The 62,950-nt window shown below is 46.7% G+C and overlaps 1 protein-coding gene across 1 annotated transcript; it reads right to left on the reverse strand.

Annotated features, from left to right (window-relative positions):
- Window positions 1-35,212: 35,212 nt before the first annotated feature.
- Window positions 35,213-50,633, reverse strand: Ino80c (INO80 complex subunit C). Its single transcript, XM_051163097.1, has 5 exons — window positions 50,424-50,633; window positions 43,230-43,340; window positions 41,799-41,910; window positions 40,797-40,864; window positions 35,213-35,501 (listed from the first exon to the last, which is right to left on the reverse strand). Exons 1-5 carry the CDS (start codon window positions 50,574-50,576, stop codon window positions 35,370-35,372), a joined length of 576 nt encoding a protein of 191 aa, XP_051019054.1. The 5' UTR covers window positions 50,577-50,633; the 3' UTR covers window positions 35,213-35,369.
- Between the last annotated feature and the right edge of the window lie 12,317 nt (window positions 50,634-62,950).

Here is a 62,950-nt window from a genome sequence, read left to right on the forward strand (position 1 = left end):
CAGTGAAGTTCAGCTACAGGGTACCACTGTTGGCTGCGCTGCCCTGCCCTGCCGGCCTTCACGGGAGCCTGTGGCCTGATCTGCAGCACTTCTCAGGATTCACGGCTATTCCTGAGCCAGGAACTCTAGACAGGTTGGGGAGCCATCCTGGACATTGAACAGTGACAAAGAGGGAGCACTGTGTGTGCTCTGTACTCTGCCTTCACTCAGCACGAGGCTCCTGTTTTCCTGTGTCTTTGCTGGGGCAGAGCTTGGGAACATATACCAGTCCCTACGTACTAAGGAATCAACGTAACGAGCAAGGAGAGAGACCTCCAGGCCACGACACAGAGACCGACATGGCTGGTGACCACGGCCCCGCTGAAGGGAATCCACAGCGGGCTGACATCCAGGGGCTCTGAGATGGCGCTTTGAAGTGGCTTGCAGCTTTCCACTGGTCATTTCTTTAGAGGCTGAAGAGTTCTAATTAAAATAGAAATGTGTCCAATTATTTCTGTGCCCTGTCTGAAAGGCTGGGACTGGAAAGAGAATCACACGCTCCGGCCGCACCTCTCTTTCCAAGCAAGCTGCCCCGCAAGAGAAGTTCCTTCTGTTCAGCAAGGCTCAGAAAACCACACTTCACTCTCATTCTTGGCTACTACGGATGCAGGTTGCCTTTTACGAGTCCCGGCTAAAGACTGCTCGTAAACGTCGTGGAAAGTGTTTTCACTTCCCTCTCTGGTCTTTCCTTTATAAGACATGACAAGGCAACGGGACACGGCTTTGTATTCCAAAGAACTAGATCAGAAGACCGGAAGTATTCAGTCCCAACCAGGTACAACACCAGGAGCGGCAGGCAAAGAGCTGGGCCACTGCCACTCGGGATACAGGCTTAGGCTAAGGGAAGGATGTAAAGAGGCAGTCAGTGGTTAGGAAAAAGCTCTCCAGAGCAACCATGTTGTGAAATAACATTCCTCTACACACGCCTATCAGCAAAACGCTGGGGAGGGTGGAGGCAGGAAGATCAGAATTTCACGGTCATCCTCTTCCTGAGCTACATGAGACCCTGTCTAAAAACAAAACAACAACAACAGCAAAACATATGAAGGCAAACTGTAAACTATGAGAGATATTTACAGACGTATGTGTCATATGACGATCTGAAGATGTGGCTCAGTGATTAATAGACCTCGAAGGGGACCAGGGTTTGTCACCTAGCAGGCTTAGAACTCACTATTAGAGCAGGCTGGCTTTCAGCTTTAAATGATCCTCCTGCCTCTGCCTCCCAAGTGGTGGAATCACCAGTGTGCACCATCACAGGCAGCTAGAGTGTTTGAGGACCTACAGTGAGTCTCTCAAATTTGTTTTCCTTTTTAAAAAATGCTTCTACTATTACTATAGGCCTTTTCCATTTCATATGCAATTGGGATTGGTTTGCCAGTAGGATTTTGATGAGGACTCTGTTAAATCTGTAGGATATTTTACTGGGAATTGCATTTTTTCTTTTGTGACAAGATCTCTCCATGTAGCCCATGCTCTGCTCAAATTCGCATCCATGTTGATGGTTCAGCGCTCTGAAAACTAGGATTCTAGGAGTATGTTGCCACCTCTGCCAGCTATGTACCATTTTAATAATAGTGCCCTTTAAATCCACATAGACAAAATAGTTCTTCATTTATTTAGACCTCTAATTTTCCTCACATTTTATAGTCTTTAGAATAAAAATCTTGTACTTTTTTGGGTCGTGTGTGCCTGTGCGTGTGTGTGTGTGCGCGCATGCATGCATGCACGCACAGGAGTATAATATGTGCACATGCATGTGCATGTGCATTTGTTCATGCATGCACTTGTGGAGGCCCAAGGTTGACATCAGGTATCCTCTTCTATCGCTCTCCACCTTACTTTTGAGGCAAGGTCTCTCATGGAACCTGGAGCTCGCCATATCAGCAGACCCCAGGCTCTGCCTTTCACCAGCAACCCAGTGCTACATGTACAGATTTGCACTGCCATATCCAGATTTTATGTGAAAGTTGGGGTTCAGAACTCAGGTCCTTATGCTTGCACAGCAAAGTCTTTATCCATCTTATATCAGTAGGACCCTCCTTTGGTTCACCTTCCACCTCCCCCCTACTTTGGAACTCCCCAAGAGGGGCGGGGAGGGGGGTTATGGCTGGATCTCAAAAGAGGGTGTCATCCCCATCTTCTACAGGAGAGAAATAACATCCTATCACCACCAGTGTAGACCCAGCTATTACTGCATTGTTATGCCTTTCTTGTTGCCATGGCTACAAGATCAAAGGTTTCCACAGCAACCTCTGCTCCTTGATGGACAATGGTCCTGGGAGACCTGGAGGAAATTGCTACATCACAACACCTTCTCTCTTGTAAATCAATCACCTTGGGTGCTCTGTTATACTGTCAGCTACCTGACTATCACACTGAAATACTTCTTTTAGCCTTTTTCTTTTTTAAAGGGGGGGGGGTGTAAGTCTGGACTGTTAGCAATATAGTATGTCATTCCTTATTTATCTTGACAATGCATTTGAATGTTAGTTTTGTTGGATATAAATTATTTGGTTGACAGTTGTTTGCTTGGATACTTTGAGATGTCGTGCAGGCTTTTAAATTGTTGCTTCTCTACAGATGCTTTTCTCATTTTCAACTTTTCACTTTGCTTTTTTTTTTTCTTAACAATTTGATGCAATTAGGTGAAGATTTCTTTCTGTTTTTCCACCTGGAGTTTATGAGGATTCTTTTGTTTTCAATTGAAGCAAAGGCTTTGTTTTACATGGAGCAACCTAGTTTATATATAACAGTGTAATAGAATGGTCTGATACATTTTTAAACAAAAAAGAAAAAATTTCAGGGTATAGAACCCTCCTCCCAAAACAAATTTCTTAAACAATAACAATAACAACAACAACAAAAAAGTCAGTTTTTCTCAGTGGGCCGATGTGACACATATACCCAGGGACTGACTAGTCATGCACTAATGGCTATTGGGATTAAAAAGAAAGCCCAGCTTTGGGTTTCTGAACCTCAAATTAATGCTTTTGATTCAAATTAAGGGAGTGTTCTGCCAATATGTTCTGGCGTTTCTCCCTCCCTTTCTCTCCTTTCTTGAGATTGCTTGCAGCTGGTGGGCTCGATCTGCCCCCCACAGACTCCAAGCCTCTCTCTTTTCCCTCTTACCTCATTGTTTTTCAAATAGGATAACATTTTATCTACCTGCAAACTCACTAAAATTTGGACATTTCCAGTCTACTCTTCCCCCACTCCATTCCCTCCCACCCCCGCCCCACCGTCCCCCACACACAATCAGCATTTCTCTTTGCTGTGAAATTTTTCAGCTCTGGACTTTTCCTTGTGGTTTTTCAAAAATCTTATTTCTTTATTGATATTTCTACGTCTCGAGTCATTTTCATAATATTTTCCTTAAATTCTTTAAACATGGTTTTCTTCAATGTTTTCAACATATTTCAAATAGCAGCTTCCAAATGTTTGCTGAATCCAGCATCTGGACCACTCACAGCCGGTCTCCATGGACTTTCTTAGGAAGCCTCGTGGCTTGCTGTCTTCTTATGTAATCCACGAGTTTTTGTTAAAATATTGATATCTTCAGAAATACATAGAATCAAGTCTGGATTCTTTTATCTTTTTCTTCTCTGAAAATCTTATTATTTCTCTCTCTCTCTCTCTCTGTGTGTGTGTGTGTGTGTGTGTGTGTGTGTGTGTGTGTGCGTGCATGTGCCTGTGTGCACACACACGCATGCACATGTGATTTTCAAGTCATTTTTATTTTATTTGTACTAGTATTTTGCCAGTATATATGTCTGCCATGTATGTGCCTACTGCCCATGGATGTCAGAAGAGAGCCAACAGATCCCCAGGACAGGAATTACAGACAGCTGTGAGCCACCACATGAGCACTGGAAATCTAACCTAAGGTCCTTTAGAGGAACAAGAGCTCTTAATCATTGAGATCTCTCTCCAGCCCACATAACTATACACTGTGGCTTGATTTTTAGCATCTATTGTCCTGCAGTGTGCATCTCTTGATATTTCTACTTAAGACAGTGTTTTTAAAAATTTATTTATTTATTTATTTTTATGTATACAGTGCTTCGTGTATAACTGCAGGCCAGAAGAGAGCATCAGATCACATTATAGATGGTTATGAGCCACCATGTAGTTGCTGGGAATTGAACTGAGGACCTCTGGAGGAGCAGTCAGTGCCTTTAGCCTCTGAGCCATCTCTCCAGCCCTTAAAACAATCTTACTTATGCTTATTTTTGGTGGGGTGTGTCTTAGTCATGGCTCTATTGCTGTGAAGAGACACCATCACCAAGGCAACTCTTGTAAAAGGAGCGTTTAACTGGAGACTGGCTTATAATTTCATATGCTTAGTCCATTATCATCATGGCAGGGAGCATGGAACTGGAGCTAGAGCTGGCAGCTACATCCTGATCTTTAGGCTGAAGGAGGCAGAGAGAACTGTGGCCTGACATCTGACATGGGCTTTTGAAACCTCAGGGCTTCACAGATGCATCCACATGTATACACACACACACACACACACACACACACACATGCACGCGCGCGTGCGCGCGTGTGCCAAGTGACACACTTCCTGCAGCAAGGCCACACCTCCTAATCCTCCTAATTCTATCAAAGGCTTCCACTCCCTGGTGACTAAGCACTCAAATAAAATATGGGACTGGCTTCTCAATGGTCATTCAATGCCTGCCTAGAGGCTACATTCTGTGGCTGGTGGATCTTCGCTTGAGTTGGGGAACATATCAAAGTGGGGCCGTTTTCAATTCTGACCCAGCGTTCCTTTAAACTCCAGCCCCCGCTGTGTCTTGGCTGTGGATGCTCGCAGGCTGCTGGCCGGGAGGGCGGCAGACCTGGAATGCTGATCATGCTCATCACATTACCTCAGTTGCATTTCTGCCCAGTCCAATATCACTCATCTCGACCAGGGCTGCAACATCAGACCAGATCTGTTAAGCTGCCCCCCCCATCCCCGCTTGCTGCTGGCTGTGGGTTTCCACACCCCCACTCTAAATCAAGCGAAGGCCATTTCTACCAGGGCAGTGAAAACACGCTGATCAGTGAACATGGAATGTAGAATAATTGTATTAGTAGGGACCTTTTCTAATACCACCCTAGCTTCCAAATAACTGACACAGAGACCTATTAGATTTATTCAATAGGCTTTAAGCACTATAACTGGGCAGATACTTATCTATTCTAACCCAGTTAAGCTAGTCTGGGTACTTCCCTGCCATGTGCTTGTTACTTGCCCTCTCAGTTATCACCTTGGCTGTTTCTATCCTCTGTCCTTTTGTCCTCCTTGCAAACTCCTCCTCGAGCCTTCTCTCTCCTCCTCTTTCTCCTGGCCTTGCTGGGATCAGAAGTCCAACTTCCTATATCTTCCGCCCAGTCACTGGCTGTTCAGCTTTTTATTAACCGATTAGAGCTAACTGGGGAAACATTCTTTACAGAACATTGATACAAGAAATTCTTCAGTAATCATGACAATGCCCATGTCTGGACTGCAGCCTGATCTTGAGGCACAGAAATCAGCATCTGAATGCACAGTGCACAGGACCAACCCCCAACAATGGGGGGTGGGGGTGGGGGACAGGCAAAGCCAGGAAAAGTGCCACAAACCTCTACGGTTTCACTTAGGCTGACATGGTTTTTGTTCATTTGTTTGTTTGACTGCATTTCTTACTCCCCCCTGACCCCGCCCATTTTGTAGGAATTTTCCTTTCTTTCCTTCCACCTTTTCCTCCTTTGCTCAGGTGTCTGCAGAGCTGCTCAGGACCCCACTTGGTGGCCTGTGCGGTGGGAGCTGCTGACTAGTCCTCAGGGGCTGGCTGGGTGCACCAGTGTTCAGTAGGGAAGAGCCGGGTGGGTACAGAGGATACCTGCACAACCTCAGACCAGTCTGCCACCTCTGGCTGAGCAGCGGTGAACTCAGGAGCTGGCGTAGTCTATTCACCCTGAAACTCCTCCTTGTGTAAGACCTGGAGGCTAGGTCCTACTTCCTGGAGCCCAATGAGACACAAGAGTCCAGTCCGATGCACCTAGTAGTTTATTGATCCATCATGACAGGGTCTACCAAGCTCTATTGAGCTGGGGACCCTGAATAAGCAAAGCTTGGGTCTTTTATGCCCTTGTAGAAGCAGAATTGGGGGTTAAGTAGAGTTGTTGGACCATGATTGGTTCTTAAGAATGCCCTTTAAGATTATTGGTTACTAGTTATTTTATCCCTGAGGGGGCAAAAGCTCAGCTTGGGACATCATATGCTGTCAGGTGCTCAGGACAGGTATGAGGGTGTGGTTTTTTCTCAGAAAGTATAGAACAGCCCTGATGCCATCTTGGAACGTACCGAGTGGCCAGGGTTGAAAAACAACTTTTCTGTCTTTTCACTTGGTCACGGCCTTCTCAGCAGCAGCAGCTCCTCCTCCTCCTCCTCAGCATCCTCTGGGTCTCTGTAGAAGTAAAGATTAGGCATAAGAATCCCTTGTGGTGCTCACTGAGATAGTGCCACATGTGTGGAGTAATTCCTGGGCCAGCATCCACCATGTCAGACCCACAGAGTGAGCTTCCTTGTGATCGCATGGGATGACAATGTCCAAACAGGGCAGAGGAAAATCCATGTTGCACAGAGCAATGGTGGGCAGGTTGACGTAAGAGGCCTCTGTGAGGAGCTGGTGGTCAACCCTGGATTAGTCACCACTAGAAGCCATGGCTCCCTGGAGGCTGCTTGGATCTTGTAAGCTCAATTTTCTTAACAACTATATTTTATTATGAATTTATTAAACGAGCCTACCTCCCTTACAACCCGACTAAGCCAAACAATAGGACACAATAATGAAACCTTAAGGGTATTAGTTGCAAGGAACAATTCACCTAGTGTAGTCAGCAGGGCCTCAGCAAACCAGGAATCTCACCAAAGTTGCTGCTGGTACCTGGAGTAACTGGAACCTGAAGCCTCAGCTGGAGTCCAAAGCCTTGAAGCTTTCCCTGGAGCAGTTCTCTCTAGGAGCATCTCTTGAAGTGTTGCAATCAACAGCCAAAACAATCCCAAGTCCTCTCTGTTTTTTTCCCTAGCCTCTTGTTTTGGGCTCATATCGATACCTCCTCTACTGGGATGTTTTCAGTTGGCAGCATCCAAGCTCCGCCACGAAGTGGTTCGACTTCTAAGAGGATAAACATCCTGCTCTCTCACTAGACTGTTCCACATCCCATACAAAAACATGTTTATCTCTCCTACAGGAACTGGTTGGTGAAAGTTCCAGGCAGGAAGCAGCCAGCAATGGGAGTGGCTCCAGTGGCAGCAGTGGTCTTCAGCACAGCTCACTGGCCAGTGTTCCTGGAGGAGGAGATGTCGCTGACGTCAGCAGTTCTTAATGGCAAAGATAGCCCGAGCTGTAAGCAACAGCTTCTCCCAGGTCTTCTTCAGATTTATGATGTAGATACCATCACTCTGCCTTTTGTAGATGTATTGCTCCCTCTGGAAGTCAAGGTTGGTGCCACCTAAGTGGATTTCTGCGATAAGGAATTTGAGGGCGCCGTCTTTCTCCATCCGCAGGACGTCAAGGGCTCCAGATGATGCATAAGCTTCCCTTTACGTTATGACGGGAATCATGAAGAACGCCACATGGACAGTCCATGGGCAGCATGGGAAGCTTGACTGGGTTTCTTCGTTTGTTGTTCAACAATTCCATTCTCTTTGTTTTGAGAGGGAAGGCTCTGTCGACCACTTCACTTCCATAACAGTTAGTCTCAGATGCATGTACTCCCAAAGAAAAACAGTTATTATGGAGCATAGGGATATGAGAAGGGCATCTGCAGAGGAAGGGCTTCCAACTGGAAGAACCACACACTTTGCCTCTTTTGTCCCCTTCTGCTTGGAATACTCCTTGCTTGTTTGCCCTGAAGATGCTGGCTTTTAAGCTAGAGCCACATTCTGGCCTCTCCATCTCCCAGAAAGGCTCCATGGATCTTATCTGACTTTCCTAGGCCAGAGGCATTTAATAGTCTACTTACCTCTGTCCCATCTTGATGATTCCCAGTCCTGGCCCTTTGAATCGTCACCCTGCCCTCCTTAGCCTGGGAGATACTGTGTCTCCCATGTCACTCTCCTCTATTCCAGACCTACATGACTCCACCCAGGCTACTCAAACCAATCAAGGTTCTGCTGACTCCTCAAGATCTGATATATCCTTCTTAATCTTCCTCTCAATGAGAGGAGTGAGGGAAAATGGTGAAGACAAGGCATTTAAACCTGCTTGATGGTCAATCATTCACTATGAACTAAATGCCATTGTCTTTAGAAACAGAAATATTTGTTTTAGTTTAAAAGTAGTTATAATGTGTGTGTGTGATATATATCAAATCAGGTTATCCCACTTGGGCCAACAATACTCACCCCAAGAGTTCCAGAGTATCTAACAAACCCCTCAATACCAGACAGGAGAAGCTATCTTTTGAGTTGTTGTTCAGGGTTGTCTAAGAGATCCCCAAAATAATATAGGCTATCACTTAGTTACCTCTCAGAGGTTGAAGGTAAGTTCCGATTGTGAAGACAACATGCATTTCAAATATAAGACCTAGAGAATCTGAGCTGGATCTGACCCGAAAGCCTCTTCGGTGACGATTTGCTCTTCGGATCCTGGAAGGTGCTGGGCAAGCTTTCAAGGAAAGGCAGCAACCAGAGGTCCTACCAGCTGCAGTGCCTACGAACTACAATGACCAGCAGGGCATGATAACCCTACAGGTGCAATAGTGGTACTCATATCTTGATGGCAACCAACAGCTCTCTAAATGGACTTAGGACTCACTAAACAGGAGGGAAAGCATGCCTGGCACAGGAAACTTAGCTAAATACCCAGGGGTAGTGAAGTCCTGGATGTTGGAAAGAAGCTTATACTGCCACTTCACTGACCCAGCTCGATCCCTAACTTTGTTTTAAATATCTGTCCTTATATTCACAGAGAGTGCAGCTCTCACTCCTCACCAAAAACAAACAAATAAACAAACACCAAAAACTTCCCTTTGCAACAGCAGGAGGCCATTACAGAAAACCACAACCAGTCAAAATACAGAGAACAGTGATTACGGGGTGGCCAGCCACAGTTGATACATCACAATACAATTCCTATACCTAAGACTCAAGGAATATGGCAGAAGAGGGCGGGGGGAAGGACTGTAAGAGCCAAATGACTAGACAATCTGCTGTGAAATTGTCTCCTAGAAATGACATGGATGCTCACCCATGCTCACCTCAGCAACACAGCTGCCTAAACGAGACCCAAAGAAGTGTAACACCAATCCCATGGAAAGGGGAAATTGGACAAAGAACAACAAGCCAAGTATGGAATGCTGGGAACAGGAGAAATAATCCTCTTCAGGAGTGAACCCCAAAATTGATTATCTAATAGCAATTGGTCAGCTGTGAAAACATACATCAAGTAATACTAAGTGTGCTGAGCAGTTTGTATTTGTGTACATATGTACATAGATATGCTAACAATAATAAAGAAAAAGAGACCATGATTTTGAGAGAGAACTAGAGTAAGAGTGGTACAGGGAATGGGTTGAAGGGAAAGGAAGGAAGGGGACGTGTGTAATCAAATTTTAAATTTAAAAATAAATAACTGAATATTATATTCATTTTCATACTAGCAAATATATCTGGCGATGAGTGGCATTCCCAAGGCCTCATACACTGCAAATTGGAAAAGTACAAAGTAAAATCAGTTTTCTGTGAAGAAAAAACAAAACCAGTTACAGAAACCATTGCAATGAGTATGCTTCAAAGGCGTTGGTGGGAGTGATTCAGAGTCAGCTGACCCAGAGTGTGGACATGAGCTCAGACAGGCTGCTCTGACCCAGTGTCGGCAGCTTAGTCCCATGGAGCAAGACTGCTTGACCATTACTGTTTCTTTCCAAGCATGGCCTGCTTGTGGGCTGAACTGTGTCACCCAAAAGCATCTATTGAAGTCCTAACTCCCCCTGACTGTGCTCCTGTTTGGAAATAAGACCATTGCAGAAGCAGCTAATTGAGGTGAGCTCATTAGGGTGGGTCTTAATCCAGTGAGACTGGCATCATGGAGAGAAGAGAATGGCTCAAAGGCAAAGGCACACAGGTAGAGAACGGACACTGTGAAAATGAGAAGAGATGAGTGAGGTTGATGGAAACCAACCCCAAGGCTTCCTGGAATCCTGGAGAAACATAAGAGAGCGGTGAGGGTGTGCTGTATCCCTCTAGTGCTGGGCGACATCTCCCAACAGCATCTTGTAAATGTACACACAGTAGCACAACCAGAGTACAGACATTTTCACAGTCAGGTGCAAAGGTTTCCCAACACAATGGCCCACCCAATCATCCCTTTATAGCCACACATGTCCCTTATCCTTCCTCCATACTCCGTAGGAACTCCTCATCTGTTCTCCATTTCTGTAGCCTTGTCCTTTCAAGGACGCTATGTCTATATGAAGATACAGTATGTAACCTTTGAGGGGTTGGGTCCCCACCCCACCCTTCACCCCCCACCAGAAAACAATTGCTAGGCGATTCACTAGGTGACTATGCTTATCAATAGTGAAGGGCCAGTGTGAGCCAGATCAGATTTCTAATGTTCAGCTCATGGTGTTAAAATCCCAATATCAGCCCTTAAACCCCCACTCAAGGATTTGAGATGGAACAGTACTTGGGGGGCGGGATGGGGGAATGTGAGGACCAGACATTGCTAAAAGGACATGGCTAGAGTCACATAGCCTCTACAAGTACCAGCTTGCCTCCACAGGCACTGGCTAATCCCAGTTAGAGTCACATAGTCACAGATGCCTGTGAGCTCCACCTCAGGGTTGCCACCATTTTGTATGGTTGGTTGACCACTACCTCCCCACCCCACCCCCCAGCCCCGCACCACATGCAGGCTGTTTTTCAGAATAAATGCTCTTTATTTTTACATGCTATTTGAGTCTGGACTCTTTGTTCACCAATTTTTGGACCCTTACAAATAGTTTGTTCTCTTTTTAGTTGTTGAGTAGTATTCATGGTGAGCATGTGTTCAACCAAGTTTGGTTGAATCTACTGTTTCAAGATTATATCCATTCCATATAAAAACGCTATGGAAACTCACCTGTAGGTTTTGTATGAACACAAGTTTCCATTTCTCTGGCATAAATACCTATGGATACACTGGCTTGGCTGCATGCTCTTTGTATATTACCTTTTAAAGTACCTCTGACGATTTTATTTTGAACTGTAACCTCACACTTCTCCCTGCCACCTTTTGCCCTGGCTACCTTTTAGGACCACTGGTGCAGACACCAGTTCTGAGGCCAGTCCTCTGCTGGCACACACAAAGGCCTCAGCACTCACAGCTGTATACTGGTTATGATGAGAGGACAGACCTGGGCATGAGATCTCCAGCAGAGCAGCCTATCGGGTTATAAGAAATTCATACCATGTCATAAAAAAAGTAGCACTATCCCAAAATAAAACTTACTACCACAGGGAGCTGGGCACAACTTTCCTCTTGTATAAGCTGTCCAAGCAGAGCTGCATTCTGAGCAGAGCTCGCCACTCTAGCGAAGCTTCCAGGCGCCCACCGGTCTCAGGGGAAGCCTTCCCTTAACAAATGAGCAGAGCAGAACGCCTCTAGTTGGAAACATTCACACAACCCCAGATGCAGGGGACTCAAGATAGGTCTGTGTTTCATGCTGGAAAGTGAAAACCAAATAAATAAAAGTCCCTGTCACGGCAGCAGGCCAGCTCAACTGTGGGAGTAGACGGCAAACACGTGCCTGAGTTCTGCAGAAGCTTCTGGAATAAATTCAGAATCCTATGTACTCAGCTGGCCAAGCCTGAGCTGGAGAGGGGCGGTAACTATTGCCTAAATTAATCTCTTACTTTCTTACTATGTCAATCTCCTTCATCTTGGGCATTTGTTTGGCATTTGTATTTACTAGGTGATGGTTGGAAGAAATGATTTGACGGTGTTGTAAAACAATGCTTTGGCCTGACTTAAAACGGAAACATTTCTACCATTCCCCCTGGCGCCAGATGGTGTCAGCCCAACTGTGCTGCCGTTTCAAAACCACGTGGAGCTGACGGAAACTTCACCAACAAGCCCAGATGAGCCCAAAGCTCTCAGGTCTTTTTTTTTTTTTTTTTTTTTTTTTTTGCATACACACGGTGTGCCAGGACTCAATTTAGAATTGCCATGGGAACCTCGCCGAGGTGTGTCTGTGAGAGTGTTTCCAGAAAGGTTTAACTGGATCAGGTATCAGCATCCCATCTACTGAGGTCCTAGACTGGATATCAAGGAAAACGTGAGCTAAGCTCCAGAGGTGCTTCCTGGCTGTGGACACAATGTGACGGACCAGCTGGCTCCTTCTTATCCCATCATCCTTTCCTGGATGGGATGGGCTGTGTCCCTACAAACTGTGAGCCAAAACACATTCTATCTTTCCTAAGCTAGCTTGGTCATGTAGTTTAGTCACAGCCCGGGGAAAGGTAACTGATACACATACTCTTCCACTCTGCCACTTGGCCTTGCTGTAAAGTCCATGCCGTCTACATGGTGGGTATCTGAGTGTGGTGGCTCTGACTGATAGGAATTTCTGTGTCTCTGCTTCTAAGACAGAGATGAAGGACTCTGGACATGACCCAGATACTGTTGTGTAGCAGTGTCTGTGTCCCCTCCCAGTCCAGGGTCTTGTAACTTGAAGATCTCTTTGATCAGACATCCATGACTTTGTTCCCCTCTTTTATTCCCTGCCTGTTTTTCTCCTGATTTTATCCTTCCATTTTTCCCACTTCTTACACTAGGCCAGATCTACTAAACTACTTAATTACACTCTAGCTTTCACCTGGAAGCTTCAGCCTCCACAGCAGATTTGTGTAAGACGTTGCAAACTGTATGAGGTTAGCCACCGTGTTCGTCAGTTAGAATTCCTCAAGGCAAAGGCTCACAGCTCAGGACAGCTGGAGGGGTGACAGGCCAGGGTGCAGTCTTCAGCCCACTCCTGGCAGAACTGCTTTATAGCACACATGACCTGACGCCAGCTAGGTAGTTCTGAGTCCCATCGCTTACCTAGGGCATTGTGGGAACTCTAGAAAACTGTGGTGGAGAGAGGTTTCACTTCAGGCCTCGATACAATCTCTGAGAAAGATAATCAGCTTGTGGGAGGAGAGCAGAGCCCATTGCAGGAGTCTCCAAGGACTAATCAAGTGTGGTGGACATTGTGAGCCATGCATAGGAGGAAAGGCAGGTGCCTGTCTAAGCCTGCAGTGCGCCCTCAGCATTCATCAGAGGCCCCAGAGCTTGGGTTGATGAGCCAGGAAATACTGGGCCTTGGCAAGGAAAGAAGCCGGACTAGCTTAGAGGGTCAAGAATAGAGTTAAAACCACTCAGGATTATGCTGTAAAGCTTGATAAACAAATAATATAAAGAGTCTCCATTATTTGGCTGATAACCAGGTTAAGAGAGAAACTGAGAAACAAACATAGTTTGTTTACAAAACTAACAAAAATAAGTTTAACAGGGTCTTTTCATGGAGCTCCAATATTAGTCTGCCTGGCCTGTCATAACAGGATCGTGTAGAATGAGTTCTGTGAACAACAGGACATTAGGTTTCATAGTTCCTGAGTCTAGAAAATTAGGATGAAGATCAATGGCCAGTTGGATTTCTCTAAGGGTCCCTCTTCCTATCTTGGGGAAAGTTGGGGGTAGGGAGAGGAAGGGGGTGGAACAAAACCCGATGTCTCAGTTGTTTGGATATGTTTGAAGTGAAGCCTTGTCCTCCATGTGGTGGTGTAGGGTAGGGAGTGGCCTAGTAGAGATGGTTAGGTCATTGGGATGTTGCCTATGGTGGTGTAAATAAGATTGGCCAAGCTGGAGAGATGCCTCAGAGGTTAAGAGTACCGTCTGTTCTTCCAAAGGTCCTGAGTTCAGTTCTCAGCAACCACATGGTGGCTCACAGCCATCTATAATGAGATCTAGTATCCTCTTCTGGCATGCAGGCAGGATACTATATAAATAATAAGTAAATAAACCTTAAAAAGAAAAAGAATAGTCCATTCAAATATAGGCTCATATGTTTGAATACTTGGCCAGAAGTTGGTGGAACTGTTTGGGAAGGATTAGGAGGTGTGGCCTTATTGGAGGAAACCAGACTGTTGGTTTCTTTAAAAAACATCACAGCCTGCTCTGATTTAAGTCCACAGATCAGTTTGAGAAGACTGAGCATCTTAAGAGTACTGGGTATTCTAAATTGACAGATGGGGACAATTTAACTGAACTTAGCAGTTTCTAATAGCTTTTAGTATACAGATTTTTCATATATCTCATTAAATGTATTCCTCATATTTACATTTTAATTGTTATAAGTGATATTTAACTACTTATACAGGAGTATATATTTTTTATATTTTCTTTTTAAGTTATTTTGTATGTGTATGGATGCTTTACCTACATGTACATCTGAGTACCAAGTAGGTGCCTGATGACTGTAAAGGAGGAAAAAAGGGGGCACTGGATCCCTGGAACTGGAGTTACAACACGTGGTTGTGAGCCGTGTGGGTACTGAGCTCAGGTTCTCTGGAAGAGCAGCCAATGCCGCTGTGACTGCCTTTGATGATGAACTGTGATATGCAAATGTGAATGAAACAAACTCTCTCCTCCCCAAGGTGGTTCTGATCATGGTATTTCACACAGCAACAGAAACTCTATGTGTCTTGTGAATACCATACCACCAACACCTGTGCACATACTTTGTGAACACCTTGCTCATGGACTCTGATGCACGTGTCTTATGAACACCCATGCTTGTGTCTTGTGAGCATTACACACATGAACACCTATCCATGTGTCTTATGAACACCGTGCCCATGGACAGCTATAGAGGTGGTTTTGTTTAAATAATTATTTTCAGTTTTGGGGTGGTGTGCATCTAGGAATAGAATGGCCGAGTCATAAAATAACTCTATTTTGGCTTTATCAGGAGCTACTGAGCTGTGGCACTGGTTCACACCCACCGGCAAAGTACAAAGGTTCGTGTTTCTTCGCAGAGTAACCAGCACTTGCTCATGTTGTTTCTATTTTCTTTATGCTATGAGGCGCCATCTCACTGCTGTCTGTTGCACTAATGATGCCCAGTCTCTCCTTTCATGTGCTTATTGCCCCTCCGTGTGTGTGTGTGTGTGTGTGTGTGTGTGTAGGTCCTATGGCTGTTTGCCATTAGGTGGGTGTCTTTTTTTTTTTTTTTTTTTTTTCTGTGGCGTTAGATAAATTTTTCAATATTCTGGATCCTAGACTCTTATCAGATGGCCTAAGAATGTTTTGATCTATTCTGTAAGCTATCTTTTTTTTTTCTGTCTCTTGTGATCATGTAATTTGATACATGGGGTTCTAAAGTGAATGGGGGTGAGTGGTTGGCTTGTACATGTATTCGTGTGACACACGGGTGTGTGTGTGATGTGCACTAGTGTAGGGAATTGTGAATGTTGATCACCTGTTGAGTAGTCCCTCAACCTTTGTAGTCAAATGGAGTTTTTAATAATTTCATTTTTCAATTATTTATTATTGGTACCTAGAAATACAGCTAATGCTTATAAAATGCTTTCATATCCAGAGATGCTGGGAGTTCACTCAAAGGTTCTTTCCAGTCTTTTTTTAGCCTTGAGTTCCCTTTCTTGGCTTGTGGAACAGTGGTTTCCAGTAAATGTAGAGTATGGTAGTCAGAGTGGCATTCTTGCTACACGACCATTTTCAGAACAAACCTCCTGTATGGTATTGTGTTAACTGGAAGTTGTTTTTGTTTTGTTTTTTTAAACTCCCTGTGTCAGACTGAAGACATTCCTTCTTTCCCTTAAGCTGACAATCCGTGTCATGATGAAGCATTTAATTTTGTTAAATGATGTCCTTATGTCTACTGGGGTGGTTGCATGTATTTTTTCCTTATTAATTCTGATAATGTGATGGATTATCCTAACTGATTGATGTTGACATAATAAAACAATCTTGCATTCCTGGGAACAGATCCATTGGGTCATGCTGTATTGTCCCTTTAAAAAAAATGCGGGGTTTGATTTGATAATATTTTGTTAAGGATTTTTGTGTCTGTAGCCATGAAGAATATTGGTCTGTGGTTTTCTTTTCTTGTAATGTCTTTGTCTAGTTTTGGATTAGGGTTTGTGTTAGTCAGATTTCTGTTACTATAACAAATACCTGAGATTATGATTTACAAAAAGAAAAAATTTATTTTGGCCTGTAGATTTGGAGGTGCTGACCCATGATAGATTGGTCCTATTGCTTTGGGCCCTGGCTGAGACAGCACATGACAAAAGAAATACACTGGGCGAAAATGGCTCACTGTATGGCTACTCAGTGAAAGAGAGGAAGAGGAAAGGTTTGGGGTCCCAGGCACAGTGTTTGCCACGTTCACCCTGTTGATGAGTGTGAGAGGAGTGAGGATATGAGCAGATCAGTGTGTGGTCTTAAGGGATGGAGAGTCTGACCCTCCTTTTCTTTTTCTGACCGGCTCTCAAGACTGATGTCAGACACATGGGCTCAGTGTGCCTTACGTAACGTGTCTACATCTTCAGCAGGGCTTTTGCTAAGTCAAGGTGCCCTGCCTTCTTCGTGGCCCAAGCCTCCTCCCAAATCAGTCAGTGGCTGTCACTCAACATGCTCCATAAGCAAACCGCAATGAAACCAATGTCTAAAATATTAACGGATCCTCTTCCAATTAGGGAAATGGGTCACTGCATCCTGGGAACCAGCTATAGGTTTGTGTCCACTGCAAAGTCATATGTTGAAACCTAAAATCATAATACATTTTGAAATAATGCATGTAGGAAGGCAGTTAAGTTTTAGTGATGTCGTAAGGGTGGAGCCTGGATTCAATCGGGTTAGTGCAGTTACTTTTCTATCGACGTAACAAAACACCTGAAGCTGCGTTCTTTACAGTGAAAGCAGTTTATTTAGGTCACAGTTTGGAAGGTTGGAAGTCCAAGATTGGGTGGAACCACTTGACTCAGCCTCTGATAAAGGGGAGTGCCTGGAACAAGACACATCAAGGCTAAAGTGCATGTGAGCATGCGTGTGTGTGCGCGTGTGTGTGTGCGCGCGCGCGCGCGCGTGTGTGTGTGTGTGTGTGTGAGAGAGAGAGAGAGAGAGAGAGAGAGATTTTCCATGGGAGATAGGAAGCTGGAAGGAGAGCAGGGGGATGGTCCAACTTTGTACAACTTACTCTTCCAGAAATTACACAGGATTTTGGAAGAGCTACATCAACCCATCTAAGGGTAGTAGCTTATTTATGTTTCAGTTGCTGCGCCAATAACTCAACTAAGACAGCGTTTATAAGAAAGTCTTTAATTTGAAGCTCATAGTTCCATAATCATGGGTGAGGGGCATGGCAACAGGCCGACAAGCATGGCACTGGGGCAGTAGCTGCGAGCTTACATCTGATCACAAGTACAAGGCCGAAGGAAAGACACTGGGAATGGCTATGGTTTTTCTTTTTTTTTTTTTTTTTGAGACCTCAAAGTCCATCTCCATAGACACACTTCCTCCAACAACGCCACACCTCCTAATCCTTCCCGAACAGTTCCCGAGCAGCTGTCAGCCCCTTGACATAGAGCTGGGAATCAAACTCTGCAGGCACGGTGCATATTTTCCCCCATTGAGCCGCTTCTCCAGCCCTCCACAGAGTTCCTCAAGTACTGAGACCCGGTCCTGTGAGGTGTGAGCTTTGTCTTTTTCAAGATTGTCCTGGTGGCCCCAGGTCCATTTTGTTCCCCTACATAACAGGAGAAGTGGCCAAGCTCTATGTCAAGTGGCTGATGGCTGCCTGTAAAGGGTTCTGGGGAGCCATAGGCACCTTGCACTTACATGAACATCCTCCACAGGTGCCCTCTATTCACATGCATGGACCCTCACACAGACAAACACACATCATTTTAAAATGAGGGGGAAACTATAGTGGTTATGATGATTCACTGTCAGTGTAGAGAGGCCAATGGGATAGAACAGAAAAGAGAAGGAATGGACCCACACACAGATGGCTAACTGACTTTCAGGACAGGTAACTATTATCTTTCACTGGGGAAGGAAAAAATCTCTTCAACAGATGCTACTTGAACAACAGAATGCCTATATCAGCAAATAAAAATAAATCTTGTTCCCCACATCATATCATACACAAAAAATTTTGAATTAGGTAACAAGCCTTTTAGAAAGGTAAGACTATAATAGCTCCCAAGACAAGCAAGGAAGAAAGTCTTCATGACTAGGGAGGAGGGGCAAAGTCTTTTGGAGGTGGGGGTTGAGACAGGGTTTCCCTGTGTAGCTCTGGATGTCCTGGAACTCGCTCTGTAGATCAGGCTGGCCTCGAACTCATAGAGATCTGCCTGCCTCTGCCTCCTCGAGTGCTGGGATTACAGGCATGCGCCACCACTGCCCGGCTAAGGGGCAAAGCTTTCTTAGAACACACACACAAGAAAAAGTAGAGGGAAAGAAAAAAAAGAAACCACTAGAACATTCAAGAAAAAGATTCAAAAAGGTAATTGAAAGAAAACTTCAGCTCATCAGAGTGAAAAGAACGAACAGCATGTAGCCTTGCCGGGCTCCACCTCTGGGCTCCAGAAGTCCTGATCCTGTAAAAACCCCAGTCAGCTCCTACCCAGCTTCTGTCACAGGCTGTGAGAAATGAGTGCAGCTCTACCCAATCAAGAGCGCCCCCATCTCACAATAAAGCCCATACTTGCAGTGCCACTTCTGCAGACACCCCTGGGTCATGGCTTTCTCTCCATCCCCTCGGCTCTGACTTGGTAACTAACCAATTTCCGAATGCTTAAGGCTTTAAGAATCAGGCTTCGAATGTTGTGGCAGAACGGACAGTTCTGACACACCTGCACAGCACCCAGGCTTGAGGAGTAGGCTACACCACAGAACCTGAAGCACTTCAGTGTAGCAATTTCTATTCCCGGAACTCACGACACACACCAAGCTGGCTTCACGGCAATCCTCCTGCTTCAGCCATGAGCACTATCTATGGTCACAGGCATGAACAACCACCCACAGCATAACCTGTTAGCAGCAGCTCGCGGCAAAGCATTTCAGTGTAAAGTTTCAAAAGAACCCTGAAGCATGGGACCATGCCTCCTGAAGATGACTGCATCAAAGCCGCTGACCTTCCCGACGCCTGTGCACTGATGCCAAGCCTAGATCCCTAGACTCCAAGTTCAGCACTCAGGCCCAGTCCTGAGAGAGCAGGGGACCAGCCACTGACTGCCGCGTCAGCACGGGGGGGGGGGGGGGGGGGGCGGGTGGCGAGTCTGCACAGAAATAACCTTCACTGAACTTACAGACTCCCGAGGGAGTCAGCCAGGCATCTTTGTCTATGTCTGCAGAAGGCTGTGTTTAGTAAGGCGCCATCAAAAAAATCAGAGCGACAAAGTTCCATGTGTGAGGGCTGAGGAGGTGGCTCAGGGAACTGTGTGCCATGGAATCATGAGATTAGTTGGCCATCTAGAACCCAAACACGTCAGAAAACCCAGAGCTCAACTTTAGGGCCCTGTAATTCACTAGTTACCAAACACTTAGAAATAAGGAAACTGTCCGCAGGGACATAGTTCATCAGATTTGGGGGATATGGGTGTCTGTCTGTCTCTGTACGGGCTCATACACAGATGCAGTCACATGCTAGATAGCAAAGCACATGAAGACAGGAAGGAGCCAGATGTAATGTGCCACAAACAGGCAAATCAAGACTGTAGCTGCTGAACTCAGTGCACACGCCTGTAATTTGAGACGGAGATGGGGTTTGGGAATCAGGAGTTCAAGGTCATCCTCAGTTACATAGCAAGTTCATGGCCAGCCTAAGCCATGAAAAAACAAAAACAAAAAGCTCAGGGCTGGAGAGAAGGCTCAGTGGCTGAGAATGCTGGCTGTTCTTGCAGAGGACCTGGGTTTAATTTCTAGCACCCATATGGTCTAGTAAGATCAACAGTCTATAAGCCCAGTTCCTGGGGAAGCTATGTACTCTTCCGGCCTTTGAGGCTGCAAAGCATATAAAACAAACAAACAAGCAAACAAACAAATAAACAACAACAACAAAGAGCTAAAATGAAGTCTGTTGTAGAGTAGTTAGCAAAAATTCCATCCCTGACATTTCATAAACTGTGTGTGGTGGCGCATGCCTGTAATTCTAGCACACAGCAGATGGAACCAGGAAGATTGGAAGTTCAAGGTCACCCTCTGCTACAGAGCAAGTTCATGGCCAGACTGGAATACATGACACCTTGTCTCAAAAAAATAATAAAAAGAATTAAATAAACAAAAATCTTAAATAAAATACTCTAATGATATATTAAGGCATTTCTCCTGGAGACAAGAAAAGCTTGTCTTTAAATATCCCCCTTGGCTAACTTCTCTCTTCTTCTCTAACCCTCCCTCTCCCTGTGCAGCAACCGCAGCCTCATGAAAATTAGAGCGACATGAATTTATAAACTCACAGATCACTGTGGGAAAGGATGGACTGGATTCTGCAGTCAGATGCGATTTAAGTTGGTCACAGCTGGCTACCACTGAAAACAACTGCTTCCCTTCGCAGCCTCTACTGGGTAGAACCTAGTCAAGTGAGTGGGCACTTGGAGTCATTTCCAAATCATCTTTTAGGGGAAGTTCTGCAATACATCATTTCTTAAGGCAGAACCCACTTTGACAAGAATTTACTGTTTTTTTTTTTCAAGTCCTTTCTAGTAATGTGTTGCCTTTTGAATCAGAAGTAAGTTAAGCTAGGGTTTTAAAGTACATACTAATGTCCTATGGGTGGTTTAATAGCTATCTGAGAGGTTGGTAAAGGACCAGGAGGGTATGCACGCTTGCTCAGCAAGGATGTGCTCCTTAGCATTCTTGTGGATGGAAGGCTGTTAGGATTCACTGATGGCTAGATCTGACAGGCTTCTGGACCATGCAGGAGACATCTGCTCATGTCTTTGAGGGTAGTTCAAGAGAGGTTTAACTAAGGAGGGAACATTTATCCTAAATATGAGCTGTAGGCTTTGCACTTTTTCAAACCTACTTTATTTGGGATTCTTTAATGCCTATACCTCCCTTCTAACCCACCTACTCTTTAAATAGGAGAGAAAAGAGGTTAATGAGAAGAGGAGAGGTAGACAATTTTAGACTCAGTTCCTTGGAGCGATTCCACTCTTCGTCATTAGGATTCCAGCAGCCCTGTTAAACAGCACACCAGCAATTCAGCAAAAGTGACTGCACTGCAGCAGCTGGTACCTGGAACAGTAACTGCAACCTGGGACCTTGAAGCCTTCCTTGGAGCAGTTCTCTCTACGAGCGTCTCAAAGCAAAGCAATGAACAGCCAAACAATGGGAAGCAGCAATGCCAAAACCAAAGAGCCAAGCCTCTGGTTTTGGGATAATACATACATGTATGTACGTATGTGTGTGTGTGTGTGTGTGTATATATATATATATATATATATATATATATATATATATATATATATATATATATATATATATATATGCTTTCAGCGTCAGTACTAGGATGTTTATTGGTTGGTGATGACCACACACGAGGCAGTTCCTCTTCTAGTGGACAAACACCACACACCCTCACACAAGTCTGTTTCATATCCCACATTTGGGATCAAAACAAAAACATGTTTACATTCACTATAATAAGCAACATATTTTTGATGAATTGGGGTCCTGGACTGACTAAAAAGGAGAACGTGAGATGAACACTAGCATTCTCTCTGCTTCCGGACTCTGGATACAACATGGCCAGTGGTCTCATGCTCCCAGAGCCATGCCATGCCACCAACCTGCCCTGCTATGATGGACTGTACTCTGGAACTGTAACCTAAAATAAATCTTTCTTCTTTTAAGTTACTTTTATGGGGTTAACTTGTCATTGTGATGTTTTCTTCCTTGATGTCTGACAAAGATGCTGCTACGCCACAACCAATGAGGTTAAAGATGGCTCTCAAGCCTTCATTGGTTTGTTTTTTTAAACTTTTTATTCATTCCTTATGAGCTTCATATCACGTACCCCAGTTCTACCCATCTCCCCTCATACCCACTCTTTGCCCTTACAAACCTGCCCCCAAATAAAATACACACAAACAACAATAAAACAAAGCATAAAAACATGTCACTGTGGAAGCTGTAGTATGTCACAGTGTACCCCACAGTATATCCCTCTGTCCACACATCTTCCCTTGCAAATGTTCGTTGCAAGGAATCATTGGTGTGGTTCGAGGTCTCTGGCTTCTGTGACACTGGGCCAACTCCACTGTGTTGTCCTGAGTGCTACAGCCAGTGAAGGGACAGGGCTAGCTCTCCTGCTCTCATGACTCCAGGTCCAGATCTTCAGGCTACCGCAGGTAGCAGTGTGAGAAAAGGAGAGGGCATCACCCCCACACCCCTGCCACCTCATGCCAGACACGTGGCAAGGTCAGCTCTTCTGTTCTCTCATCCTCTAAGCAGGCTCACCTGTGCCCCCTCCACCAGGGCCAGCTCTATTATGCAGCTCAGGTGGCCAGACCCCTCTCCCAAGTGCTTCAGCTGGAGAGGGGCAGGGCCAGCTCACCAGATCTCATGGCCTAAGGTCCAGGTCTCCCAACTGCTACAGGTGGTGAGGGAATAGGAGGCAGCTTCCCCCTAGCCCAGGCCACATCATGGCAGCCAAGTGGCAGGGCCAGCTCTCCCATGCTCTCTCCCTTGGGGCTGGCTCACCTGCATTCCCACCATCAGGGTCAGCTCTACTGTGCTGTCTAGGCAAGGTTCGGGGCCCACTCTCTTGAGTGCTGCAGTTGGTGAGGGGCAGGGATAACTCTCCTGAGCTCATGATGAAGGTGGCAAGGGGCAGGGGACAAGGCTGGGGGAGCATCATGGCAGATGAGTGTCAGGGTTAGCTCTTCAACATTTACATCCTCAGGGGCTGGCTCACACCCACAATCCCACCACAAGGGCCAGCTCCACATTGCTACCTGGGCAAGGCAAAGGCTCACTCTCCCAAGTGCTGCCAGTAGTAAGAGCCAGGTGTCCAGTGAGGGGTAGAGACAGGTATGCACAGCCCTTGGACATCAATGTGGTCCCTGGTGTTGCCTTGCCCAGGGTCCCCATGTTCTCTAATGGTGATATGAGCCATGGAGATCAACACCAACTCTTGCTGCTGCATAGCCATAGACTCAGACATGATCCTCAGTGGCAGCTGGGAGCTGGGACTTCACCATGGCCCTAGGTGTCAGGGCTGGACACTCACAACAGGCCACTCCTCTCCACCCTGTAGTCTTCAGTTCCATTTCTCTTCATAATGCTCAAGCTGTTCCACTTCTCTTTCTCGTCTGTCTACCAGATCCTCGAACACTGTTGTGACTCCCTCTGCAGGCTGGACACTCTGCAGGCTGGTGGGTCTCTGAGTGACATCTTCCATCTGCGCTGCACGGCATGGCAGCAAGCGGTTGTCTTTGGCCTGCCTGTGCCCTGGACTGGAGGGCAGGCCAGTGGGTGACATGGAGGTTTGCGGGTTTCTGTCTTCCTCCTCCTGTGGTGCACTGCCTGGATTTGATTGGATTTTTATGAGTCATAGGCATAAGACACCAAGCCAGGCGTCAAGCTAGGATGAACAAAGGACTGCCATCTGCTCTGCCCCTGACTGATATAAGAACGCCACCATCAACAAGTTATCCCTTAGCATGTTGCTATGGGGTGCCTTCGTTATTTTTTGTCAAAGTTTTAAAATAGTTCAGATTTTCAGAATAGGTGCAAAGGTCCTATACCCATTTCCCATAACCCGAATACCTACGCTCCTCTATTGCTGCTAACTTAGCCTTAGTATGGTGTATTGGTAGGAACTAATAAACCAATGTGGATACATTATTAACTAAGGTTCATATTTGATTCAGATTTCCTTGGTTTATACCCAATGTTCTTTCCCATTCCACAGTCCCACTAGGATCCCATGCTACATTTAGTTGCCAGTCTCCTGGGGCTCCTCTTCCATATTTCTGATGGCTTTGCCAGTTTTTTGTTTGTTTTGTTTTTGTTTTTTTGAGACAGGGTTTCTCTGTGTAGCTTTGGTTGTCCCGGACTCTCTTTGTAGACCAGCCTGGCTTCGAACTCACAGCGATCCACCTGCCTCTGCCTCCAGAGTGCTGGGATTAAAGGCGTGCGCCACCACAGCCTGGCGGTCTTGCCAGTTTTGAGGAGTACTCACTAGACATTTTATAGACTGCCCTTTGAGAAGGATTTGTCTGAATGTCTAATGATTAGCCTGGGGTTACTGGGTGAGGGAAGAAGCCCACAAGGGAAAGCGACATCCTCCTATCTTATCAAGGGCACAAGGCTATCAAAGTGACTTTGTACTGAGGGTGCCAATAGGTTGCTTTTTAGATTCGGCAGTGGAGAAAGGGAGAGAAACCTGACCAAACAGGATCCATCTACCTTACCTGCCTTCCGGGAAGCTCCAATGACACCCAGCACTAAGTGAAGGTGACTGCTTCAGAGATGGGAGAATGTACCTTCCCCTTGCACTTACTGGGTGTCTAGTAAGTAGGTACCCAGAAAGAGTATTAGCTGGGTCACAAGCAAGCAAGCCTCAGAGTCCTAGGGGTGATGGAAGTGGCAGCAGTTCAGGTTACTCATCAATGTGGGCAGTCGCTTGGAAAGTACAAGTTACATTCCGAATGAGGCCTAAGCAGAACATGCTACTTCACCAGTTTTGGGTTTTGTTTTTAGTACTAAGGGCTGAACTTTAAGACCTTGAACATTCTAGGCAACTGCTCTATGGCTGAGTCATCCCAGCTCAAGCAGAGCATTCTCAGCACAGTGAGACACAAGCAAGGCATGTAAATGACACAAACCAGCACACTAACAGAAACATCCTGCCATCTGAACCATGGGTTCAGAGCTACAGGGCTGGGAGCCGGCAAGATCTGTAATGCGGCCATCCACGGGACCCACTGGACTTTGCCAGCATCGTGCCTCATTGATGGGGAGAGTGCTGTTTCAGTTTCTTCCTGCTTATCTTCAAGCAATGTGCCTGGTGTGCAGGCCAGAGTTCTTGGGGGCTGTGGGTTGCTCTCACATGGAAAGTCCCAAGGCCACTGCAGGATGTCCTCCGCAGTGCCCCATCCTGTCCTTATCACAGTTACAGGCAGCCTGGGCCACATTCCTCCCTCCTGAGTCACGGTTGCAGGCCTGGACTACTACTTCTTCTTCTTCTTCTTCTTCTTCTTTTTTTTTTTAGGGTTTTCGAGACAGGGTTTCTCTGTGTAGTCCTGGCTGTCCTGGACTCCCTTTGTAGACCAGGCTGGCCTTGAACTCACAGCGATCCACCTACCTCTGCCTCCTGAGTGCTGGGATTAAAGGTGTGTGCCACCATGCCCGGCCCTAGGCCTGGACTTCTTGCTCTGCAAACCAGGCCACCGCCTGCTCACTCTGTGTCTTGTCCCTTTCTTCTGCGTACACGTTACAAACTCCTTTTTAATTGCTGTAGGATGTGACTATCACCCAAAGAAAGTTTCCAGTTCTTAACTCACCCTCTTGCCTTTTCTGTGTCCTCAAAACTCTAGCCTAAGCATGCCTGCTTCTGATTATAAGATGATAATACACTTCTTTTTACTAACATTCCCCTGAATATTATAGCACCATTTTGGGTGAAGAGAGCCTGCTCTGCTGAGGTCAATCCAGTCCCCGGCATCCTTCCTGTGCACTTCTCACCTATGTGCTTGTCAGTGCCTTGTCTCCTTGGCCATTGCTCTCCTGGGTTCTACTGCTGTTACTTCCTCATCCCTGCTCCCTTTTGAGATACCGTTGAGACTCACCATGAGACTTGGGCTGGCTTGAACTTGCTGTATTGCTCCGGTTAGCCTCGAACTCATATCCTCCTGCTGCAGCTTCCCGAGTGTCGGGATTATAGGGGTGTGTCACCACGCCCAGCTACCTTGACCATCAATTAAACTCTCATATGGCAGGGTGTGTCTTCCCATTCATCATGGACTGATAAAGAAATGAGATGGTGCTGGGTAATGCTGGCTCAGCAGAGAAGGGCACCTATTGCACAAGCATGAAGGACAGAGGTCAAATGCCCAGCATCCTTGTAAAAGGCCAGGCATGGCTCTGTGCACCTGAAATCCCATCACTGTCTGAGTTAGAGGCAGGGCCATCACTGAGGGTCTCTAGCCACCAGCCTAGCTCCAGGCGCAGTAAGAGATCCTGCCTCACAGGGTCTTTTAAGTTGGAGAGTGATAGAGCAGGATCACGTGATGTCTTTCTCTGGCCTACATATACTCCACATGCACACACACACACACACACACACACACACACACACACACACACACACATGAAAGAGACATGAAGGGAGGGAGGCAGAAAGGGAGAGATGAAGGAAGTGAGGGAAGGAAAGAGAGAAGATAGATACATAGATGACACACAGATACATAGATAAATAGATAATGTTGTCAAACATCTAAACCAAATTATTTTGAACTTGTATTGACCAGAAATTTTGAGATCAGGTAGACTTTAGTCTCTTCAATAAAAGTGCAATTGTATCATGTCAAATTTCAAGTCCAAAATAATTAGATTTTAAAAAATTATGACAGGACCATATTCTGTTCTAATTACTAAATTTTGGAAAAGAAACAGGATGGTAGTGGGCTTAACAAATTAATGGGAAGAAGACTTAAGACTGCAAACATCCTCTTCATGGTCACTGGTGGTTTAACCAGAAGAGCAGTGCTACCCAACATCCCCTGCGGTTGTCCTCACAATACTCCCACTTTCGGTTACATTTATCCATTTAGTGTATGTGTATGTGGGGGGTGGGGCGGGGCAGCTATCAGGAGTCAATTCTCTCCCTCTACCACATAGAGCCAGATGTCGATCATAAGACTTGGCAGCCCACCCCCGCACACCACTTGGAAGAACTACTCCTTATTCTTTAGGTGACAAGAAGTTTCCAGTTATTTCCCTCCGTTGAAGTCCTCCCTCTCCTCCTAGCTTAGCAATGCTTAACGGTTACTCTTATGCACTCTGGGCTGGAACTGTAGCCAAGTAGCCAAGGCTGACCTTGAACTTCTGATCCTCCTGTTACCATCTCCCAAGTGGCCTGGTTCTATGTGGTTCTGGGGATTGAGCCTGGGGTTTTGTGCATGTTAAGTGAGCACTCTGCCAGCCGAACTACATCCCAGCACCTCTGTGGGTTTTTTTCTTCGTCTGTTTCACTTGTTTTTTGAGACAGTATCTTGTGGAGTCCAGACTGGTCTCAAACCAGTATACAGCTGAGGTTAACCTTGAACTCCTGATCCTCCAGCCTCTACATTTCCAAGTTCTGGAATTATTGGTATGCACCACCACAACTGGGAAACATTTCTAGAGCCTTAGTGCATTCAGAGTCTGTCTACAGGGTCAGTCTCCCAGACCACACGGGGCTCAGCCTGGTAAGTAAGACAGCTATGGAGTGGAGATCCATGGGAGAATGGCAGGGCCAGGGAGAGAAAATGGAGGTTTTCCAGAAGAGGCAATGCTGAACTAGGGGATACGAAACTGCTCCAAGTGACAGGGACAGAGAATGAGTTTGCCATGGTGTGGGAAAAGGACTGTGACACTGGCTACAACTTATCTCAGGAGATACTAGACGAAGGATGTCAGTGGGACTTAAGCACTCTCCCATACCCAGAATGCAGTTCTGAGAAACATGGTGTGAGGATGCAGAGTGGCCAGGCTTCATTGGGATCTGCTCTTTGGAACGGGTGAGGATGGTGGAGCAGGAAGGCAGCATGCCCACCTCCTCAACTCTCCCTTCCCGGAGGCCTCAGCACAGGCCTGGGTCATGACTCTCATGTACCCTGGGTCTCCAAGACTGTTTCCTTCATGTTAATAATGAAGCAAGAATGTTTACTGTAAGGACCTGAGGGGACTCACAAAAGCAGGCCAGCCTGGTCTACAGAGTGAGTCCAGGATAAGGACTCCATAGAAAAACCTTGTCTCAAACAAAACAAACAAAGTAAAGGGGCTGCAGAGATGGCTCAGAGGTTAAGAGCACTGACTCTACTCTTCCAAAGGACCTGAGTTCAATTCCCAGTAACCACATGGTGGCTCACAACCATCTGTAATGAGATCTGGTGCCCTCTTCTGTAGCGCAGTTGTATATGGAGGAAAAACACTGTATACATAATAAATAAGTCAATCTTAAAAAAAAAAAAAAAAAAAAGTGAAACAAGACAAAAAAGCAAGGAACAACCAACAGAGCCTGGTTGTCACCAAGTACAGAATGGGGCTGGGCTCTTCCCTGGGGAAGGGACTGCACACCAAGACTCCAGGCCCTTGCAACAGTGCTGCCTGCTTACAAGCTCATCTTCTGGTTCTTTCTGCCTGGCTTACTCTACTTGTATGTGTTAGCGTGTGGGTTTGGCTGTGTGCATGAGTATGTGGCGTGTGAGCGCATGATGTCCGATATTTCCTCTATCACCCTCCACCTTATTTTTGAGACAGAATCTCTCACCGAACCTGGAGCTCTCCAGTTCTGCTAGACTGGTTGGCCTGAAAGCCCTGGGGACTCTCCTGCCTCCACCTCCCCAGCAGTAGGCACAAGTGCGCCTTGCCACTCTTCGGGTGGGTGCTAAAGCTCAAAGTCAGGCCCTCATGCCTGAACGGCAATACCAACTGAGCCACCTCCCAGCCCTCCCATCTCCATTACATTGATTTAAAAGGCAAAACAAAAAACTAGCGTTTCTGGGATGACAGTGGGTCAGCAAAGCTTCTGAAATGAGAAGGCTCTCACTGCCTAGTGCTCCCAGCTCAGGCCCTCCAGGTTCATCAACGGGAATTCAGTTCCATCCCACTCAATGACTCCTACAGGAATCAAGCAACTGTTTAAAGAAATACCACAACTGACAAAGACATCAGTGACCCTTGTTCTTGAAATTGGTTATTTTACCCCTAGAATTTACAAAGCACGTATGATGTGCGAACTGTGAGGCCTGCTAATGCCAGAGAAAAGTGGGTTTAACTAGTGTCTCCACTTCCAAGAATGTGTACTGGCCAGGGTTCCTCAGGGAACCAGCAGGAAGGAAGCACCCCACTGTAAGGCACTGGGGTCCTCATTCTTTTTCTTTTTCATTTTTTAGGCCTTCAGTAGATTGAAGGCCCACCTGTATGCTGGTGGGCAATGGACTTTACCTAAGCCCCTCCACTTTAAACACTAATGCAATCTCAAAAGCAGTTCTTCAGCAACATCTGGACACATCTGGTGGGATTCCTGTGCACCATCGCAGAATGCAGCGTGGGGTCATGGCATTGCAGGACGGCTTGGGTGTGCTTACCCATGCAGAGTCCCTGTCCTGTCCTTGCCTTCTTCAGGTAGCTCCGGGCCAATCTTCCTCAGAGGAAGCGGGGCTGGGGTGTCCAGTGGGCAGACGGAGAGGCTCAGCTTGTAGTGCTCACTGCTCCCTGGGAGCTGTACTGTGTTATCCTTGAACTTCGGGCTCCCTAGGTGGGAGGTACGCACTCTGCAGGGGAGCAGAGCCGCACAGTGAGAACAGATGCTCTGCGGTTCTCCCAGGAGTAGCCACTGTCCCCTCAGCCACGGCTGAAGCTATCTGACTCAGGGACAGAGAGGCCAGGCCCCTGATGGAGGAAGTGGGCTTATGGAGTGAAGCGATAGAAGAAGTGTCCCACACAAGTGTGTGAGCCAGGCGCCCCAGGAGAAAGCATTGGCAGTCTTTCAGCCTTGAGCTAAATTAAATTTCTCTCCCCCCTTTCCAAATATTGAAGTGGCCCTTCTCCGCCACCCTGACCCCATTCTTTCCCAAGGATTCACCTATGACCTTCCTGGCCTGAGCCATTCCATATTTTCTTATTTTTAACCATAAATGGCGTTCATAATGATCTTCTAATGTGGCTATATCAAAACACCAATACTAAGTAAATTATAAACAACACAAGTTCGTTGCACTCATGGTTTTGAAGGCTGAAGTGCAAGGGCATCGGAAGAGGGGCGGTGATGCTGAGCTGTGCAATGGTGGAAGGGACACGGTGAGGAGCGGTGCTGGAGCATGGCGGGGAGCCAGCACACCCTCTCCCTACCTCTTTCCTAGAGCCCTCAGACAGGCTCAGACCGTGTTTCCTGTGTGGATGACCTAACATCCCTGACGCTGCTTCCTTCACAGAAAGGCAACTGAGTGCACAGGGCACAAATTCTCAGGTCACGGTTTCTCTACAAAACTTACTGGACAGTCAAGCCAGAAGTGTGGGCAACTGTACAAATGAAATCTTTTGAGGCATCGTTTCCAAGGTCCTGGCATTGTCTTTGGAGAGACTTTTTCTTTGCAAAGACCAGAAACGCTCATCTTTATCTCTAGTTAGCAGTTTCCTCCCCCAGTTGCTGTTAGGGGAGATATCAGTCACCAAGGTCTTGACGGGATGGCTGCAGAAGCCCTTCAGTATTCCACACTGCACAGCTCTAGGCTGCGCCAACCCACCCCACGTGCATGATGGAAGGAGCCAAGACACCCAGTCACCGGGCTGGTGGATGTGAGTCATCTTCCTGAGCCCCAGTGAGGAGCGCTGTGTTTGGTGTACACTATGCACCTGTCAACAGCCAGCATCCTGTGGGCCAGGAAAACACCGGCTCTTCCAGGAAGGGCTTTGTCTGCAGTTGGAACAGAGGCCACTGAGTCATGGAAGAAACCCAGGTGGATCCAGGAGGCCTGTGTTTACAGTAGGAAGGCTCCCCTATCTCCACCCTACCTAGTCACTCATCTAAGCAGACAGCTAGCCCTCACTTTTGTTTGCTTTTAAGGTTTTATGGTCTGCTATCCATGGGGAACAGATGGTGGCAAGATACACAAGGAGTACCAAAGTACCAAAGACATAAAGAACTAAAGATGGTTAGGAGGTCTAGTAAGCGCTTTTGCTGGGCTCCTTGATTGTGATTCTGCAAGAGCTTGTCCATTGGAGTCTCTGTTCTCTACCCACCATGCCTCACTCCTTCCGAGTCCCAGTTACAGATCCCTCTCTCTCTCTCTGTCTTCCCCCCCCCTTTTTTTAAGATAGGGAGGGTCTCATGTAGCCAAGGTTGGCATCAAACTCACTACCTAGCTGAGGCTGATTTAGAACTTCTGATTCCCCTCTCCTACCTCCCGAACGCTGGGATTATAGGTGTGGGATTACAGGAGTGGCTCTCTGTGGCTCTGGAGATTTGACTCCCAGGGCCTCAAGCATACCAGGCAAACACTTTGTCCAAACAAGCTACATCCTCAACCCCATTTGTTTATTTAGTTACCTAATCTACACCTTCCGTTGACTCACTAAAAAAAAAGAAAAACCGGCTTGTTAAAACACACAGAATAAAAGGTGGAGTACATGCCTAAGATAAGCAGCAAGAACAACTGACAGAAACCAAAGAGAAGCACAAGACGTCTGTCACACAATGTTGAGTTGCCACCCCTGGGCTGCAGGCTTCCATGCAAGAGGAATGGGAAAACAGCCAAGCAGGAGGTTGGGATTGGGAGAGACCCACCTTTCCAGTGCAGACTGTGGGAGGTGGGAGGTCCCAGCCAGACCACAAGAGGCTCAATGTAATGTTGTGAGTTTTCCCAGTCTGACCCTAATCCTGTTGGTTGAGTCTATCAGGATGTGCATTTTATGAAGGATTAATAATTTAAGACTCAACTAGAGACCGGCCTAGACTACAGGGTTGGTCACTTGTAGAAGTGGAACTGTATGTAATTCGAGCCCAAGTCTGGATGCTGACCCAAAAAGCTCACCTTGTGGAGCAGGAGGGGACCTGGGATGTTTCTGCAGCAGACAATAGGTGCCTGTGCTGGGTAGTTTTAAGTCGACTTGACACAAGCTAGAGTTACCTGAAAGGAGAGAAGCTCAGCTGAAGAAATGCCTTCATATCCCTAAGATCCACTTTAAGGCATTTTCTTCTTTCTTCTTTCCTCCTCCTCCTCCTCTTTCAGTTTTTTGACACAGGGTATCTCTGGGTAGCCTAGGAAGTTCTGAACTCATTTTGTAGATCAGGCTGGCCTCAAATTCACAGCAAACCCCTTGCCTCTGCCTCCTGCATGCTGGGATTAAAGGCGTGCACCACTATGCCCAGCTCTTAAGGCATTTTCTTAATTAGCAATTGATGGGGGAAGACCCAGGCCATTGTAGGTGGTGCCATCCTGGGGCTGGTGGTCCTGGATTTTATAAGGCAGGCCAAGCAAGCCATGGGGAGCAGGTCACTCAGCAGCACCCCTCCATGGCTTCTGTATCAGTTTCTGCCATTGGGTTTCGGTCCTGACTTCCCTTAGTGATGGACTATTACCTCATAAGTGTGAGCTGAAATGAGCACTTTCCTCCCCAAGTTGCTTTGGTCATGGTCACCACAGCAACAGTAACTTTAATGTCTTAGGATCTCTAATGCTGTGATGAAAAGACCATGACCAAAAAGCAAGTTGAGGAGATAAGGATCTATTTTGCTTGCAGGGCAGGAACCTGGAGGCAGGAGTTGATGCAGAGGCCATGGAGGGATGCTGCTTACTGCCTTGCTTACCCTGACTTACTCACCCTGCTTTCTTATAGAACTGAGGACCACCAGCCCAGAAATGGTACCACCCACAATGGGCTGGGCCTTCCCCCACTGATCACTAAGAAAAGACTTTAGAGTTGGATCTAATGGAGGCATTTCCTCAACTGAGGCTCATGCCTCTCTGATGACTCTAGCTGACACAGAACCAGCCAGTACACCTAACTACAACAGTGTCTTTGTAGGGCTGTCTCCTCCCCTCCCAGGTCTTCCTTAGCCAGGCCCAAGGCCAGCTTAAGTTCAGTTTCCTTCACCCCAACAGCTTACCGACACTTAGTGCTTCAAAGACTTCAATCTGCCTGGTGTTTGCAGGCCGAATGCTGGTGAATGTGGCCTGGGTTTTACAATGTGGAATATTACAAGGGCTCTTTGCAGCAAGCCAGCCCAGACCTTGGTGACTGTTATCTCTCTTGGAAACAAACAGGAGGAAACTGCTAGCTAGAGATAAAGATGAGCTGCTGGTCTTTCTGAAGAAAAAGCCCCTTCAGAGACAATGCCGGACACTGAAAGCCATGTTCTGAATGTATCGGGTTATGGACTTCTGTCGCACTCCTTGCTCGGCTGTCTGGGAAGTTCTGTAGAGACAGAACTGCTATATTTGTGCTGACAGATCCCAGACTTGCTCCATGTGCCCATACTCCCACCCCACCAAAGGGGTATGCACCCAAGGCTTGGTCCCCTCTGGTGGCTCCCCTGAGGGGTGACGGGATCATGAGTGTGCTGACTTCCTCAGGTGTTTTTGTCACAGCAACAGAAAGTTGACCAACAGAGCTCTCCGACTTCAGAACACAGCAGAGATGACCTCAACTCAGAGCACCTAGAGGGCAGTTTAGTTTCCCTGCCTTGTGCCTCTTTCTTCCTTACCAGCACTTTGTGTGAGAAGCTTCAGAAATCGAGTGATTTCTCTACTCAGCTGTTAGTAATAAAAACACTATGTCATTGTTAGGTTTATCGCGGAGGGCTTCACATGCGCGCGGAGCAGAACGGCCTAATGAGTTTCTGTGTACTTAGCACACAACAGCTGACTCGTGGCCAGTTTTGTTTCCACACTACTTCCATCCATTTCCTCCCTCCCACACCATCCTAAAACAAATCCCAGATACCATATCCCTCTGTGCATAAATATTTCAACCTTTGCCTCCAAAACATGAAGTCTTTCATTCAGCACTCTGACACCAGCATTCTGACTAAAAGCAGGCGTTTAGAATTCCCAAATTCCTTCACACATCAAAATCTATCAAATTTATAATGTCGCGGAAGGATTTTAAGCTTTTTGTTTGAACCAGGATCCAAATAAGGCTCGCACATTCTCTCAGATGAGAAGATGTATTGGAAATGGTATTGTCTTATGTAAGAAGACAACACCTGTGACCTCTCCATAGAGCACCTGTCCTTTTTGATTATGGGTCAAATCCTATGACCTCTTCCGAGGAGATATGGGTTCAGAAAACAGTGGTACCTGGTGGGAAGTCAGGGTGGACACACGCTTTAACTAGGGAGACACCAGTGGTGGGTGGCAGTTTTGGAAGGTAGCTGAGTCAGGCCACGTGGTAGAGGCTCTCTGGAGGAAGTGGCTCACTGAAGGCAGGCCTTGAGGTGTTATGTAGTCCAGCCTTCCTTCTTGTGGGTGCTCTGCTTCCTGACTATAGCTGCAGAGTGATCAGCTGACTCGTGCTTCTGCTTCATGCCTTCCCCAGAGCAGTGAACATACATTTCTTGTCAGACATTCAGTCAGTGCAAGAAAAGTAACAATAGCGGCACGGTCTTCCTCACCCCAGGTAGGCCAGGTGTATCTCTAACATTGTGGACACTCTAAGGTACACCTTGTGGCTCCTCTCTTATAGTGATGAGACACAGCAGGGATTAGAAGGACTCACGTCAGAGCAGCCTGGATGTCAGTATGGTCTTAAGAAGACAATCCAGTGTTTCATAAAGATTCCTATTCTTTTCATATGTATGAGAGTTTGCTTGCATGTGTGTATGTGCACTCACAGTGATGGCAGAAGAGGGACTAGATGCCCTGAAACTGGAATTAGACATAGTTGTGCATCACCACGCGAGCGCTAAGAACCAAACCTGGGACCCCTACAAAAGTAACAAGTGATCTTAACTGCCGAGCCTCCAAAATCTGTTTTCTTTGACCCTAGCCAGCTACATTTCCTTTTAAGAGCTGAATTTATCCTCCTGGAGGCTACTGCTTCAATTCACCATGTGCCTGAGACAAAGAAATCACCAGCAGGCAGGCATGTTGTGCTAGGTAAAGGCATTCAACATTTCAAAACTCCCTGACAGCATAGTGGAAACCATACAGAAGCTTCTGATCCAAGGAAAGGCCAGCAGCCTTGAGCTCCGGAACAATCCAGGCCTGTGTGTCTTCACTGCACATCCTTTGAAAATGTTGAGTAAGAGTGCACAACTTGCAAGCAAAATCAGGGACTTGCTTGAGTTAATTTAAATGCATAATTTTACTGTATTTACTTATCAAACAATTTTTACTTGAGGCAACAACTGAAGTACGATTAATTCAACTAGGAAAGTCAAACTTGAATGGAAAACAACAACAACAACCCAAAAGACACACACACATACACACACAAACCCAGAAAAATCCTCACAGTAAAGCCAGACGTTCTTTCCAAGGCACAGAGCTGACATTTTCAGGTGACAGCAGAAATGCTTGTTTCTATGAAACAAGGTCACAAGTGCAATGTGATCTGAGGTCACTCCCACTCCATCTCCACTTCTCAGGGAACAATGCTCGTGGCCTTCCGTAGGGCCAGGTAGCCTGTGACCACGTCAGACGGCAGCCTTCGAATGTAGGAAAACTCTTCAATGCTGCTGAACCGCAGCTTGCTCTGAGGATCTGTGTAGTTGGCCTGGGTGAGAAACAGAAAGAGGGAAGGACAGAAAGTTGTTGGTGGAGATACAAACTTTAATCTTTTTCTACTTTACTCAAAGTAAAATTCGTCCTCATTATGTTTTGCTGTCACCAAGAACCCTAAGTGGCTCACTCTGGCAAAGACTCATTCATCTCTCCAGACTTGAGAAACACTCCAAGGGACAGGCTGGAGGAAGAAGAAACAGCCTCATCACATCCTGGGTCACTTCTTCCTGCTATCTTGGGGGCTTCAAGCTGCAGCTCCAAAACTCCCTGCCTTCTAACTCCCACCTCTGCAGAATCACGACTGGTCAAAGTGCTCAGACTAAGGTACTGCTGAGTGGTCAGCCCTCGGCAGAGCACGTCTCACCCCTCCCAAGGCTCAAGGACAGCAGCAGGGATGGGAAGGACCACTGTGAGATAGACGCCGTTTTCTTTGATGACAGCTTGATTCAAAAAACAGGGACAAAGCTGTTTTGGAGAACCTGTGGCTGTGCAGCAGCTAGGTTGGCTGTCTGGCAGGGAAAGCCGCCCTAGGGTCCTCAGCAGGGTGCAGGCACATCAACTGGGCTTGGATTATCTGGCTCCATATATGAGGCTATGAACCAGCCCCAGTGCGGCTCCGTATGTGCCAGCCTCACTCCTATCACCAAACAGTGCTGAGCTAGTTCACATCTCAGCGCCAGGAAGGCTGCTGGGTAAACAATTAGGAAAAAAAGATTTTGTAATACAAAGTGGTCACCAACAAAAGCTGGAACAGAGCGGACCCAGGAGCCAACATGCAGCACACTGAATAGAAAGGAACAGGCCAAACAATATCCCTGAACCAGATGAGAAAGGGCTATCCCACCATTCTCTGGACTCTGTCCCTTGAGACTGGAGGAAAAAACCGGCTGCTGCCCATGGGGACTCAGCAAGCAGCTTTACCCTGGTGCCCCCAACTTTACGATGACAGGCAGTGTTCACAGTCCCCCATATCCTCTAGGGCCACACACAACACTGACCATGCAGATGTCACACACAGTCATGCCTTCCCCCTGTGCCCAAGCCACACGATCTATACAGTTAACAAAAAACAAAACTGAAGCATCGCATAGCAGAGTGCCCTTTACCAACACCTCTGACCTCAAAGTCTTTTGCGTCCCCTGAGAAAGCCAGTGTTAGGTGGGGATCCTTCTTGACTTTTAAAATGGAAGCCCTTCTGAACAAAGCAAGCAGAGAACTTATCCAGTGGTATGGTGTGTGTCTATATGTGAGCACAGCATACAGTCTACATCTTCTAGTCAGGAATGTTCGTGGAACTCCACCCATGTTGTTACACATGGATGCTCACAGAATACCACGACACATCTCAGTGACAGAGTTTCATGGGACTCCAAAATTTTGCTAATAGTTTCTCAGAAACATTTCTGCCTAAGTTCCATGCATAGCCTCTTTCTCCTGGGAGCTGCATAAAAGGCATATTGCCAGGTCAGAGGGTTTTGTTCTGGTTTTAAGAAGAAAGTGCCACACTGACACTCAAGGGAGCTGCCCCAATGTCCTTCCTACCCCTAAACAGCTGGGTATGAAGACACAATTTCTTTACATCCAGGCTGAAATACACAACCAAACACCTCGGTCCTTCCAGCTGATGGTCTTTGAGCTACCAGTGAGGTTGAAAACCTGCTTGGTCATCCAATCTCTTTTGCCACTGCCTAGCTCTTCCTCTCCCCCTCCTCCTTCTGGTATTTCAAGACAGGGTTTCTCTGTGTAGCCTTGGCTGTCCTGGACTCACTTTGTAGACCAGGCTGTCCTTGAACTCAGAGATCCACCTGCCTTTGCTTCCCAAGTGCTGGGATTAAAGGTGTGCGCCACCATGCCCACCCCCCTCCCTTTTTAAAGTTTTATTTACTATGTATACAGTGTTGTGCCTGCATGTACATCTGCAGGCCAGAAGAGGGCATCAGATCTCATTATAGATGGTTGTGAGCCACCATGTGGTTGTTGGGAATTGAACTCAGGACCTCTGGAAAAGCAGTCAGTGCTCTTTACCTCTGAGCCATCTCTCCAGCCCCTCACCCCCTTCTTTTAAAGGACTGTCAGTGGTTGGGTAGCAGAGCTCTTCGTACGTTCTGAAGACCTTACATGCAGCTTTGGTAACTCATGCATAGGTGGCAGGGCAAGGAATCTGCTGATTCCACAGAGGCCTGAAGTAATGCTCTTCAAAATGGCCCTATACCTCTTCACAGGTGAGAACCGTTGTACCAACTACTAGTCATGGTTGAGGAGAAAGTGGACACACCAAGGGGCTAGCTTCCACGTCTGCTCATAACCCATGACTTCCAGCTACTCAGAACAGCACAGGGCGAGATTCCCATGTCAGGACAAACAGTAACTAGGGCCAGCCACATCAGCTTTCCTGCCTCAGACAACCAATGAACCGAGCGAAGCACACAGCGCCATAGACAAGAGGCAGCAAAAGACCAACAGCTGAGGGAACAGTAGTCAGAGATGCAACCCAGGAAATCATTCTAGTAAAGGGCTGTGGCCAGCCTGCTAGATGCACATATACAAGCCCTGTGAAGAAAAGCTGGAAATAGAATATGCAAAAAATTCCTTAAAAAGTGTGTTTCTCTAAAAGATAACTAAAGCAGGAGCTAATAATAGTCTGCTTTGTGTTATCTTCCAAGGAAACACGGCAACAAGGAACAGAAGAATGAGCTGTAGAGTTATCAGCTACACAGGAGCATCACGTTCCCGACAAGCAGTGAGTACGGAAAATAACCTCACACTGAGATAAGATGAGCTTAAGGACTCTGAAGACAACCATTTAGCTCATTTAGATAAAGGAGGCATAAGCCGGGCGTGGTGGCGCACACCTTTAATCCCAGCACTTGGGAGGCAGAGGCAGGTGGATCATTGTGAGTTCGAGGCCAGCCTGGTCTACAAAGCGAGTCCAGGATGGCCAGGCTGTTACACAGAGAAACCCTGTCTCAAAAAAACAAAAAACAAACAAAGAAAAAAAAAACCACACACACACACAAAAGGCATAAATAAAAATGTAAATGTCCAGTGAGCCAAGTACCCTCATGAGGAAAACTCGTGACCCAGCTCCACAGTAGGGCATCCTAAAAGGTACTGGACTAGCAGCTATAGTGGCTGTGTCTTTAATGATAACACATGTGACGCTGAGGCAGGGGGATCGTGTGAGCTCAAGAGTTCAAGACTAGCAAGAAAAGTCACATCGAGACTACTCATCCCAAAATAACACAATAAAAACCAGTGACAAAGTTGCCAAAAACAAAGAAAATTTGAGAAACTGCTGTAGCCCAGGGTGGTCAAAGAGTTATGACAATTAAATATGGTATGTTATCGTAGTCAGGACAGGACACTTCCTGTTCACTAAGACAAATGAGAGAAACCGTGGTAACAAAGCCATCGCTACTGGTTCACTAATCAGAACAAATACACTGAGTCATCAATAGAAGGAGCTAACCTGGCATCTGTGAGAACTACTCTAGACTAGCCTCTCAGTTTTACTGTAACCTAAAACTGTTCCAGACTGTTTACAAGCACCCAATTAAACCGACAGAAGACCAAAACAAGGGATAAAGGCACACGGACGGAACAAAGAAAACAGCTGATGAGGAGGTAGATTAAATTCACCCACATAATGGCCGCTGAAATGTGAGCCACATAAAGCTATCATCTGGAGCCAGACTGTCAGGTGGGTACAAAGCAAGACCCTCTCTAAAGGAAACTCACTCTAGATACAAAGATACAGACTAAAGCAAAAAAATAAAAGAAAAAATTTAAATGTATGGCAGATATGCCGTGCAAAGTTTGCAGAAAAAGAAAGCTAGAATGGTGTTCTAGTTCATTCTGCGGTGCTACTCAAAAAACACGTGGATGCTCTATAAACTAATGAGTCTTGTGGTGATGAGAGATGGCTCAATGGTTAGGAGCACCTGCTGGATTCCCTGCCTCAGGGTATCCTCAGAGGGTACCAGGCACATACATGGTGCACACACACACACACACACACACACACACACACATGCAGGCTAAACACTACACATATGAACTGTGTGTGTCTGTGTGTTTGTGTGTGCATGTATTTGTTTTTTTTTTAAAAAGCAATGAGGCTTAGTTCTCTCTCAATGCTGACACCCTGGTGAGGCCCAGTTGGCTGTATTTCAACATGGTGTGAAAAGAACAGACAAAACACAGGAAAGGCACCTGTGCATGCAAAGAAAGAGGAAAAACAGGCTCTTCTCATGACAGCTCTCTCATTCCTATGGGGTCTGACCCATATGTGACCCATTTTTAAGAAACATCAATTCATCGGGCCCATCTCATATTGGCTCAGCACCACCATATGGAGGCCCACGCCACAGCAAATGAGCCGTTAGGAGAACAAACCCTTTAACCCAAGCATGGAGCTATACGAATTCGACAGAAGCGTACCCCAGAACAAGGAAAAGGCCCAGGAGCTGAGGGAGTGGATTAAGTGATAACAGAAACAGCAATTCTCCTGGCATGATGTGTAGAACTAATGTGGCCAGTTTGTGACACACGGAGGAGTGGTTAATCCTCATTAACTGCCAGGCCCTTAAATGAATCACAGGTGGATTTTGGAAACAGCATGCTTCATTGTTTCTATAATTAGCAGGAAAAGCCATATTTCAAATTCACTAGAGATGAGGGAAAATGAAGCTGAGCTGGAGTTTCTCTACAGGTTCTGCACCTGAGTGGAAGCAGGCTCTCTGCCCCTGAGTAGCAGCACTCGCTGCCATCACACACCTCTCTCTCTCTGCTCCAGAGGCAGAAAGGGGTCACAGTGAGCAGGGGAGCATGGAGGACCAGAGCCACACAGTACCACATACACAGAGGGCTCCAGCCCTTTACACGTGTTGGTTAGCAATTCTGCTTCACTTGGGCAAAGACCTAAAAGTCTGTGCTTATTCTGATTTAAGGATCTGCTCTCCAGTGCTGGGCAGGAGGCAGGTGCTCTACCAACTGAGCCATGCAGCAGCCTTCTAACTCCCACCAATCGCGCAGGAGGAGTATCTTAAAACCTTAAGAGGAAAAGCAGAAGTGGATGTTCCATTCATGTTGTCTCATACAGTTACCAGTCAGAGAAAAAAAGAAGTGAAAATTCTGTGTCTTGCTTTCTGGAGTGACGGCCCCTCCAGGCTACCCACAGAGACACTCAGGTCACAGCATGAACTCTAGGCAGGATCATCAATTTAGAGAGACATAGCTGTGAAACCTTATATTCAGTGTTAATATAGACAGATGTAATTATACTCACAAGGAGGCCTGAAACATCAGAATATTTCTTAGCTGGCTTAAAGGATGGTGGAGCATCAATACTAAAGTCTGAAAAGAAGAAAAGAAAGAGAAAGATGACCAAGTAACCTTCAAAATATCCCAGCTCCCCCTCCTGGACTCTAAGCTAACATATGACAACAGTCCTGACATTTTCCTTTATGATTACACGCTTACAGAGTCTCTGAGGAGTAAGCACAGAAAAATGGGAGTCGGCTCAAAAATAGCACGGTATGTCACAGGCTAACTGCAGGCCTCAGCTCGGGACCTGCCCTGCCACCAGAGGCAAACCGCCCCAGTGGAACTGCTGGGTACATCTGCCCGAAGGCCAGTTCACACTCTCCAGCTAAGATGGACTGACAGTGATGAAAGGCCACCCAGCCACTAACTGGATCCGCACACCCAGACTCAAGCGGTCCACACCCAGATGACTAACTTGTCACCATCTGAGTCATCCCCATGAAAGATGCACAGCAAGACAGGAGAGGTGGAGAGGTGTTGGAACCTGAAGTTTCCAATGTCACTGAGCAGAACAGCTAACGGGTTTGGCCCAGGGCAGGACACACCACAGTAGGAGGTATTTACTCAGCGAGTCAGAGTGTAACCATTGTGACTGCTTGCTGAGACTCCCAACCTCACATTACAGGTGGGCTATGTTGTTTGTGAAAACAAATTTAAGGAGTAGATTTTTAAATGAGAAGCCTAATAAGAAACATGGACATTATCACAGTGGCACCTACTTCTCCAGACTGGAATTTTAAATAAGGACACTAAAAACCACACCCCCGTGGCAACACAAACAGACCCAACACAGACTCAGTGAAAAGGGAATACATGCATAATATCCCTGGATGGGTGCCACTGTATGGTTCTCAGGCGAAGAACATTTTCCCTGCAATAACACAAACACGAGCAAATAACGTAGGCTTGTTGTGAGGAGTTCCTGTCTGCATTACAAACACAGGGAAAGCTCTAGACAGCTCACAGTTAGGATCATTCAGTTGCCATGGCAACGCCCTTTCAGCAGCGAGGATCTGTTTGAGGTTCTTCCAGGTTCTATTCTTCTTGCCAGCTACTGCGCCACCATGGCCTGAGTGCTGAATTAAAGGGGGTTAAGAGAGAGGAGTCAGTGGGGGGTATGCCTGAAGAACCCCAATACCCACCATGCCCTGCTAGACCTGCCAGGCACCGCTCAGCCCATCAGCGACTGTCTGCGCTGCTGAGATCTTTAAAACTTTCTCACCATACTCTTTAATCTTTGCTTAACACAAAACAGTGTTTAGCTGTTCGTGGTGAATGTTCCTAGCACTCCCAGCACTCAGGAGGTGGAGGCAGGAGAATCAGGGGTTCAAGGCCAGTCTCAGTTACAGGATGAGTTCGAGGCCAGCCTAGGCTCCTGGAGATCCTTTCTCAAAAAACAAAACAAGCAAGCAAGCAAGCAAACAAACAAAAAACACAAAACACAGCTTGAGGGCTACCCAAACCCACAACTTTGCTGGTGGTGGAACAGAAATAAATGGCTATTTTTTTTCGGCATGCACACAAGAAAATAAATTTTTCACTGGGTTTAACCTAGTTGAATTCACTTAATGACCTCATTTTTAAAATAAGTTTAGCACAAAGTTGGATTTAATCTGGAGCCTACATCTCTAAAGCCCTCTGAGGGTGTGTCACTAGTGGTCCTGGAAAACCCAAATAAGCTTCAATCATGGTATGGCAAGCCTTCTGGAAATTTCTTTTTGTGCTATAAAGATTAAAAACATGAAATGGAAAAGACTACTAACATATTTGTAGACCCTGGTTACAACGGATTGCCAAAACTCATTAATAAAAAAATTTTAAAGTTAAGCTTTGGGCCACTGTAGCTGATTACTTAATATAGCCCTCATGAATGAAAGGTAAGGATTATTGAAGAGGACTCCCCCTTTAGTTATCTATTTCAAGTTTCCTTTAAAATTATTTAAGGCCAATAAAAAACACAGGGGAAGCCAGGCATGGTGGCGCACGCCTTTAATCCCAGCACTCGGGAGGCAGAGGCAGGCGGATTGCTGTGAGTTCGAGGCCAGCCTGGTCTACAAAGCAAGTAAGTCCAGAGATCGCCAAGACTACACAGAGAACCTTGTCTCGAAAAATAAACAAACAGCACAGGGAGCAATCCTGGAACAGATGCACCCTCGAAGCTCTGTCCTCTGGGGATTCTGAAAAGGCCTGGCACACAGGGACAGCACAAATGGCCTTTCCTGTTCTTTCCCATATATTTCTTGTCCAGTCTCCTCTCCTCCCCCCACTAATCCCCCATCAACAGCCCATGGGACTGAGGGAGGAGGGGACTCCAGAGCCATCCCAGGCACAGCTAGATTGGAAGCTGAGGTGCAGTTGCTCACAGCTGTATTTGTATAGCATCTTACGAGCTTACCACAAAGTTGGGATCCTTAAATGGCAGCGGTTTGGCAGCTTTTTCCAGAGGCCCCGAGCTAAACTCAGAGGATGCCATTTTATTCTCACTCATGGCTTCAATGCTGACACCCTTAAAAGACAGAAAAAAAAAATTCTTTGAAGCCAGGTGGGTTCCCCACTTTTACTTTTAAGAAGACAGGTATGCAAGTGCCCAGGGCTCCAGGAGGTAGCCTTAAGAGTCTGGACCTTAAGGGTCGAACTTGGTCAGAAAGCCCAGGCTGGAGCTAGTTTGGGGACTACGGGACATGGAAGTTTTGAGAGAGAGGAGGAAGCTGGAGGGATGTGGGTTAGCTGGCTGCAGCCGGAATGCAGCGCCCAGTCAGCTTACACCAAGCCTTTATGCTAAAAACCCCAAGAGAAAAGAAGACTAAGAAATGCCGTCTGACTTGGAAATCAATTCCAAAGAGAGCATTCTAGGAACAGAGGCACTGTCTTCATAGCGCAAACGCATACATGTCAGGTATAGGCCCTGTGAGTTTCTCAGTGCTGACACTGGTACAATCAAATCCTTTCCAAGGCACAGCTCACTCCAACATTCCAGAGCACTCTCTTGCCCCAAGGGCAACCAGGTTCTGATTCTCCTACATCACTTTCACCTCTCCCAGAACTTCCTACAAGTGAAACCTGGCACTGTGTGGCTTGCACCTGGCCCGCTCTGGTCAGCATGGAGCGTTGATGCCTTCACATGACTCAGTGGTTTGTTTCATCCACTTTCCTATTTCTCAGCAGAGTGGAATTCACTACATGGGTGTGTTCAAACCTAGGTGTCCATTTCCCTGTTGAACACTTGGTTTATCTTCAATGTTCAATTATAAATAGAGCTGCCATACATGTGTACACACACATCCACTTGCAGCCCTATAAATGTAAATAAATAAAGCTGTTGGTTAGTGTTTACTGTCAACTTGACCACAAGCCACCTGGGAATGAAAGAATGACAATGATGAACTGTCTTGATCAGAGTGACTGTGGCCTTGTCTACAAGGAACTGTGTTGATGGATGACTGACATGAGACTATTCTACTGTGGGTAGCACCGTCCCTAAGCAGGCAGGCCTGGGCTACAGAAAAAGCTAGCAGAGCAAGCCAGAGGGAAAGGTGGCGAGTAAACAGCCGTCCTCCACGGTTCCTGCGTGAAGTTCCTGTCTTCCTTCTCTCAGCGATGGACTGTGACCTGGAAGTGGAAGCTGAAATAAGTCCTTCCTACCCTGAGATACTTTTGTCATGGCATTTATCACAGAAACAGAAATCAAACTCTTCCAGACACAGTTAATGCATGCCTTTAATCTCAGCACTTGGGAGACACAGGCAAAAATCTCTGTGAGTTTGAGGCTGGCCTGGTCTACATAAAAAGTCTGATATGTAAGCTATATAGGGAGACCCTGTCTCAAACAACACACACACACACACACACACACACACACACACACATACACACACACATACACACACACACACATCCTGCCACCAAAAAGAAATCAAACTAGAACAATTGTCATGTTTTCACTTCTGTTGGGCATTTAGCTAGGAGTGAAGTGATTGTGCTCCTGAGAAAGTGTATATATATTTTTTTATAAGGTGTGTGCATGCATGTGTGTGTGCCCTCTCTGTGGGATCTGTGGCAGGAACAGAAATGGGCAGACAGGGCCATTCACTGTCACAGCAGTTCTCTGGGATCTCTGCACAGAAGAGTCTGGGCTCCTCTACTCAGAACACACCTCAGGGGAGACAGCTATCCCATCATCCTCCACTGCTCCGGTCTTCCCAGCATTATGCAAACCTTAAGCCTTAAAAAACTCACACTAAGTCAGGTGCTGCACACCTGTAATCCCAGCCCTCAGGGAGGCAGAGGTAGACAGATCACTGTGAGTCTAGGACATCCAAGGCTACACAAAGAAATCCTGTCTCTAAAATAACCAACAAAACAAAAACCAAACCAAACAAAAAACACATGAAAACAAACAAACAAACAAAACCCCAAACAACAAAAAGCTCAAAACCTCACACTGAAACCTAGCTTGTATTTCTTTATTTACTTGTGGTTGTGTGCACTACCAACTCTCCTCACTGAGCCATCTCACTGGCCCTCACATCTCTATTTTAAGAGGCTCTGACCCAGGACAAAAGCAGAGAAGAAGCTGATTAGAAGGTACCTGGAGGCTCTCAGGAGACCAGCCAGTGGTAGAACGAAAGAGATCATCTGTCACAAACAAGGTGGACTGCTAAGGAAGCCAAGAGATGCAAAAAGGAAAAGAAACCAGGACTACAGCTGTGGCAAGAGTACTGCGGAGAGAGTGTGGCCAGCTCCAGAGCTCCATCCTCCAGGCGCAAAGCAATTCACTGAGGGTGGGCAGGCGGAGGGTCTCTAGAGGCCCCAGTGAAAAAGTGTGGACTAGAGAGTCAGGATGTTCTACCAGGGAGAGGCCCCGCCCTCAAACCAAGTGCTTCTGGGGGGGGGGGGGGGGAGTGATGGTGGCCAGACAGATGCTTGCTGCTCCAGGCAGCAGCCTAGGGAAGCGTCCAGAAGGGAATGAGGTACGGGAATTGGCCCAGGAGTGGAGCACTGACTTTGTATCACAGAAAAGCTACTGCTTCTCCGACGGTGGAGGCTTCTCTGCCATCTCTAGCCAGACAAACCCCAGAGACGTCATACTGGTTTTAGCTGGCCTCTCCTCTTCAACCCCTCTCTCATGCTACTCCACCCTTGTTCCTCTGTTCCCCGCATTCACGGGCTCCATGAGACTCTGGTCTGAGTCAGGGTGCCAGGAAGGCCTTTAGTCAGAGGGAAAATCAAGTCTGCTGCAATAAAGTAAGATACAAGATGACCTAGTCTTTCCACACCGAGAAAGCGCCATTAGCACTACGACTTTATGAGATGGAATATCCAGCCCTGAGACACAGGGCCCGATGGAGCGCTGAGGAAGTAATGCCTAGAGCTAAGGCCTACGCGCTCTTTGCATTTCTAAAGGAGATGGTCTAAGTTCCAGGGTTGAGAAATGGCCTTGCTCTAACACACCGGAGTCAGCAAGGCCCAGGGGCCCCACCTACTTCAGCTGAACTGTAGAATTCAAACAAATGGCTTCTGCCAACAGCAGCCCTCATGACTGGGATTCAGACCACAGGAGAACCTTGTCTTCCCTCTGTGGTGTTTTTAAAAGAAAGAGGATGTCAGGTTTTGTTAATACTTAAGAATCAAACACAGGAGCCGGGCACAGTGGCACACAGCCTGTAGTCCCAGCACTCAGGGAGGCAGAGACAGGTGGATTTCTATGAGTTCGAGCCCGGCCTAGTTCTACAAAGCAAGTCCTGGACAGCCAAGGCTACACATGGAGAAACCCTGTCTCGAAAAACAAAAACAAAATGAAAAAAATCAAACACGCAACATATAATAGTACTCTGGACTAGGAAGCCCAGCTGGGGTACATAGTGAATTTCAGCCAGCCTGGACTACATAGCATGACTCTGTCTTAAAAAGGTGCCCACAAAAAGCAGGGAATAGTGAAACAAGTCCTTAATCTCAGCACTGGGAGGCAGAGGCAGGTAGATCTCTATGAGTTCGAGGCTAGCCTGGTCTATATACCATAAGTCCCAGGTCTAGCCAGGGCTACACTGTTGAATTTCTATCAAAAATAAAAACAAAAAGCAAAAACAAACAAAAAAATATCTAAAGAGAAACAAAAGGCCATCTTAATGTAGTGACTACACTGCCTGCTCCAGGCATACGTGAACATGAGGTCACATTATGGACAGACTGCAGGAGAATACAGTCCATGCAGCTGGAGACAACACCAGTCAAGAGCATCCGAGGGCTCTTTTTCCTGGTGCCTCCTAGGCGGTCAGCTGTGTCAAGATGAAGCTCCTTCCCTGCATCCAGCTGTCAGAAACTCAATGAAGTGGACGAGGAACACAAGCACCTGTGAGAAGCACACGGCCACACAAGTAGCTGCTGCTGCTCGGGGTGAAGAGTGGAAGTGTTATGTGGTCCGGGTCACTGGTGGGAATGATAAGCAAGGTTTTCCCATGAAGCAAAGCGTTTTGATCCATGGCCGAGGGCACCTGCTGTTGAGTAAGGGGCATTCTTGTTATAGACCAGGGAAAACTGGAGAGAGGAAGCGCAAGACTGTTCATGGTTGTATTATGGATGTCAATGTGAGAGTTCTCAACTTGGTTATTGGAAAAAAAAAAAAAGAGAGAGAGAGAAAAGGAGAGAAAGATATTCCTTGACTGACAGACACTGCTGTGCCTTGTGAGCTGGGACCTAAGAGAGCAGCAGAATCCGAGAACTCTTTAATCTCTCTAAAGAAGACGATGTCCACCAGTATGTTGTCAGAAAGCCCTTGAACAAAGAGGGTAAGGAACCGAGGACCGAAGCACCCAAGAGTCAGCATCTTGTCACTTCAGGTGTCCTGCGACATAAACGCAGAGCTCTGAAGGAACAGCACACTAGGAACACAAGGAGGAGGCTGCAGAATACACTAAAGTTTTGGGCAAGAGAACAAAGGAAGTAAAAAAAAAAAAAAAAAAAAAATCACCAGGAACAGTTTGCCAAGGGACATAGGCTGTCCTTGCCGAGAGCTTCTGCTTCTGAGTCCAGTCAAAAATAAGTCTTTAAGAAGAATAAATAAAGTTGGGCACTTGGGAAACAGAGGCAGGCGGATCTCTGTGAGTTCAAGGCCAGCCTGGTCTACAAAGCAAGCCCAGGACAGCCAAGGTTACACAGAGAAACCCCATCTGGGGGTGGGGGTGGGGGAACAAATAAATGATCAGAGGTTGGAAAATAAAAACAAAGAGCATAAAAGGGAGCTGGGCATGAGAGTGCACGCCTGTAATCTCAGCATCCAAGAGCCTCAAACAGGAGCATCAGAAGAAATTTGAGGCCAACTTAAGATACATATGAGTCCTAATCCAGCTTGAGAAACATAGTGAAATCCTGTTTCAAAAACCAAAGATCCAGTGTTAGGATTCTGCTTCAGTCCGCCCACCTGTGACGTCATTGCTTACCTGCCATGGGGGTATGGCCCTGCCCATGGCTATATAAAAGGACAAACCTTCACATGGCTGGCCCCCCCAACCCCCCTACCCCCACGAGCTTTCTCTCTCTTACCTCTCTCACCCCCCTCTACCTGCTCTATGCTTTTACTTTCTCTCTGTCTCTCTCTCTGGGGTACCCCTCCCCCTTTCCATCCCCTCCCCATGCTCACTTAATAAACCTCATATAATACAATATCTGTTGCCTGGCATCTTATTATCTCATCATCTCATTTTCTTTTTATTACTCATAGCACCCAGGCTAGTGAGATGGCTCCACAGTTAAGAGCACTGTCTGCTCTTTCAGAGGTCCTGAGTTCAAGTCCCAGCAACCACATGGTGGCTCACAACCATCTATACTGGGATCCAATGCCCTGTTATGGCATGCAGGGTACATGCAGGCAGAGCACTCATATGTAATAAATAAATTTTAAAACAAACAAACAAACAAAACAAAGACCAAGCCAAGTGTGTGGCACATGCCTTTAATTCCAGCACTTGGGAGGCAGAAGTAGGCAAATGGAAACTCTGAGGTTGAAGTCTATCTATACCAGGACTACAGAGAAACCCTGTTTCAAAACACAAAACAAAAAAGCACATACAGAAGAAATTAGCATGGTGAGTTCTAGGGAGGGCTGAGCTAGGATTATGAGTTCAAGACCAGCCTACCTTACTTTTTTTTAGAAGCAAAAATCACTGTTTTATGAGAGGCAATTATATCAGTTATTTGTGTGAATTATTAGCTTGGAGACAAGAATATATTCTGTATGATTCCATATTACATTTATTTACTTATTTATTTTTGGTTTCTCGAGACAGAGTTTCTCTGTGTAGCCTTGGCTGTCTTGGACTTAACTCTGTAGACCAAGCTGGTCTCGAACTCACAGCACTCTGCCTGCCTCTGCCTCCCGAGTGCTGGGATTAAAGGTGTGCACCACCACGCCCGGCTATATTACATTTTTTTAAAAAGCTGATTGGGGTAAGAGATGGCAGAAGACTGGTTACTTCTGGCAGGGAGGGAAGAGCAGAGTGACAGAATTGCGAGGCTGAGGCACAAGGACAATTCTCGGGGCCTCTCGGGAATGCTGTCTTATCTGAAGACTATCCAGTTTCCTTGCAAACATATTAACCCGATAAAATGCTAAGAAGGAGTAGGAGCTTCAGTTACCAACAGAGTCGCTGGGAAAACGTGCCACACAAGCCGAGGGACAGAACTATCTTTATAAAATGCAAGGACCCCGCCGGTGGTGGCGCAGCCTGTAATCCCAGCACTCAGGGAGGCACAGGCAGCCGTATCTCTGTGAGCTCGAGGCTAGCCTGGTCTACAAAGTGAATCCGGGACAGCCAGAGCTCTGTTACACAGAGAAACCATGTCTTTAAAAAAAAAAAAAGCGAGAATCCAACCACTCCTGGTTTCCGCCAGTTGTAAGTGGTCAGTGTGCCAACACGCTGTGCTCAGCACTTTCGTCATTGACCTCAACCTCAATTAAAAAAAAAAACAAAAAACCAGACAGGGTTTCTCTGTGTAGCCTTAATGTCTGGAACTCTCTCTGTACACCAGAATGGGCTTGAACTTGTAGAGATCTGGCTGCCTCTGACTCTCAAGTACTAGGATTAAGGGCGATCATCGCCCAGCTTGACCTCAACCTCTTAAACTCCAGATTTAACACATATAAGAAGAATGAAGGAACCCACTGGTATCAATCATTTTTTTATTCCTCCACGAGGTACAACTGGGGCGAACCCTCGGACTCCCGCCGGGTGCCTGCGAGATGCGCTACGGGTGACGCGCGAATCTCCAATGCAGAACGATACAGAAAACAAGTCCAGACAGAACTGGGCGTCCCTTCTCCTAAAATCGATTATAACCTCCCACCATTCCTAATGACGCAGGTGACCTTTTAACTAAAACCACAGGTTCAACCTATGACTCAAAAATACTAAATATGAGCACAAATTAGGATGTCCCTCAGCCAGCTCTGAACCTCATCATTGCCCCGCCCAGGCCCCTCCCTGCTCTGGCGCAGCGCACGCGCTTCAGCCTCCGCCCCGCCCCGCGCAAGCGTTCTCGGCGCCTCTCGGGCCGGCGCATGCGCTCTCTTCCCCGGACGGTGCGGACTGTGTACCTGACCAAAGCCAGAAGCAGATAGCTTTTTCTTCTTACTAGCGCCATAACCCCCTCCGCTGCCGTTGTGGGAAGGGCTAGCTGGCCTCTTCTTGCTGTTCCTAGCTATGGCGGGGGTAGGAGTGGCAGCCACGATTGGAATTTGAGCCGCCATCCTGCTCGCAGTCGGCCTGCGATTCCCCACCCCCACCCCTACCAAGGCTGGCCCAAGTACTTCCGGCTGGATGTTACTTCCGTGTTGATGCTCGGAAACTCCGCGACCCTCCTGGAGCTTAACGGACTCCTCCTCTTTGGAGGCGGGGCCCGGAAGTATTTCCGGGTCGGAAGGCGTGGGATTGGTGGCTGCTGCAGGTTAGGGGCACGTGCCTGGAGGGTCCAGTGAGCATCCAATCTTTTAGTAACTATTTCACCCCCCTCCCTTGGTTTTTATCCTGCCTTTAGCTATGTAGATCAGGCTGACCTCAAACTCCTGTAGCCTAGGTTTTTGAATTCCAAACCCTCCATCCTCCACCTCCCAAATGCCAGGATTACAGGCAGGTGCCACAATGCCCATTTCAATGTCTGTAAGAATAAAAGAAGGTTAAATATCAATGCACTAGCAGATGCCCGAGCTATTTGCTCAGTCTTCTTACCTGAGTTGAAGTTTTATGTACTGCACAATAGACTAGGAAGGTAGGGTGTTCTTTAGTCTTTAGGAGCCCAAAACTACTTGTTGCCACGCAACGGACATTCCTCCTCCATTTTCCTCACTTAAGTGCATACCGACAAGAAAAAATTAACATAGTTGTCAGGGAGGTCACAGACCTACAGCAATTCATAAATCTCGATGCCCCACTCTTGTTTCTTGTTGTTGTTGGCTTTTGGTGTGTTTTGCCTCATACTGGATTGTACTTCCCCAGAGATTTTATGCCATATTATCTGACTTAATAGTTTCTAACTAGGCGATGCATGTCTTTTGGCTAGGATATAATAAGGTGACAGCCGGTTGTGTCTTTCGACTGGGGATAAATATATCTGTCCCCAATTACGATGACTTGCAAAGCATTGATGCGTTATAATTATATCTGGCTGAAGCAGACATAAAGGGGTGACTCTCTACAAGTCACAGCAGCTGTATGCATCTGGGTATTTGTAACAGGCTGATGCAGAGGCACAGGGACCGCTAAGGAGCAAGGGGCTGGACAGTACTGCTACTGGCGCCTCTTGCAGTGTGGAAGTGTTATTTCCTCCCTGCAGAAATTTCCCCTCCCCCATCCTCATCTCATCTCTTTCCTTATTCCTTGTCTCAAGGACTCATGCAATCACTCAAGCAGAGCTCTTATTCCAGCCTCCCCTTCAGCTTCATTTTCATCTTCACTGTTCCCACCCCAGTGACTCAGTCTTCCATCTGATCCCTGTGGCAGTCTCCAACTGGAAGTCTGAGCTGCCATCTTTTCGTAATCCATCCTTGGCTCCAAGGCCCTCACTCCCACTGGCTGCTAGAATGGGTTTTTAAATCTGACTGTAGCACTTAACTTTCTCATATACAGGACCCCTTTATCCTCTAGATAAAAACCATAAAACTTTTTTAGTTTGGCACATTAAGTCCTTAATGACTTAGGCTTACCCCTTTTCTTTTGTTCAGTTCCCAACAAGTAGTTCTTTGTGCCCCTGCCAGAGACACATTCTGTTTCCTAGAGTCTTCTGGTCTCTGAACTCATTCTTTTGTTTCCTAGGCTAAGAATGCCTAGCTCCTGGCCTGCTGACTGCCCATTGTGCCTCCTTTCAAATTCTTCTTCTAAGAAGCAGCTGACACACCCTTCTTTCCTTTTCCCAGCCATCTGAATTTTGTGCCTCTGGGGACATTGACCGCTTCTCCTAACATTTACTGAGTTCAAATATAAGGGAGTCAGACAAGTGGCGTACCACCATTTGGCTTCCAACTGCCAAATCCAACCTCCATCTCACTGATTGCTTTCTCCCTGGAATTCTCCCTCTGGTTTCTGAAATGTCACCATCCTCTTATTTCCTCCCAAATTCTGGTTGTGTCTTTGGCAGTTGTCTTAGTCTACCAAATGCTTGGTGATGCGACTAGAGTCAAGTCCCTCTAGAGGTAAGCATTTTAAGCGTTCCCGGGAGTCATCATGAGCAGCCGTGATGACTGAACCAGGATCTTCTTCTTCTATTCCTTTACACTGAGAATTCCTGGGTCTGAGGCCCTCAGCCCTTCCAAGCCTATTTCCCAGCCATTCCAATTAACTCCTAGGGCTTGAGTTGCCGTCTCCCTTGTGAGCTGCCTCCTCGCATCCAGTTTTGGTGCACACTGCATTTGCAGATCATGCTTGCTGCCTGAGCCCTTCGTTATCTTCTTGCAGTCGCTAGAGTGAGGCTCATGACCCTTAACGTTGTTTTGAAGGCCATCCAAAACCTGCCATCTCCACAGACTGACCCCTTCCTCTGGTGTCTGCACTCCCTCTCAGTTTCCATTTTTGTCTGTCCCTTCTCTCTCAGGGCCTGGACACACAGTGCTCCTCCTGTACAGAAGTTTTTTTTCTTCCAGGTCTACTCTCCTATAGTCCTGGTAACTTCCACTCACCCTTTTATTTCTGGTTGACATTGGCTCATTTTTTAGCTTTTTCCTGTCCAGTTTCCTGCTACCTTGAGTCTGGGTAACTAAGGCTCACGGTAGCAGGACTGCACCTGCCTTTTAAACACTAATTCTGGACGGTGGAGATTAGAAGAGGGAAGAAGACTGTCACTTCCTGGCCCTGGGGAGAGGACCGGAAGAGAGTCTGTCTTCCCAGCTGGATGTAAACTCCCTGTGTGCAGCTGCCTGAGTCATCAAGGCTGGAGCAGCAGAGCGTCAGCAGACGGTGGTGATGAGTACCATGAGGATGCTGGAGGGCATCCATATAATGCACAAAACCTGTAAGCAGGCCAGAAACCTGCTCTGTGTCCACCATGGACTCCCTGGTCACAGCCCGCTACCAGGACAGGGAGACCCCTCTTACACCAGCACACTGCGTGTGCAGGTCACATGTTATCCACGAGCACTGGAATGGAGCAGCGAACACCTCTGGCTTGCTGACTTTCCGCTAAACTCCCAAACATCTCTAGAAACTTAAAAAGGCATCTCTCGCCTCCGCTGCAATGTTTGCCCTTTTGTGAGCTGCCTATGCAGCCTCCTTGCTGGTTCCTGAAGCTCCTGGGTCCCGCACCAGTGCCACAGTTCTTTCACCAACGGCTGCTGAAACCTTCCTGCGAGGCTGCTAGTGACACTAAACTGGGTGTACCAGCTAAGCAGAGTCTTGATCCCAGTTAAGACTGAAAGATTACAAGTAAATAACATGGCTGCTCCGTCTCTGAGACATAGAGTGTCTGTTTTATTGTCTCAAAAAAGCTCAGGAAATACAGAAGCTATTTAGGATCAGGCTGTTGCTGGCTAGAAGACAAGCTGTCCATTTTCTCTTGATAATGTGCATGAAGTTTGCAGATCATAGCTTGCCACGTAAAGCACGGCTAATGAAGGACTCCTCACTGATGGGAAGAAACCTTGAAACTGCTCAAGACAAGATGCTGAGAAAGCTCTCCTAGCAACCATGATCCCTTGCTCTTCATTTCATCATGATATGTGAACATGTGTGGAGCTCCAACCCATGCATCCAGCCACAGCCTCCTGCTGACCACCCCTCCCTTAGGACTTTGGGAGAATGCAATGAACAAGGTTCTCAGTGGCCCTGAAATGGACACAGACCCATTTGAGCAAAAGACTCTGATGTCCTCAGTACCTAAAAGAGTAAGTTCTCCAAGTGCAAGCCAGTGACCTGGACAGACCTTCTTCCTTGTCTGCCTCCTTGCTCAGTGTAGCCAGGCAAAGTCAAAAGAGGGCCATCTTTCCCAGTCCAGGTTGCCACCTGTGGAATAGGATCGAATCCCAGGTGAGCTCAAATGAGGGGTAAGGAACTCCAGTTATCCTTACTGCTGGGCTGGGAGAGAGAAAGGTGGGTCCAAGAGGAGACACACCTTTATTTGAGGTGCTAGGAAGTTGATGTGATCTCCACCCTTAGACCCAGTTTCACGAAAAGTGGGGCGAGGTGGAACCACACCATGTGCTAAGTGGAGGGCAAATGTCTAAGACTTGAGAATGCCCGTGGCCGGGCTTGGAGAAGCCATCATTAAGGTATTGTGAGGGATGGTCTCTTGACAGTATGCTTGGGCCCAGCGGATTTCTCAGATGCTCTTTATAACCACTGCCGTTTGAAAGGTCAGATATTGATCGTTTTCCACAGACACAGCTGGCACATCCATGTGTAGACATGGCTGCTCTGGCAAGAGATAACATTAACAGACCTTCTAGGTCTGTGGGATCCAGGTGGAATACAGACATGCCTTTAATTCCAGGAGACAGAGGCGAGAGTAGATCTGAGTTCAGGGCCAACCTGGTATAGAGCAAGTTTCATGTGTGGTGGTACACACCTTTAATCCCAACACTCAGGAGACAGAGGCGTGTAGATCTCTAGTTCTGGTCAGTTCTGTTCAGGCAGTTTGGTTGGGTCGGTGAGTTGAGAGGCAGTGCAGTGGAGTTCAGTTCATGGAATTCAGAGGCAGTTTTATAGAGACAGGCTGAAAAGAGAACAGCCTGCATAGATGAAGACAGAACAAGCCAGAGAGAAGGAGCTAGAAGATTAGAAGAGACTGACAGAGTTTGAGCCAGAACCGCTGAGTTCAACCAGCTAGCCAGAGTCCAGAAAGAGCTAGAAAGGGTGAGCTTATTCAGCAGTAAGTCTCAGAGGCTGAAAACATTCTAGGCCTAGGTTAGATCGTATGGACTTTAGAACCTTCCAGGACTAGGCCTAGGTTAGCAGACGGAGGCAGTAAGCCTCGGAGATGACAATTATATCAGGTGACTAAAAGTTACTTTTATAGCTGGGCATGGTGGTGCACAACTTTAATCCCAGCATTTGGGAGGCAGACACAGGCAGATCTCTGTGAGTTCTAGGCCAGCCTGGTCTACAAAGTGAGTCTAGGACAGCCAAGCCTGTTACACAGAGAAACCCTGTCTCAAAAAACTAAAAACAGCCAAGCAGTGGTAACACACACCTTTAATCCCAGCACTTGGGAGGCAGAAGCAGGTGGATCGCTGTGAGTTCAAGGCCAGCCTTGTCTACAAAGCAAGTCAAGGACTGTCAAGGGTACACAGAGAAACCTTGTCTCTGAAAAAACCAACCAACCAACAACAAACAAAAAAACAAAGCCCCAAAACAAACAAAACAAAAACAAAAGTTACTATTACAGCTATGCTCATGCAAATTTTGATCCCTAAAAGCTGTTGTTTTGCGAAATGTGAATATAGGAAAATAAATTTTATAGACTATTTACTTACTGGGATGATTTCTTAAATGTTAAGTAAATAGCAATTTAGCATTACAAATATAGCCCCAAAAGGGCTGACTAAAGACTTCCCAAATAGTGGGCTTCTTACCTTCCATTGTGAGAGGTGGTATCCCTCTAGCAGAGTGGCATTTCCCTGGCCCTTAGTACCCCCTCCCTTTGACTCTGTCTTTGGGCACTGGTCTTCCCAGAGGCCCCACCCATCACTTAGCATGAGCTGTTATTTTTACACATACTTTTCGTGCATACCATAGAGACAGAAACCGATGATTACTGTAATTCTCCCATCTCTGAGGTTCTCTCCTTTTCGCTCTCCCCAAACCTCAAACTTGATAATCCTCAACTGTGACGCAGTTGCCTTCTTAAATTATCAGCCTGCTTCATTTCCCCCTGTATTATTTTCCTAACTGCTGCTCTGCTGTTCCTTTCTGTTTACTTATGCCTAACACTAGGTTTCTTCTGTCCATGGTGCAAGCACATTGAGATAGTACTACAGACGGTCAGTCTAAAAGCTTTGGGGACAGTTGCTTATGGAATTAACAGAGATAAAGACCGGTTTTGTAAACTCGGGGAGGGGGGGGGAGGTGGGAGGGTGGAAGAGTGGAGGGCTGCGGAACTCTCCCAAAGACTGAGAGACCAAGGCCTCTTCCAAGACATCTCTTACTCAACCCCCATTAGACAGGCATCCCTGCCCCTGCTCTTCAGTAGCCGAGCCAAGCAGTCCAGCTCCCACAGTGCTCCAGCCTAGGAACACAAGGGGCAGGGCAAGGGGGTGTGTGAGCGGGGACAGAGACTCTTTCTGGTCAAAGGAACAATCTGAAGCAGGTTGGCAGCAGCCCTCTTCCTGGGCTAGAAGAACCCAGATTTGGTGGAACAAAGAGTCCTGTTCTCTGCCTTGCCCAGAGAGCTGCCGCTGTTTGCCAGAGCCAGAGGCTGAACACGCTCATATTTGTGTGTTGGTTTGTTTTTAATCTTTCATCCTATGAAGACTTGGCCTACAGAGGATGATGACCCATGCCCTGACTCTTCCATCTTTCTTTTGTAAATCTCACCAGGAGCACTTGATCTCTGAACAGCTGCTGACACTAGCCCTATCACTTTTACAACCCCCAACCAGGACATGAGACTCTTAGAAACTGATATTTGTGCTCTCTGGCCGTTCACACTACATCTCCAAACTGCTGCGTGGCTTTTGGATTCTGTTCTAACATGAGCACGTGGACTGGGCCTTTTTCCTCAGCCTACGTGGCCCTGTGGACAGGAAGGAGGAAGGGAGGGAGAGAGAGAGAGAACATGTGTGCTTGCATGTGTGTTTTCCTCAACCATTTTTGTTTGTTTGGTTGGTTTGGTTTGTTTTTCGAGACGGGGTTTCTCTGTGTAACAGCCCTGGCTGTCCTGGAACTCCCTTTGTAGACCAGGCTGGGCTCAAACTCACAGAGATCTGCCTGCCTCTGCCTCCCAAATGCTGGGGTTAAAGGTGTGCACCCCCACGCCCAGCTCCTCAACCATTCTTTACCTTATTATTTTTAATATTTATGTGTTGGGAGAGGTGTGTAGAAATCAGAAGTCAACGTATGGCTGTCAGACTTGGTGGTATGCACTTCTATCCACTGAGCCACTTTGCTCTCTTCCTACCTTACTTTTAGACTCTAACTAAACGTGGAGCTTGCTGATTCAGCTAGATTGGCAGGCCAGGGAAGTCCTGGGATCCGCCTGTCCCTGTTTCCTGTGGTAGCAGGGTTCCACATGCACACTGCCTTGCCTGGCTTTGTGTATGTCCATCTTCAGGCTTGTGAAGCCAGCATCTTCCTGAGTGAGGCCCTCAGAGAAAGTTTCCCTTAACACACGGCTCACAAAACATCTTCAAACTGTACATAGATAGGCGAATTTCTATAGAAGAAATACACTTGGTAATCTGGTTTAAGAAATAGAAGGTTGGTTTTCTGGTCCCTTTTCCTTGGTGGCAGAAGAAAGATGAGAAAGGGAATGTTATCATTTTGACATCAAAGTGTTTTTGACATCAAAGTGTCAAAATGAAATGTACACATTGTGCCACCACTGTGGCTCAGCGAAGGCAGTGGTTCTCAATCTTCCCAGTGCTGTGACCCTTTAACACAGCTCCTCATGTGGTGAACCCCTAACCATAAAATTATTTTCGTTGCTACTTCATACTGTAATTTTGCTACTGTTGTGAATTATGATGTAAACGTCTGTGTTTTCTGCTGGTCTTAGGTGGCCCCTGTGGAAAGGTCTGGCAACTTCCAAGGGGGGAGGGGTCGTGGCCCACAGGTTGAGAACCACTGCTGTAAGGCCCACCTTTCAGAAGCCAAGTCAGATGTGGCTGCCCTGCCGAATTCAAGAGAAAGTACAACTGTAGTGCCATGACTGAGAAATAAAACTCTGCCATGACTGCGCAAGTGAGCCACTAAAGCTGTCTATCACAGACACAGACTCCATGTATGAATGGCACTCTAACCCAAATGATGGCTGCAGCGTTCAGCTCATCTGGATGTTAGGGTCTTTCCAGGCTATTTGGATCTTTTGAATCAAAGTGTGTTAAGTAGGGCTGGGTATGTTTAGTAGCAGAGCACCAGCCCAGCATGCTCAAGGTTTAGTCCCAGCACCAACACATACACACACACACACACACACCTATACACACACATTCACACTTACCCACATTCACACTCACACACATATACGCATACATAGACACACATACACACTTATACACATATACACACATACACACACGTATGCACACACACATATTTACACTCACACACATATATATACACATTCACATATATACACACATATACACACATTCACACTCATACACACACACACACAAACACACGCACACACACATACATACACAGAGACAGAACTAAAAAAAAAAAAATTAACCTAGGAATGCAGTCATTTAACCAGCAAACTTCAAAAGAAGGTGCTTTGAACACTACCTCTCGATGTTTTTTTTAACATGATGTGTACATGTGTTTGTATGTGTGTAGGCATATATAAGTGTAAACTATGCCTTTGTATGTGTATCTCATGTATGTCTGTAAGTTATCTTCTGTATGTATATTATGAATACAGAAATGTACACATTTCTCTGTATGGTTTAATAGAGTTTGATATAAAATAGTTATCTCCTTGCAAGAGGAAAAGCCCATATGCTATATGATGAAGCACACAGTCATTCTGGACCGTAAAGCCCCCCACATCTAAACCCACTTTCATTTGTAAGTACTGGTTCCTTTTGTGCCTTTCATGGAGCTACCTGTGCTGTGTACTTCCTGGCATCTGGTTGAAGTAGTCCCAGGACCAGCTCTAGGTGGACACTGAACAGCGGTTGTATATCTGCTGTGCAGGGACTGGCGCAGTACAGGGACACTGGCCAGCTGAATTGCTTTTGAAAGGCATGTGGGAGTAAGAGGAAATGGAAAGAGTAATCCATGGTATCAAAATGGCATTATTTTGCTTCAGGCAGTAAAGCAGAGCTGGCATGGGCAGCATTCAAATGCAACCAGTGACAGAGGTGTGTTATTGTAGTCTGCGTGGGCAAGGTAGCACACTGCCTTAGCCAGTGTTTCATTGCCGAGAAGAGACACCCTGGCCACAGCAACACTTATCAAGAGAAGCATTTAGTTGTGGTTGCCTTACAATTTCAGAGATTTGGTTTTTTTTTTTTTTTTTAATGTTTTTATTTAATTTTAATTGATGTGCGTTGGTGTGAGGGTGTCAGATCTTGGAGTTACAGACAATTGTGAGTTGCCATGTGGGTGCTGGGATTGAACCCGGGTCCTTTAGAAGAGCATGTGGTGCTCTTAACCACTGTGCCAACTCTCCAGGCCCCAGTTTCAGGGGTCAATCCATTTTTATCATGGTGGGAAGCATGGTAGCATGCAGGCAGACATGGTGCTGGAGAAGGAGCTGAGAGCTCTACAACCGGATCCACAGGCAGCAGGAAGAGAGAGCCTTTGAGTCTGGAATGGGCCCACCTCCTGATGACACACTTCCTCGAGCAAGACCACATCTCCTAACCTTTTCAAATAATGTCACTTCTTGGTGACCATGAGCCTATGGGGGGCCATTTTATTCAAACCAACACACTCACTGACTGGGTGACAAACACCTGCTCTTTCCTGCTCAGACTGGCAGGTGTTCTGCCACCTCTCAGCCTCACATGAATCTTTCCCTAAGTAAAGTTTAATCTAGTTGTGTTGGCACATACCTAGCATCCTGGTTAGGTGTGTGTGTGTGTGTGTGTGTTTGTGTGTGAGTGTGCTCGCGTGCACTTGACACTAGTCAGAGTCATCTGGGAAAAGGAACACCTCCTTCAGAGTGCCTATAGGTAATCTCGGGGTATGGTAGTCATTGGCAATTAGACTCACAATGGGAATAAAGTGTTTAAGGTGCCAACAATGTTTTACTTTTTTAAAACAATTTTTTTTGTTGTTGTTTTTTTGAGACAAGGTTTCTCTGTGTAGCCTTGGCTGTCCTGGACTTGCTTTGTAGACCAGGCTGGCCTCGAACTCACAGGGATCCACCTGCCTCTGCCTCCCGAGTGTGGGATTAAATGCGTGTGCCACCACTGCCCGGCCTTGAAAACAATTTTTTAAAAAACCAAAACATCTACATTATGACTGCATTGAAATCCTCATGTTGAACTGGGTACTGCAACCCCCTTTTGGGGTTTCAGTGTTATCCACTCCTGGAATCCTTGTCTGAATCTGTGATGAACCTCATTCTTGATTAATGATGAATGTGGGAAAGCCTAGCTTACTGTGACTGGTGGTCCTAGGTCCTACAAGAAAGGCAGCTGAGCAAGCCATGAGGCCTCTGCTTCAGTTCCTGCCTTACTTGAGTTCCTGTCCTGACTTCCCTCAGCGATAGAATGTTACTCAGGAAGTAGAAGATGAAATAAACCCTTTCCTCCCCAAGTTGCTTTTGGTCATAGTCTTTATTACAGCAATAGAAACCTAAGTAAGACAAATAGGAAATGCTGAAGAGGCTGAGGCAGGAGAATCACAAATTCAAAGCCAGGCTGAGCTACACCTGGGGCTGAGGAAGACCACTTGCTGCATAAGCATACAGACCTGAGCCCTAATCCTTCAGTGGCCATTTGAAAACCTCAGTGCTGTAGGAGGTGGAGACAGGAGGATCACTGGGACTTACGGACAGCCAGCTTAGCTGCAGTGAGAGCCCCTGCCTCAAAAGAATAAGGTGGAGTGATACAGATCAGGATATCCAACGTGCGGGTCTCTACACAATTGTGCACAAATAGCACACACATGCGCACAAAGCTTATGCTAGCACCTTGGGCAGGTGAGGTCTCGCCACAGGGAGACTCAGAGAACGTGAATCTGCCACCCCCAGCCTCTGGAGAAGGAAAAGGTTTAGAGATTGGACTGTTAGACCTTGGCTGCTGTTAATAACAAAAGCCAGAGGGATTGCTGGTTATTCATTCTTTCTCAGTTTTCTAAACAAATCACAACTGAATTGAGTTAAAATGATAGTATTCATTTTATTTTATTCCTCATTGTTTCCTGTAGTTAAAGCTCCCAGGGTCCATGCTTAGACTTAGCCCACCCCCACATGACACAACTGCCATGTGTATGAAGGAGGATTTGCCAAAGCCGAGAGAGTCAGAGCAAGCTGCTCTGATTTCTCATCCTCAGAAGCAGCCATCTTAACAGGGCATGTTTTGTTCCCAGAGCTAGAGCCTAAAGCCTTGCGATTGCTCCATCAAGCGCTTGCATTTTCTCTCTCTCCCTCAAGCAAACACCTCGTCAGGTGCTCCTTCCAAAAGCAGAGGAAATCTTCTTTTCCCATCTGTCTCCCCGGAAGCACAGCTGCACACTAACTAGGTCACACCACAAACACAGCCCGTGTACATCTCCTTAGCTGCCAGCCCCCTCCCAATCCGTGATCCTTCTGTGGCTGGCCAGCCCATCTGGCTTTTGTATGGCTGGGCCTTCCTCATGGGGCCAGCTGTGGGCAGCCTATTTAACAGCCTAGAGCCTATCTCTTCCCCCATCCTCCACTTTTCCCTGCATGGTGCTTTCTCCAGAAAGTGTGCCTCATTGTCTCATGAAGGCGGTTCACCTGTCTCCTCTACCCCTTGCGATAGGGCAAGCAATTGGTCAATGCAGTTGAGGGGGTGGGGGTGGGGCTGTGTGCAATGAGTGTGACCTGGGTAGGAACCCTGGTGCCCTTTCCTGTCCTGTGGCCACCGCCTTAACCTTGGAGCCTCTTTAAATGCTGATCTTTCTCAGAGAAGTCCGTGTTAAGTCCCCAGCTCCTGGGGTGTTCTTGCGGATTACTTTGTCAGGTCACTGTCTCCTGCACCAGGAGTCTTTCGGGACAGGAAGAGCATCAACAGGTCAGCAGAGGCACTGTGTAAACTTCTGCTCCTGGGGCTGGGATCAAACCTATGACAAAGGAAGCGAAGGGTTTATTTTGGCTACCAGCTCCAAGGTACATACTTAGCAAGGACAGCATGGCCGTGGGGACGCGAGGCTGCAGTCACATTGTACCCACAGTCAGGTAGTACAGAGTGGAATGTTAGTTCTCCGCTCACCTTTTCCTTTTGATTCAGTGCAGGATCCCCTGTTGGCGGAATAGTGCTGCTCACATCTAGGGTAGGTCAGCCAACCTCATTTAGAACCTCCCTCATAGACATGCACAGGGATGTGTCTCTATGGTGACTCAGGAACCTGTGAAGCTGACACCATTAACTATCACCGCTGGAGGGCACTTGCTAACGTCTCACCCAGGGTTCTCAGGTGACCTGTCCCTCTCTCTGTAACCTACCTGCTCTCCACCTTTGACCCCCTTTGTCCTACCAGAGAGAAGAGGTATAGTCCAAGCTGGCATCCCACAGGTTCTGTGGCTAAGTTCCACTTCTACCTAGCAGATCCTGGACCACATCTCTCAGGAGGCAGCAGCATTCCTTCAGCATCTGGTCTAGTGTGGGCCTGCTAAGGGTTTTTATTCTGTAGCAAAGGTTGGATTTTCTCAAATGTTTGCTTATTTTGCATCTAGTAAAGGCATACGAGCTTGTCACATAGCTTGTCTTTTCTTAGACCATAATTGTACCAAGTTAGTGGCTAGAGAGATGGCTCTGGCTCGGTGGTTAAGAGCATATAT

Source organism: Acomys russatus, chromosome 20 (assembly GCF_903995435.1).
Source record: "Acomys russatus chromosome 20, mAcoRus1.1, whole genome shotgun sequence".
Lineage (NCBI taxonomy): Eukaryota > Metazoa > Chordata > Mammalia > Rodentia > Muridae > Acomys > Acomys russatus.

Excerpts from the sequence above, each read along its gene's own strand:
- Ino80c (XM_051163097.1), bottom strand. The coding sequence starts at position 50,576 with ATGGCGGCTCAAATTCCAATCGTGGCTGCCACTCCTACCCCCGCCATA. Across the intron at positions 41,911-43,229 it reads TTAAGGATCCCAACTTTGTG|CACTCAGGCCATGGTGGCGC; the intron begins GTAAGCTCGTAA and ends CCTTTAATTCAG. Across the intron at positions 35,502-40,796 it reads CTGATGTTTCAGGCCTCCTT|GCCAACTACACAGATCCTCA; the intron begins GTGAGTATAATT and ends TTTCTCACCCAG.